Consider the following 72,089-nt stretch of genomic DNA (forward strand, 5'->3'; position numbering starts at 1 on the left):
AAAATTTGAATCAAAGCAATATAGATCAGGGTAAAACTCTCCGATATAGAAAACCCGAAAACAAGACCAAATCAATATTGGATGCAAGTTATTTGTTATACGCTAAATTTTGTTAATTTTGCATCAAACAACACACATATTCCAACACTGGAGTCTCATTTCATCGGATTAGCTCAATCCAATTGCAGACCATTGGTCTGCAGCAGACTTTCTGTCAGTTTCAATCGTCAACGATATCCCCCCCCCCCAAAAAAAAAATTGGAAAGAAATCTGCTTTGAACATGTTTTAGTTTCCTGATTGTTTACTTGCAGCTGAACTCAAAATTTGACCGATATGTATTGTTTGCACCAAAAATATTTTGAAAAATGCCACAAATTGCACCGTTTGAGACCGTTTCCATTCTCGAAGAAAATTAAGGCAAAACTTTTATATATTTTTACTTTTCTTCATATAATCATGAAACCAAAAAAAAAACGCTTGGTGTTTAAACATTATGGAATCAAAATTACAACTATCAAAAATGTCCGTCAAAAAATTGGAATAAAAACCAATGAAAAAATTTTTCACTTACGGAATGAAACAACTTACAACAGCAGCAAAATTATATGTTTACGCCAAAAACTAAACGTTCACAATAAAAAATAGATAAATTTTTTGTTCTCCTTTCTTGTCAGCAGCAGTTATATGGTTTCGAATTGAAAAGTGTCATGAAATGTGTTTTCTCGAAATTTTGGAAGCCTTTCTCGAAGAAAACTCAACAGTTGAAAACCCAATTATTATAACCAGTGACATGAATATTGATACCCAAAATGACCCTCAGTTAGTGATGTATCATAAAAAAGCAATTCTGTCAAACAACTTCATCAATTAACGATCAATAAGAACTATACGAAAAGGCTAAACTACATGTACTGATCTTTCTTTATACCGAAAATTCACGCCCCAAAATGACGTGCTTTAGCGTCAAAATTTTGCCTATCAGTATTCTGTTCTTCTGAAATGGCCATTGAAAATGACAACAAATGTAAACCTCAATATGGGGCATATCATTTTCAAAAAATCACTTGCCAGTTTTAAATTATAAACTTTTACTCCAGGAGCGTCTGCAAAAAACAAAGACGACCCAAAAAACAAAAAAAAAATGTGCGAGTTACCTTTGAAAAGTTCACCAAAATGAGAACACTGACTTGCTTGCTGATGAAACTAATTAAAAATTACGTAAAAATCACCGATGGTGGTTCACACATAACCTAAAAAATGAACAACAAAAGAAATAAGATCCACGAAATAAAAGAAAAAAATGAAATTTAGACAAAAAACACCTTAGTGCCTTGAAAATTTCGAAGCTTGCCAATGGCAATTGGAAGCAAAAACTCTAAGAACACAAAAACAATAAAAATCAGTTTTACCTGGAAAAGTTTAAATCTTGCATTGGTAAATCCAGACAAACCTATTTCTCAATAAAATAAGAACGAGAAAAATACGAAAGTGTTGTTTATAGCATGTTAAAAAAAATTAATACAACAATTGAAACAAACACTAAAGTTTTTAACGTATTTTTTTAACAATGGAAATAAAATCGGCTCGAATGTACATATTTATATAAAAAGCAGTTAACTGCCTGTCCCCAGAGGAACAGACGCTAAGACAATCAAAGAGAAATTGTCAGCTAACCAAAAAGTGGGAGCCAGGAAGACAATGTCAGCAAAATCTAGTCAAAGTAACAGCACAGGTAACAATGGCTTTCCCTGTTAATCTGAAAAAATTTTATATACCAAAGGATTCTTTATATAGAGCTTAAAGACAGCCCAAGTTGAGCCATTACACAAAGAAGCATGTAAATTAGAACAAAAAAATCAGCCCATCTTGTTTATTATACGGAGCCAAATTTTTGAAAGGATCATTTACAACCAAAAATCTACAATCTTTGAATAAATATGATTGTTTTAAGGCAAACAATTTGGAATCAGAGCAAAACACAATAATATTGATGAATTATTAGAACTAACGGAATAAATCAGATTGAATTGTAAAGTAAAAAAGGTACTTAATTCCTTCATGGATTTCAAAAAAAATGTTTTGATAACACCAATCTCAATATTCATCTACATAAACTAGAACGGTACGGAATTACAGGCTTATGCCTGAAATGGACCTTATCATATCTAACAAATCTCTCTCAATGTATTCTGGTAAATGGATTTGTGTCTGAGTGGAATAAAGTAATAATCTTTTTAATATACATTATTGACTTGCCCCCCGTGTGCAAAAAGATTATCACTATTCTTGTAGCCGATGATGCAAACATAGAAGCCCTAGGTTGTTCACAGAAAGACCTTCAAAAAGACCTAAAAGGAAATAAAAAAGAAAATTAAAACGATTAAAAAGAAAATTAAATTAGCGTATTGCTGCTGAACTTTGTCTTCGCTTGAAGCTATTTATATAATGAATGTTTTTATTGAATGTTTTTCCTTAAGTAATGACCCCATTACTTAAGGAAAATAAGTCGGTAGAATAATTTCAATAATATTTTTACTAGGTATATATATGTATATATATATATATATATATATATATATATATATATATATATATATATATATATATATATATATATATATATATATATATATATATATATATATATATATATGATACACTCAGTTTCAAAAAAAAATTGTTTCATATTGATGCTAACTGTATGTTATTTTCCCTCTTGGGCAGCCTGAAACAGAAGCTTTGTGAACATCGTAATCTGTCCGTGTTGATTTAATATTCAATGATTCAACTGAAAAAATTCTTTATTTCATTCTTTTGCATATTTTAAATTATCAAACTGTTAAAAAGGATTAAGGAAGCTTTAAGATTATAAATTATTGGTCGATAAAAAAGAATTCTGATTTTTAAAAACGCTTCGGATTAGAATTCAGGACTATACAGTTTCTGCTATACAGTTTTTTTAATTAAAAAAAAAATATTTTAAAGAGTACATTAGATGATTTAATAGTGTTAACCTTATTGACAAGATTGTTCGTAGATCAATATCAATCAATAATATACTTATTTAATTTACAGCTGTAATGTTTTTGATTTATTAATGGTTGACTTATTATGTAAACACTTACAATGCCGAGTTGTGTATTATAGTACTTTATTATCTAATTCTGACCTCAAAAATCCACAAACTTCAAAAATGCACATCCCTTACCATCAAATACTGATGTCCTGATATATCGTCGTGATGAACAGTATGCAAAACAGCCCAGGGGTAATTCTGCAAACCCTCCGACTCGCTCAGACTGTCATCAAACAACACACTTTCATTCTTCATAAACTGGTCAATGGTTATAAAACCCAAATGATCACTGTCAGGATCAAAAACATATTTCGGATGAGCAGTCAATTTGGAATGCAGTCCTAGCTTCTCCGTTGAGCATTTTGTCTCGATTCGGAAGGTGAACTGTTCCTGAACAATTTGGGAAAAGGTGCAGTTTGTAGTATTGCAATTTGATTGGCAAGAGAGAAAATTCAAATCTGGGGTTTCATGAACTTCTGCTGGTGCGTCTGAGAAGAGGCAGTACCTTCCTGCAACATAAAACGGCATTTGTTTCACATTCAGCAATAAGAGTTGTGAAATCTGCAAAAAAATGAGAAGACCAATAATCTGCTAACAAAGCTCACAACAGTATCTTACACCAGCGAATGCAAAGTAAGCCGATAGGCAAGCAAGCCGACAGAAAAGCAAGCCGAAAGTTATGTAATCTATCAGAAATAATACATTGTTAGCCGCTACAATCAACACTGCGCGTAGTATTATAGTGCATAATGCATTCCAATGTACCAAAAAAAAGGTCAATTTTTAGATATCTAGTGGGTACGGGCAAGCAGACCGCTGTCCATGGCCATGCCTCTCATCCGCTGTGGGATGTAATCCGGAAATCGCGGGCCGGTTATCGCGGCAAAGACGCGACGCGCGCCCACCGGCCCACCAGGGGCAACTTAAAATACCGGTATCCCAAAATTTTTCGGCTTACTTGACCTCATTTTCAAAATTCGGCTTGCTTGCCTATCGGCTTGCTTGACCGCCACCATCTTACACCACCCCCGCTTTTGAACGTCGAATAATTATTTATAACCTCAAAGTTCTACTTTTAAAATATTTCCCTCTGGTTTCAGGAAAAACCTTGGTTTTCATATCTCAGACAAGGTCGGTATTAAAATGCCATTTGACTGCCACGCGGTCCTACCTTAAAGCGCTTCAAACACGGAATTAACAAAAAAAATGCTAAAACGTGGCAAGTTTTCACTTTCCCAATTAGTGCTAAATACAGTTGCTAAAAATTTTAGATACGTAAAACGCAAAACAGTGCAGCGCAGAGTTCAAAATGAATTCCCATAAAACTGATGTACAGATGTTGGGCGCTCTTTGAAATACGAATTCGTCTTCTAACGTGCGAAAAGCGGAACCTCGTCAACAAAACGTCAATTCTCTGGTCTCGCAGCCGAAAGAAGTAGTGATTACGCCACAAAACATACTTTCGTCTATTAAATAACTCTAAACTGTGAGCATTTTTGTGATCCATGTTAAGAAATTAGAATTTCAGGCTTGTGTGGACAAATGAGAGTTACGAAACCTGAATGAAATTTGCTCAAAATCGGGAATGCTTGTCACTATTATTCAAAGCCTGTCTTAGCGTGAACATGATTTTGTCATTTTTGCAGGATGACAATCACTGTTGACCACATGAGTTTATTGTTTATCAATACAGTATTTAATTTCAACAAAACAGAAAACATAACCGACTAACGTCGGGCGAATTGCTCTCAAACGACCGGCGAGCGATTGGCTTCGTGAACAGCTAGCCACGGTTTAGTGACCTCAGGGCGCTACCTGTTTATCCCGTTTCGCAATACGAAAGTCAAATGAGTCAGACAAAAAATCGGCCAAGCGAAAAATTGCATAAGACAAACAAGACTAATATATTTGCTACAAATTGCTTTTGAGAGAAATTAACAATAGTTTCCTAAAAAGTGCTCGTTAGATCATTTATGACGAAAAACATTTCAACTATAACTCATTCATAATGAGGATCAGAGATGGTAACATTACGCCACATAACAGCAAAACGTGAACGAGAAAGAGAAGGAAAGGAACCCCAACTGAAAGAGAGAGAGAGAGAGAGAAGGCGACAGGAATATCTTCCATGATTGCATTCGACACTGCAACTTCTAGTTTTCTAAACTTGTTGATAAATAAATCATATAGAAAAAAACTAACAAAGGCAAAAATAAAAAGTTTTCAACTTCGCAATAAAGAAAAACAAAAACCATTTTTTGTCTCAAAAGTTCTGTCAAGTAACCCATCTCCGAGACTTGGAAAGTTTCGTTGGCCAGTAATGGTCTTTAAACTCAGAAAAAGACAAATATTGAAAAAAAAATGGGAAATTGCAAATTTTAACAAAATGCTGTTAAAATTTAAGACATTAATATCTTAAGAACCAATTCCTTGACTCAAGAGACTATCCAGTATCCCTGTTTCAAGCCTGAAATAGTTTCACTGGCTCATAAAGATCCATACGCTCGGAACAAAAATTTTTCAAAAATTTGAAAAGTTCAAATCTTATTCAAATATAACTAAAACTGGAGTCATAAAAAATGTTGATCACAATCCCATTAACTCTAAAAACTATGCAGCAGCTTTTTATCAAACCTTGGAGGAGGCCCCAGGGCCTCTGTTGCCGGAAAAATTTCAAAAAATTGCAAATAATTAAAAATTGCTTAAATTTGTGATATTAAAATCTTGAAGAACATTCCATTACATCTAAAAACTATGCAGTAACGTAATATCAAAGCCTAGAGGAAATTCCGTGGTTCTTGAGGCTAGAGAAACCTAAAGAAATGACAAAAAATTTCAAAAAACTTGCAAGTTTTATAAAAAAAAACAGCTGAAACTTGTGATATTAAAAAGTTGAAAATTAAATCATGACCAACAAAAATGTTCAATTAACTTATTATCAAACCCTAATGGAGGATTTTTAACCCTTGAGGCTCAAAAAATCTGAATAACGACTATTAATGTTAAAAAATTGGAAAAAATATCAAAAAATTTGCTAGAATTCGTGATGTTAAAATCTTGCAAGACATTCCATTTAATATAGAAACTATTCAGTAACCTATTTTCAAACCCTAGAGGAGGTTCCTTAACACTTAGGGCTGATAAAAAACAAAAATGTCAAAAAGCTTGAAAGAAATTGCAAAATAGTATAAATTAGCGTTTTGAGCAAGCGGTTGTTCGCCAGTAGCTAGCCATGGGAGGGGGAGCACCGGGGGCTGATTGGGGGGGGGCAACACTGGGGTGGGGGCAACAGCGCGGTGGGGGGGGGCAACAGGGGGGGGGGGGGGTCAACAGTGAAGGTGTCTTTAACCTCTAAGAACCGCCCTTCTCACCATAACTATAAGTATGTCTCCAAAACAGTTTGAGCTGAAACAGCTGAAAGGCTCTAAGAGCACTTAATGCCCACTAGGCGTTACCTGTTTATCCCGTTTTTGAGGACGAAAAGTAAAAAAAAAAGCGTCAGACGAAAAATCGGTCAAGCGAAAAATCGCATAAAAAAAGACCGACAGGACTAATATAATTGCTACAAACTTCGTTTGAGAGCAATTAATCAGATTAAAATCAGATTATCACTTTGATAATCTCCCTCTGCATTATTTATTGAGGACAAAGATAGGAGCAGATTGTGGACAATAGCAGACTTGCACTCTCCTATATGATGTCTCCTAGGAAAAACTAGTTTCTCAAATGGCTCGGTAAGTAATGTGCGTTCGCAGATAATGTTCCGACCCAGCTCATCCACTCATCCGCAGACAATCATCCACTCAATTGTCCACCAAATGAGGAAGCGCTATTAAACATTCCAAAATTCCAATATTGTAAAAATAATTGGTGTATGCAAAAAATGGATTCCAACTCAAATCACTTAGTAAAGTTAAAAATGCCACATTACAGCCGATGACACCTAGCATTAATAACACTACGAGACAAGACAAACAACAAAATCAAACAAAAAAAATTATTTACATCCAAAACTCAGTGTCTATTTTTTTAGAAAAAAATACTTATTGTGTCAAATAAAATCTAAACTAAACAAATTGATTTGTACTTCATTAGAAAAAAACCTTGGAGCAGTACTTAATGAGACTCGGCATCAAGTAGCCAAAAAACAACAAAAACGGCTAAGTTAAAAATACGTTACTTTTTTTTGAAAGCAAATGATTTCAAATAACGAAAACCATTAGATATCGACAGAAACCTTATAAGCAGTAGGAATGTCGGACATTGAGACCTTTCGTAACCCAGCATGTCGTGCGTCTATAACACAAATACAGACGAAAAACAAAAATACCATTAAATTTTGCGAGAAAACGGCGTCGAAGCTTTTAAAAACCATAAACTATTCTGTAAAAAGCAAAATATGTTCGATTGCGCTTCCATTGAACACCAATTATATAATATGAGAGCACTGACTAACGAGACTTAAAAAAGTAGACTAAAAATAAGTAGAAAAAAGAAGAACAAAAATGGGGCAAAGTTAATAAAATACATTTGTAATTTTTGAAAATGATTTTGAAAGTCATAAAAGAATTGGTATCAATCAAAATCATTTAATAATTTCATTTATTTATCAAAAAATCAATTGAGATAAGTCACTATTCAGAATATGTCATCCGTCTACAAGATCAAATAAAGAAATTTTTACTAAAAACCGGTGTCGAAGCCGTTAAAGCAATAAGCAATGCACTAAAAACATAAGATATGTTTAATTGTGTTTTTCGTCAACACCAATAAAGTGATATGGGACTTTTAAGTAACGATAATAGAGAACAAAGGAAAAAAGAAGAGCAAAGTGTGAAAGTGTCTATTTTTAAACATTTGATTCCAAAGTCAAGAAAAGATTTAGATATCAACAGAAATCAGTAAATAGGTTTCTTTGTTGATCCATAGGAAACTACTAGACCAGCAATTATCCAGAATTTTTCATAAGGAATAAAAAAACGAAAAACAAAGACAAAAAAATTCCATTAAACTCAGCCAGAAGACATTAAAATCATAATCTATTCACTAAAAAAATGTTCGACCGTTACTTCTTTTTAAAAGACAATGTTGCAATTTTTGACCTCCCAAAAAGTCTCAAAAGACAAGAGGAAGAACCTCAAAGATGAGAAAATGTCAAAAATCGAAAATTAGTGAAAACTCATAGTATCAAAGCTGAAAAACCTTTACTAAAAACGTAAAAAAAGAAAAATATTCAAATTTATTGCACTATAAAAACAATGCTACCTATCTTTAATGACCTTAAGCAACAAATTGACAAAAAAAGAACTCCCTAGGAGGCCAATTGGGCCCCGTCATTAGTAAGTCGGGATTTGAATTATTGTTCTGTAGCTAATACAAAAAGCAAAAATTACGATTTTTTTTAAAAGAATACAGTCAATGATCCCAAAATTCTGAACATAATTTAACAAAAAAGTCAACATATCAAAAGTAAATGATGCAATTTGCATAATGATCGGGTTCCATCAGAAAAAAGCAAAATTATAATTCAAAAACATTTTCAAAGGAAACGCCGAGTAAAACTAATCCTACGTGGAGTTAACGAACATTGCATCACTAGTTTTAGGTGTGTTAACACGACAAATTTCAAAATGTATTAAATATGTATTTCGCGCGAGTTTTGATGAAAAAAGGCTGAATCCTAAAAAATTGAAAAAATTTAGCCAAAAAATTGGTTCAAACTGTTCAATAACACTTATATTTTAAGAGGTAAACCCAACAACACTGTCGTTAACCATTTTAATATTTTTAACGAAATTGGCAGGAAATAGCGTAAAAATACTGAAAATGTGAACAAAAACAACGAAAATCAGCCTAATGTTCACAAAACTTTAAACTTCGATAACTCCGTGGAAGACATTCAAAATCTTTTTACTTATATATTCTACGCTGGACAGGCTTTCTAATGATACCACTCACAACTCTCTACGGTGAATATATTGATCTGCCAAAACTAACTGAACAAAAAACACCATTTCAGTATGTTCCTCCCCCATTCAATTGGGTGGGATCAAATATTAGATACGAATCGGTGACCCTCTAACGTTTCCGTGCGAACATCTGATAATAAGTACAGGTATATGGTGCTCGAGAAACTATGATAATAATACTGGCTGCTAAAAAAGTTCTCATGTGTGATTGTTAACTGCTACGAAAACAAGAATATGGATAAATCTGTTTTCGCAAAATATGATAAATTCATTTTGGCAGCGTCACACTGACTGTTGCACTATCTTATCTTCATGCATTATCGCTTAAGCATCATTTTACAACTTTATCTGTCGTAAAATAAGTCAAAATTTAGAAGTACTACAAGCTGCCAGTCCGGATACTCCAAAATTGAGAAGATAATAAAATAAACAATTAACACTGCGAAGAAATGCCTTCTAGAAACTTTTGCTAATGCGGTTGGATGTATCGAGTTATCAATTTATTGAAACGAGCTCCGTAGGTCACAGAGCAGAACCATTGATAACTGCCGTCAAAGACAGTAGTCTTAAACGTGCTTAATTGTCATGCTTATTGGACTTCCGTGTCCAATTTTTATTTTAATTCACTACCTGATAGAATTATTCGACACCTGGACAATAAAATTTTCCTAATAATATATTTACGGATAGAGCAATCACGTAGTCTGTAAATTAGAATTAATTTACAGACATTAAATCCAATATAGTAGATAAAGGCGGATAATTTGCAACTTGCTGGCAACAATTATTTGCTCTTTACAATCTTTTGTATTTTTTTAAGATAAAGAGTATGCTGTCCACTGAGGTCTAAATTAAATCTGTACGTTTCATCTCCCCTTAACTAAAAACATTTTCAAAATTCCTGGTAATCTACGCGAAACGCGCACTTGAAAAAATGAAACCACCCAACGATTGAATTTTGCCATTAGTTACACGTCTTAAAAATCATAGCTCGTAGACAAATTCTTTTCACTTTTTTCATGTTCGGTCTTACCGGTTCTTCAAAGGTTCCTTACCTTGATTAGGGTTAACATCATCAACCGCATCCACGCCATACTCCTCAACCAACAGAATAAATGTAAGTAGAAAGAGGCAAAAAGAATTCGTAAAGCTATTAGCTATCATTGTTCAAATCTAAAATTAAAATATTCGCTTGTTTTTAAAGTCTACATTTAATAACAAACTCTGTAGTAGTTTACACTGGTTTACTGTCTGGTATTTTCTGAAACTTGAAGCAATTTAAATGATTTGTGAATTGGGAGTTCTTTCTAACGACTACAAGCTTAATCAATTGTTCTTACGTGGTCAGCCAACGTCTCAAAAGAAGTGACGCAAGACTATTATTATTACATACCACTTGGTCACTTTATTACAGTGACTGAATTCATTTTCGGATCTGGCTGAATTCTTAAGTGTATGCACTGCCGGTGGTTAATTAATAATGCAACAGAACCAACATCAACAACACAGATTTTATTTAACCTGTATGTTACCATGTCTGTGCTTGCACTGAAGCGGCAGTACCACCTTAACATGGTTTTAGCATATACTGTATGAATTTTATTCTCTATTAAACACTCAACACCTTCACCACCCCCCCCCCCCTCCCGCTCCACCTCCCACCTGCTGTCAAGTTCAACCAGGAGTACTTACATCTCTCAAGGTTGAGAGATACAGCTCCATATAGATATTTCCGCGCTAACCCAGTATTTTTTTTACCCAGACTTTCTCTCTCAGTGGCATCTTAGTTTTGCATTTTTTGTTCCAAAAATAATGGGCAGAGCTCAACGTTCTTTACAGGAAGCTTCTGCCGCTCAAGCTATGCAACCGGTTGGTATAATTCGCCGTTAAACTTTTGAGCGTTATCAATACGCTAGAGAGGGTTGCACATAATGTGCCACCCCTTTCATAACAAACTTCAAAACCAAAAAAAAATTTTATCCAATATTTCAACATTAAAATTGATTGGCTCCTCAAACTAACAAATTTCAGTATAAATTAAAGAACAACTACACTGAGTCGTCTTGAACAAATTTCAATCCCAATGGCCAGAAGCAATTTCAAGATTTATCAGAATACTAGTAACGCAGAAAACGCGTCTACCAGATTATTGAAAATTTCAATAGGAACAAATCCTTCTCATTTTGTACAGCAACAATGTAAAAGGATTATCAGAAAAAGAATGTAGAACACGCTTTAACCTAATGTTCGAAAATTTCTATCAATTTTTTCTTGGATTTATTTAAGACTTAATAAATCGACAAAACAGAATTTTGTTAGGACTATATCAAAAAGCTTGTCCCTCTCTATAACTGCATCATCTTCCAATAATTGTCGAGCAAACAGCTGATTTTATATTTAAAAAACTATTGGTCTAAACAAAGAACACGACATAGGAGAAAGTGAACGAGAACAGATATGTTCAGCCTACTTTTCTACTCAACCATACAATATTTTTCGCAGCTCTAAAATTTGAGCATTCTACAATTTTAATTTGAAAAAAATAACAGCTGAGCAAATATAAGATGGCCAGAAAAAATTCAGAAAGATCTGCTTTAAGCTACTGCATTTCTGCAGCCCCCACTTATACGTATTTGAGCATACTGATAAATAAAGTTTTATTTTGCATGAAAATCAACGATGAATTAGCATTACCCATATATTAACGAAATGAACGTTATACATGAACGTTATACGTGAAATACATATATCCAAATGTTTGTTTCCGTTTCACATAATGTTTGCTCAAAAGAATTGACTGATCAAGTCAGTTTTCTGAGAATCTATTGTTAAGGTGCTTTCATTTCAGTCAGTCAGTCACTCGGGAAATGATAAGTAAACAGGGCCTTAGTATTGATGAAAACTAAAATTTTAGGGTTGCAAAAATATCAACTAAATCGGGTTGAGGTGCGGCAACAGAAAACATCCAAAAGAAATTCAAAAATAAATAACCGACCAAAGACGGAAGAATTGCTCTCGTATGGCAGAAGGGGACAGTCGGGGACAGTCAATTAAACCAACTCTTTTGATTAAATTTTTATAAGCAAACTCCAGAGAATTAGGTTTGGATTGAGTCACTCACGCGTGTGTGAGTGACTGGGAAAAATATATCTTTAAAGGTAGAGAAAAAAATTCAAGAAAAGTTACCGCAAAAATTTTTCAACTGTTTTGAACTTCGATTGCGAGGAAACATTTTTTAGAACAATTTGTTGCTATATTGAACACTATTGAATTGATTATAGCCAGTTTTCAAGCGTCATTGTCACTACAAACACCTGAAATATGTCATATAAACAAGAAGTCCAGCAAACAGAAATTTGAATTAAGTGAAAATCGTTTTCAGATGGCGCTAAATCCGGCAGAACTATCGGTCTGCTAAAAAGTGACAAATTCAATCACACTAGTGTTACTTTCAGAAGATTTTAAAAGTATTCAGCCAAAAAATAAGACTCAAATTGACAATTTTAGCTTAAACAAAGCTAATGTTGTGCCAGAACGAAACTATCTTTAAAACCTGCAATTTTAACAGCAGATTGTGTAAGCAGTTTTTAAGGCGCCGCACTTTATAATAAGGGACAAAATCAGCCAAAAAAATTCGGAGTTTGATGTGGCGCTGGGTCTGATGTGGAGCCGGTAAACAGTTTATTATCCAAAACGAGCAAAAGAATATTGACAGGATCGGCCAAGATTACCTCGGAAACTGCATCTTCTTACAAAAACTGTATTCGATTAAACACCGACAAAAACTTCAGAAATGTCAACATATCGATAAAACAACCACGAGTGCAATTACTGATCTTATCGCTGTCAAGCCGCGGCCTCATGCAATTTTAAGCAAATTTTTTTCAGGGTTACCGTTCTAACATTAGTAACATAACCCACCAACGTCGGGCAATTGCTCTCGAACAACCAGCGAGCCCTTGGCTTCGGTAGTAGGGGGTTTAGAGATGGTAGCATTGGGGTAGGAGGGTGACGACGAGGGAGGAGGGTCAAGCGATGGAGGGGGGGGGGGAGGTAACGGAGGGCCAAAGCGGGGGGACGAAGAATGAATCCAACGCTTTTGATTAAGTTTTTATAAGCAAACTCCAGCGAATCAAATTTGCATCGAGTCACTCACGCATGTGTGAGTGACTCGAAAAAATATATCTCTAAGGCTAGTGAAAAAAAATCAAGAAAAATTACCGCACAAATTTTTCAACTGTTTCAAACTCCAATTGATAGGAAATATTTTTTGGAACAATTTGTTGCTATATTGAACACTATTGTATTGATTATAGCCAGTTTTCAAGCGTCATTGTCACTACAAACACCTGAAATATGTCATATCAACAAGAAGTACAGCAAAAAAAATTGAATTGAGTGAAAATTGTTTTCAGATGGCGCAAAAACGGCAGAAATATCGGTCTGATAAAAAGTAACAAAATCAATCACACTAGTGTTACATTGAGAAGAATTTAAAAGTATTCAGCCAAAAAAAAGACTCAAATTGACAATGTTAGCTGAAACTAAGCTAATGTTGTGTCAGAACAAAACCATCTGAAAAACCTGCACTTTTACCAGCAGATTGTATAAGCAGTTTTTAAGGCGGCGCACTTTATAATTATGGATAAAATCAGCCAAAAATATTCGGAGTTTGATGTGGCGCTGGGTCTGATGTGGAGCCGGTAATCAGTTTATAACCGAAAACGAGCAAAAGAAAATTGACAGGATCTGCCAAGATTACCTCGTAAACTGCACTTCTTACAAAAACTGTATTCGACTAAACACCGACAAAAAATGCAGAAATGTCAACATATCGATGAAAACAACCACGAGTACAATTACTGATCCTATCACTGTCAAGCGGTGACCTCATGCGATTTTGAGCCAATTTTTTAGGGTTACCGTTCTAACATTAGTAGCATAACCCACTAACGTCGGGCAATTGCTCTCAAACAACCAGCAAGCGCTTGGCTTCGGTAGTAGCGGGTTTAGGGATGCTAGCATTGGGGTACTAGGGTGACGATTGGGATGGATTTCACGCGATGGAGGCGGGGGAAGGTAATGGAGGGCCCAATGAGGGGGGGGGGGGGGGTTCAAATCGCCAACAGAAGGAGGATGGACCGGAGGAGTGTTGGGAAGGGGTAGGGTGGTCATTTTTTTTATTAAGAACCGCTCTTCAAACCATGGAGTTGTCTTTAAAAAACAGTTTTGGTCAATCGCATACTCAGAGACTAGCGAGGCTTAAGGCTCTAAGACAGCTGCTCGGCCACTCAATGCCCTCCGAGCGCTACCTGTTTTTGAGGACGAAAATTCGAATGGCTTAGATCAAAAATCGGTCAGGTAAATATCGCAGAGAAAAGACCACATGACTAAGATAATATCTACAAACTTCGTTTAAGAGCAATTAAAAGTACATCCTCGTGATACTTTTCTATTTGGTTGATTTTAATCCATCGTGATGGACGCAGAATTCTATGAAAAGAACTAGTGGAAAGTCTGTCAAGCCTCGGCTCTTAAATATCAGATTCAAAAAAAATTGTAAAATTTTGAGTCAAGCCCTCCAATTTTGAACCACGCCCTTCACATTCGTTATAAAGTCTGACATATGGACATTAAAATTTTATTTGCGATTTACAAAAAGTTGGAAGCTTATGCAAAGAAAACTGGAGGCCCTTTTTATCAAGACTTTACCTTCAATTTTATTACTGGATGCATCGATAATCTAATCTGATGACTTTTCAGAGTTTTATTCAGAGCATTGCTCTGTATGTTGCCATCAATCGTGAATTTTAGTTTAAACTTTTTTCCGTTTGAAATTGTCTTTCACGAAGGAATCAATTACTAATTGTTAGTTGCAGAACAAGATTAAAGTCGAATCCGTTTAAAGGAAGTCATCTATCGATCCACCAGTTTAAAAATCAAAAAACCTTTTGAAGCAATTTGTTTAGTGCTTGTTGGCAAGTCTTTGAGGTTGAATTTTAAGTCAAAATACGAGGACTAGCAAATATAACTGCGATATTCTAGCGTACACAGAATTAGAATAGAGAAATTGGTTGATGATCTTATCGATGCCGCTTATAAAACTAAGCACACAAATATATAACGAATTTGTTATGTTGCAAGTTGCAACTCATCCGCATAATCCTTATCAATAGCGGCCTTCATTACACGAATTAGTTTCTTTTTAATTTGAATTGAATTTAAATTTTCAAGTCCGAAGTCAATTTGTCGAGTTAGTAATTCATGTGTTATCAAAATCTTTCAGTCATGAAAAGTCCTTCAGTAAATTCGTCATTTTCAGCTGTAATGAGAACAAATAAGCTGAAAAAGAGGCACACAAAAGCGTACCAAACTTACAGTTTTGCAGCAGAAATAATATTGCTCAACTTTTGATCTAAACATTTTTTTGTGAAAAGTTTTATCATTTCCTTTCTTTTTTGGATCAGATCATATTTCAAACACTGTAATCGGCTCATTGCATATGATTGCTTTTGGCTTCAGACTAGGGACGTCCGAATGTAACGTTTCTGAGCAAGTATGCTGGATTTTTACCACAATTATTACAGCATTGTGACTTTGGTCGAGAACTTCAGTTCTGACAGCTTTCCATTGTATAACTAGAGTTTTTCATCAATTGGTCAGTTCGCATTTTCGCTTTGGTTGCTTCCCAAAGTTAAATTATAGGTTAGATAGATCTCTCTAAAGAAGTTACTGAGAAAATCTGGCATTAACCGAGAACCGAGCAACGGATTCAGATGTAAGCCAGAATTTCCAAGTGACTTGAGCAGGGGTCACGTAACAAATCTGGCACTCTAGAATCTGGTGTTTCAAAATTTCCACATTAATGTTTCATATTTTTAATTTCATATTGTTCTATTGCAATTTTACCATAAAGAAATTCAATGTAATAGTGCCATGATAGAGTAATCATTGTGTTAAGATAGCGCGTTCGCTTAGGAAAACATGCACTCGCTAAGCTTGGGACGGGGATACAACTCCGGAAAATCTCCAAAGCCTAACTTTCTATTGCGAAAAATGCAATTTTCAATGTATTAATATTAAGTAATATGTTCTGTATTTTTTTAAACTCAGTTAGGAGAAAGAAGTCGCTAGTTCTCAAAGATTGAATTTCAAATGAGCAAAAGATAGGAGTATGTTCAACATCAATATTATAACACAAAACGAGACTAAAACATTGCTGACTTCAATAAGTCTATATCACTATAACAATAGGAGAAACAAATCAGAACTGCCCCCCCCCCCCACACCCAACCCCACCCCAGCAAAAAATATGACAATCCAAAATTGCCGCTTTTATACCTTCAAATGTAATATAACGAATGTAACAGCTATTCCCACCTCTTAATTGGCTAATGCAATTCATTATCACTGCAAAAAAAAAACGATTAGTTTGTTAACACACACTATTTAGATCAAAAATTAGTGGGCGGGGGGGGGGGGGTCAGTTCCAACACATCATTTGAAATAAGAAGCATCAAAGATACGCTGCAAAAATATTGCTCTGTAAAAAACAATAAGATTTGTAAATCAGCGGAAATTAACATTAGAAAACATAAGAATGAACATTTAGTGAACAGTTGATCTGAATTTAAAACCTGCATTAATGATGTAAGCCTGACATTGTCCAAACTGATATGATTCGACAGTTGTGAACATACTATAACTAACAAATATTTTTTTGTTTTAGGCTGCACCTCAATATAAGAAAATTCATTCCGAGAATTCAAAAGCAAACAATTACCATCCTATACTCTTGTTTCAGCATTGAATTGCAATATCTAAGAGCTTCGAAATTTAGCTTTTATTCTCGATTTTTACCGGGTTAGCCTGATCAATTGAAACCAGCGCAAAAAAAATTGATACAGGCAGATCTACTAAAATTCAAATGAACTTTCATTTCCTCAGCAGCTTCGGTGATCCGTAGAATAAGAGCCTACAAATGGTCAGAAAGAACTACGCAACAATTTATTGCCATCAGGAGTAACAAGTTAATACCCGTTTCTCAGAACGAAAAGTCAAATCGCATATTCAATAACAACTAATCCAGACACGACTACTATAAATGCTTCAAATTTTGTTCGAGAGCAGTTAATTAAAGAATTTGAACAGGTTGAGAGTTAACACGTTGAAAATCTCTACTGAAAAGACTCCAATATTAACCTCAATATGACACTCATATAAACCGAGACTGTAATTTACACATCGTGCACTCTAAACCTACGCAAAAATTTCAATCTACCAACATCTAAATTTAATCTTAAATATCTAAAAAAAAAATCAAATTATAAAAAAATCTCAAACTTCACGAACTTAGTTCGGGTGCCCCTACATCTAAATTTGATCTGCATTATAGCTCAGGTAGATATTTTTACAGAAACAGATCATTACCATTTAATATTTAAGCTAGATTTGAGCTATGTCATAGTCGCTCAAGGAGACTTCCGGGCTCGACACTCAAGAAGTCATATCTATCATTCAACGATAAAGCTCAGCACCAAAACCAATTGAAGTTAGCCAGAGTTCCACAACAGTTGGAAGATTACATAAACAAAAAATAATAGTCAGATCCTAATTATAATTAAATAATGAAGCAAAAAAAACTCAAGTTCAATCGCGATTGGTCATTTGTCAGCCAAATTCGTAAGTAGCCAATAGCGTCTCTTTAAACGTTTTTAGTCAAACGGCTTCCTAAAAATCTATTTGACGACAAAACTGCCCTTGATCAAGCCCAGTTCGAATAAGTAGGGAGAAAGATTTGAGATATACACAGGTTAGAAGTTGATTCAACAGTTTCGTTCGATGTGCACAATGATGTACGTAATGCATTTCACCTTATAAAGCTTGTAGGTTCAGTCATGATAGCATAACTGCCCTTCCGTTTTTCTGAATAGTATCTGAAGCTTTGCAATTCTCATCAATAACTGGTTTAAGAGATGTCTATTTCTCATTTGAGGACAGCTGGATTAAATCTACGGATAACTTTGATAGAGATGAAAAGAACAAAAAGATATTTCTGATGAAATCAATTTCTGTAAGAGACAAATATAGCTTCAAAAGGACACAGACATTCATTGAAATCAGACACAGGGTAGGTTTCAACAATTTTATGTCAGTTGTGATAGCTCATGCAAAGTGAACTGAATCGTCACTTGTCTTCGATTTTAATTTCTGTATCAGCTCCTCTACTACTTTTTCAGACGCTTCAGTACAGCTGCTCATTAAGACTCAAAGTATGCATCTGGTCAGCTTGAAGAACTTCACTCATAACATGCTCTAGACATTCCGGTAACTTGACATCAATATTTTCAAATGCAAATCGATCGCGACTGTCTAGATCGAATATCATCAAATTTTCACCAAGAACGACTTGATAGTTGCAAACAATTTTAATGAATCATTTGTTACATCCTAGATTATTTCGACTTACAGAGTCAAGACTACTTTCACATTTCATAAGCATCGGTAACTACAAGCAGAAACCTAAATTGGCAACATTAGCTTGAATTGGAAGAACATAACCCGAAGACTGAGGCAAAATAGCCGCGATAGACGCTTGTGACCTTTCATGGAATTGAAACAACTAAAAATAAGATAGACAGGTTGAACACTACTCCTTCAAAAGACCAGTAGATTTTTTAGGTTAGATTCGGACTGTCATTTTTATGAGACACATACAATGATTAAGGAAAAAGCCCTGATAGTACTTTTTAAAAATTTATAATCGAAATCAAAACTTCGAAACTATAATACTCAAGAATTAGGGCATATACGTTTGGCACAACTGCACACTATGGATCTTTAATTAGAAAAACTTTATAAAATTTAAAGTTCATTAAATGAGTTCAGAAGTCATTTTTCGAGTGAGGTAAGTCACCCAATTGAAACTAAAAGCAGAATTAATGACGTCACGCTCATAAATTTTTATCTGAAAAGCAGTAAAGTCACTGAAATAGAGAAATTCAATGGTCGCAAGAATCATCGATGGAGACGACGAATTAAAAAACATAGCAGGAGAAGTCCTGACGTACAATTCCAAGAATTTTCATTGACTAAACAAAAAACTAGACCTAAAACGGACTATGAATGAATTGGGAAAACCATTTAGAAAAATCAGATAAAAAATCGAAAATACATAGAAAATCTATGTCAAAATGCCGCATATTAACAAAAACTCATTAACGAGAAAGCGAATTTTGTTCAAACAGCCTTCTATCACTACTTTAAAATTCGAGTAAAAAATTTCACACCGCACGCCAAACCTCTTGATTTTTTGCTCCACTTCCTGTTTCGACGTGACCACAATCACTACTGCAATTTGACTTCAAAAATTATGAAAATGTGTGAACAGACAGCGCCCCAAAACAATTCAAATTCTTTGAATTGTAAAAAAAAACCACGATGTACCCAATAATAGTCGCTATCGTTTCGCTGCTATTAATAAAAAACTTTCCTATTGCAAGTCTAAGCTGCTTTTAGGGTCGAAAAAAATGTGCCTGGTACATAGAAGAACTGCTTAACGTGAACCTAGCGGAATGGTAAGAGTCTTCCATCCAAAGTCACGACATCGCTTTAAGTTTTGCGTCACAGTATGATCATAAATCTTCTGAAGGTAATGCTTATAATCCTGGAGTTTAATTGCAGGGTAGATTGTACGAGAGAATAACCTTTAGAGGAACAAACATATGTGATGAACGTGACCACCAAAATTACTACGAACTTCTTTTAAAAGCAATTAAAGATCTCCTCAGAAAAAGATGTTAAGAGGTTGATTTCACCAACCTTCGATGTTTTCCAAAACGTCTGCTAAGTTACAGAAGTTATTGTTCATTTTAGTTAAAATAAAAATTGTGGTAATCTATTATGCAAAGCCAATCTAAAAACTATAGGGCAATCTATTTAAGGTGTTAAGAGTGCCACAAGAGGGCTTGGGTTACATATTGAGATCGCAGCAAATCTGATTTGAGTATTCCATTTTAGTGATTAGAAAATTAATGGTTGATTGAAAAGATTCTGACCTCCTCTTATTAGTCGGTTTTCATTAAATATCGAAAGAATCAATCATAATAGTTTTCATGAACTTCTAGGTTGTTTCCTTAAATGTATCATATTTCCGTTTTCTGCCTCTCTAAAATGAACTGCACATTATAGAGCGCAAAAATTGTGGAACAAATAAGAATATCCCTCGCGAACAAATAAAATTAGTTTCATAAATGTGTCAGTCAAAGATAACAGATAGAATGGCAGCAATCAATTCAGCCAAATTAGTCCAAAAACAGCCATAACAAAGACAAGTCGTTTCACAACTGGTCCAAAAATCTTTCAATTTTTTTTGATTTTCAAGAAACTGCGATTTAGATATAATTGCATTTCGACTGCAGAGGTCATTTTATATCATTATTGACTTTTCTTGACACTAAATGACAATTTTTGAGATAATCGATTTCAATTGTTGACGGGCGCTGTACGATTGGAGCTACACAGGAAGTGACGTCACGCTACTTGAGCTGCTTCTTTCGCGACGTCGCTTTTTAGGAGTTACTTCAGGAGTTGCAAGGGTAACCTTCTTCTTAGGGCTCTTGTGTACTTTTGCACCCTCTTGTGGACTCTTCAGAACAGTGGAGTGATGGACATTGTTGAAGAGGGAGTGATTGGATAAGGCACTACTGGCACTTTCAAAGTCTTCACTTTCCTCCATGCTTTCAAACTCTATCCTTGTTGAGGAATGTTTCGACTCCTTAGCCTCTGTTTCTTTGGTTGCTCTTTTTCCAACATTTGTCTTCGACGAACTAACATTGTTAGGCCCTTTATTGCTGGGAGCATTGTTCGCTGAGTTTTTGGCGACGTTTGTGTTCTTCCTCAGAAAGTTCTCAACGGCGATTACTTGGTCCGACGCAGAAGAAATGGTTTCTCTGTAATCGGCAAGAAGTCTCTTGGATTCCTGGACGTACCAGAGTTTCTCACTGTCGTTCAGACCTTTCCATTTCTCCCCCAGGAACTTCATTCTATCAGACATACTGAGCGACTTGCAGTCAACACTCTGCATTCCTGTTGTCACGAACAAATTGTACCCGCTCGCTGGCGGCTTCTCGACTCCACTACCTTGAAACATCAATGATACATCACACATCATAATGATACCTCACCATTCCATTAATAAAAGATACATTGCGCCCAAGTTAAAAAATGGAATTCGTTTTAATGAGATAAACCACAAAATTAAGATATTTTTGGTGTCCACTCTCCATTGCGTAGGTGCGATATTCAAAAACATGTTTTTATCAAATGTCACATTCTCAGTAACCGAGGGAACATACGTTTGCAACAAACAGGAAAGGTTAAAGATACGATGCCGCGTACCGACAAAAAACTGTTTTTAAGTAGGTTATGAGCATTACTGTAATTAACCAAGTTACAGCAAACAACCCACTTCGTAAGTTACCAAAGATCCTTACGGTCCTAGTCGAATGATTGCAAGTAGCAGCACTGTTTATGGGAGAATTAGAGCGCCAGAAGAGGGGACCAAAATCAAGGTACATTAGTAAAATAAAGTCGAGATATCTTTGTTATTGACAAATAGTTATGTCTAAAATTACTACCACGTTTTGATTAAGTTTTTGCACTATTTGAATAAAACCAAGTTCCAAATTTAATATACAGTTTAGTAGTTTTCCAACGCTAACACCTATTGTTTCAGGGCTTAGACCACTCGCCGTGCTAGTTACTACGCGCTTTTCTTTTTGTCCCAATAGTTCCAATTTCCTTTTTCGGTAAAAGGCCACCAAAAAAAACTGACCACATTTTTCTTAAAATTTCTTAGTTTTCTTAAATAGCTTAGAAATATGTATTTTTTCCAGAGTAGATTACTTGTTCATCCTTTAGTACTGAGGAACACTGATTTCTTTTTTTCTGTAGATTATCCTGTTTATTTGCTTCATTTCTGATTCCCGAGGTTTTATTGTATTTTTTCTACGTGTACCATATACTAAGACGCCGTAGTTTATAATTGGCTGCACATAAAGTTTATGTCGTGAAAATTTGCGCAGTTGTTAGTATGGACTTGAGTCTATAAAACAGTCCACAAAACAACTTTGAGAGTTTCTCGCATCGGACTTTCACACGATTACTGTTTCTCATCTATTTGACAAAGATAGTTCACATTTACATTTCATTCATATTGCGCTTAAATGCTAAATTACGCATAGATATTTGTCCACTTGCCTTGAGGTACTTGAGGTATAGAAAATAATTTTTCGCAGATGAGTGTCAGTTTATTGTCAACGAAGTATTTTTTGATTAAATCAAGGCTAATATTCAAGCCGTTGATATTTTTACATGCGTTTTGCTTAAGAACGATGTCATCGACCTACAATGTCACAGTGATGTGAACACAAAAATCCGTAACATCGTTTATGTAAAACAGAAAAAAGAAAAGGTATCCGCAGCGTAGATCGCTAACTTTACGCTTTGCGGCCTTTCAGTCGAATATAATTTGCATGTGAGACCTCATTCCTACAAATTTCAGTTCTTCTAGTAAAATGCTGTTTGACAGTGTCAAACGTTTTTCTTAGATCTATGAACACTGGCGTTTTCTCCTTGGTATTGCTTTCCCTATCATCCCCGAAACTTTCCAAAAAAGTAACCAGCGCAACACGAGTTCCCTTTGAAGTTTTTTAGTTGCATTTTTTTGCATTTCATCTCAGTACAGAACTCATATCTTTGTCTGCAAAAATCCTTGATTTATACATTTTTTGTTCCAGCTTCTGGAATGCTGTATAGTTTAGGTACAACCACTATTCTTATTGCTTAAGATTTTTACTTTTGTCTATCTGACTTTTTTGGTGTAAACTGTGCTGAATCTCATTCAGCGGTACATAATTTTGTATTTCTACAGTCACACTTTCACGAAACGTTTCGAAGGCCAAACCACAATCCATAAAATATACTTGTGAACTACAAGATTCCAGTTTAATTTGCAATTTAAAAATTGATTTTCCCAACAGTAGATTGGTTTTCAGTGCCAACCAATTTCTAAAAATGTTCAGGTAAGTTCTCTGATTTTAAAGAAACATGTCTCAGATCGATTTTAACAGTAGTGGTCAGAGATGGAAGTTTCCATTATTTGGAGTCCTATTCTTGAGTAACTGCATAGAACATCCATCCTGGTTTTGGATGACTGCCTCCATCACATGACGTATTTGATAAACTAAGTGTAATAAAAATGTCTTTTTAAACCTGCATTTTTTGTTGTTTCTGCTGTGGTCAATATTTAAGTCTTCGCAAACAATATGACTGAGATTGGATCCAAAATTAAAATTTTACAGAGAGCTCTGGGTAGTTGCAGAAAATTCGACTATTTGAGTTTGGTTTTAGGTAGACAACCGTTAGAAAACATTTTAATTTTTCTGTCAATTGTAATTGTTAACAATTGAGTTTTGCTGCTTAGTTTTTGCATTAATTTTGCCTAATCTCCCTTACAGCAATAATAACACCTCTTTTGATTCTTCCCTATTGCAGGATATCTTCTGGCATTCAAAATTATGGAGAAAAAAAGAATTTTCAATATTAGGATCTGGATGTTCCTGGACAGTTTTACCCTATTTATCGTCTTACGCGAAGTTTTATGCATCACAAATTTGAAGTCAAAAGGCATATAAAAACGTTTGTTTTCTAGAAAATCATTGATGGCATCAACTCAAGCAAACATCTAATTTTTGCGTATATCGCAAAAAATGGATGTATGCCAAGACGAAAAAATGCTAGGAGCTGGAAGACACTATTGACAGCGGATACGGCAAGACGTTGAGTTTCCTGCGCAAAGCAGAAAATTACCAAACCAAGAACAAGTTTTTGGAGTTACCTTAGGAGCCTTTTTGAGGTTTGAACTTTTTGAGGTTTGCAGCGTGAAAAACGAGAGCTCAAAACCGCAAAAATTGAAAACACTCAGGAAAAAATCCACAAACTAAGAGCCTAAGCAACTAACAGTCCGACTAATGGGCCCAGTACTGCTGGAAGTTAAAAGCAACCAGAGGGATTGGCAATGAACGTTCGCACATAAAATTCCAACGTTTCCAACAAAAACTAAAATATCGAAGAAAACCTCTGTATCAATGAGTATGAAATAAAAAAAAATTGTTACAGACAGACTAATTTGGCATTTCGTTTGGCGTCTTTCAATCATCCAATATCTAACTGAAGACTTGAAAAAAGTTCGATAAAGAGTTGATTGTATTTTGACTAGCTGAAAATTTTTTGAAAAATGACCCAGTGACAATTGCACAAATTGTCATCAGACCTATAGACATAAATATGAGTTATGAGAGCAAAAAATAGTGACGTGGAGTCATGACGGCAAATTAAAAAAAAAATCCAAAAAAACATTTTATAAGTTGTCAGAGTCCATTAAAAGTAAAAACATTCAACGAAGAAGAAATAAGATGAAATTTTTTGTAAAAATCATCAAAAAAATTAAGTTCTTTGCTTTTTTGGTGTGAATTGTGCTGAATCTTACTCAGCGGCACATAGTTTTGTATTTCTGAAAGAGCAATTTCACGAAATCTTTCAAACGCCCAGCCACAACCCATAAAAAATCTCAGTTTATGAAAATTCAGTTTATTTTGCGCATTTAAAACTAATTTTTCTTACAGAAGATTATTTTTCAGTGCCGAGCAATTTCTATAAATGTTCAGCTGAGTGCTCTGATTTTAAAAATATGTCTCAGATCAATTTGAACAGCATAGAGGTCAGTGGTTGACGTTTCTATTATTTGCAGTCCTACTCTTGAGTAACTGCATACAGCATCTATCTTGGTATCCACAAAAAACGCAAAAATAAGCCCGAAAATCAGAAAATACATGAAAAACCTCCGAATTAGCATAAAATTCATATGCATTTCCAGAACCTTCAAACCACTACCAAAACCAGCCTAAATTAAACCAAAATAAAAACCTAACCCCTTAAAAAATGAAAAAAAGCTGCTTTAAAATATCGCACGTGAACAAAAAAATTTCGCTCGCTCAAGGAATTTTATTTCACACCTCAATTTCTCGCTCTCTAGAAAACAGCCATATGAACAAAAAAACACTCTCTTTTTGCTCCACTCTTCATTTTGTTCAGCACCCAAACCACTCTAAAATTTTCCACGCGTTTCATTTCCTGCTTCAAAATTCACTCCAATAAAATTGATTAAAAAAGGACTTCTCCAATACTCCTCTTCAAGTCGTAAAATTTAAAAAAAGACAGCGCCCCAATACAATTCAAATTCTTTGAAATGTAAAAAAATCAAGAGAAGGCCAATAATAGCCTCAGCTATCGCTTCGCGGCTACTAAAAATTTGGCCAGGTGACAATTTCAAAAAAAGTGACCCACTGACAGTTGCACAACTGTCATCAGACATATAGAACAGGCGATGAGAGTTATGAGAGCATAACAGAGCGATGTGTAATCATGGCTGCAAATTATAAACATAGCTGGCATATTGCCAGAAAATAGCCGCAATAGATTCGTAGATCGGCAGTCTAAAAAAAACCGTAAAAAAGACAGACAAAAAAAATCGTCTCTTCATTGAAGGCTGATTTGTTATATTTTGATCAAAAATCTGTATGAGTTATTGCTGCCTCCATTAGCTGATCTCAAATAACCTTCATTTAGATTGACACACACCCATTTGACCTTATCTCTTTGAATTAAAGTAAATAAAGGTCAATTTCAAATTGAGGAAGTCATTTTTGAGAGTGAGGTAAGTCAAGTGTGACGAAAAATTTATTCAAGCGCATGAACAAAAAAACTCGCTCCACTAAGAGCGAAAAAGGACGTCACACATGCAATTCAGTTGAAATTGCATGAACGAATGAACAAAAAGTGGCTGTGACAACATATGGTCGTAACAAAAATCATGACGACGAAATAAAAAAAAAACATAGCAGGACAAGTCCTGACGTACAATTCAAAGAATTTTCATTGATTAAACAGAAAACTAGACCTAGAACGGACTATGAATGGATTGGAAAAACCATTTAGAAAAAAAACTGATCCAAAAAATCGAAAAAACAGTAAAAATCAAAGTGAAATTGCCGCATGTGAACAAAAAACCACTACCGATAAAGCGAATTTTTGTTCAAACACCGTATTCTCACTCTAATTTAAAATTAGAGCGAAAAAATTTCACGCCACAAAACCACTCGCTTTTTCGCTCCATTTCCTGTTTCGGCGTGACCAAAATCACTACTCCAATTTGACTTCAAAAATCATAAAAATGTGTGAACAGATCTTAAAAAAAAGACAGCGCCCCAATACTATTCAAATTCTTTGAATTGTAAAAAACCAAGAGAAGGCCAATAATAGCCCCAGCTATCGCTGTGCGGCTATTAAACCGAAGAACAAGAATTACTTTATACTTTATAGAGTCCTTTAATAAATTCCTTAAGTGAAGTCTTTCATAGAAAAAGGAATAAGATGAAAATTTGTCAAAATTATCAAAACGTTTATTTTGATTGCTTTTTGTTAAGATCAAAAATCTTCCAACATCTAGAGGGATATTGGCATACTAAAAACCATGTTGAAAATCCATTGCTAACCTTTTTTGTTTACTTGCAAGAGGAATTAAACGTCAGTTTTTGCATGCAGTTGAGATGAAGAAGTTCCAACAGATAACTGGTTAAACTGTGGGATAGTGCACGCAACGAAGACTAATCAATAAAACTTTGAAAATAACTTTTTCTTAGTTGATGCCAGTAAAGTTTTCTCATAGATGCCTGTCAAGGTCATTGGTGACAAAATGAATCGTGCTCAACAATTCATTATAATTTGTAGTTTCCCAAAAGAGTCAATCGGAATGTCATACTAGATTTAAGTAATCAACTCGCGATAAAACTGAACAACAAGATAACGAGTAATAAATAGAAGGCACCAAAAAAATCAGACCAAATAAAAACTATTATCTCTCCTGAAGATGATCCTTAGGGATTCACAAGGAATAAAGTATCGGAAAACTTACAAATACCTTGAAAAACAATCTGCAAGATGAACAGACAAAAAGACATAGCCGGCAGATTGCCAGAAAATATTCGTGATAGACGCTCGTGGCCTTCTATGAAATGAAATAAATAAACAAATAAGATCGATCACCATTCCTTTAATAGATCACAAGACTTTTTGGGTTAGATTCAGACTATCAATGTTATGACATACGGTCTATAAGGAAAAAAGCCCTAAAAGCGTTTTCAAAATTGATATTCGAAATCAAAAACTCAAGATTAATACTCAAGTTTGGCACTACTTAGATGCACACTATTGATCATTAACCCGTAAATGTTCATAAAAGTTCCATAAGTGAGTTCAGAAGTCATTTTTAGAGTGAGATAAGTCCAATTGCCCTAAAAGCAGAATAAATGACGTAACGCACACAAATTTTTACTGCAAAGCAGTAGAAGTCCCCGAAATAGAAAAATTCAATGGTCGCAAGAATAATCAATGGAGACGACGATTTAAAAAACATAGCAGGAGAAGTCCTGACGTACAATTCCAAGAATTTCAATTCACTAAACAAAAAACTATACCAAGAAGGGACTAAAAATGATTTGCAAAAACCATTTAGAAAAATCATATAAAAATCGAAAATACAGTAAAAATCTATGTCAAAATGCCGCATATTAACAAAAACCCACTACCGAGAAAGCGAATTTTTGTTCAAACAGCATTTTCTCACTACATTAAAATTCGAGTAAAAAATTTTACGCCGCAAAACTACTTGATTTTCTGCCCAACTTCCTGTTTCGGCGTGACCAAAACCCCTGCTCCAATTTGACATCAAAAATGAAAAAGTGATGTCCCCAATAATAGCCGCTAACGCTTCGCGGCTATTAAGAAGACAAACAAACAAACAAATACTAAAAACAGAAAATCAAAGCCTACATCACAGAGCTGATCAACGTTTTGAAAAACACTAAGCATCCGGCTCTCAAAACATATTATCAAGTGGATGAATCAAAAGCAACACTAAACGCTAAGCAATCATGGAAAGCTCGACGTTTGATACAGTCCTGGAAAAATAAACTCGATTTTTACACAATCAACTCCCGAATTCGTCTCAGTTATCCTTTATTTGGGCAAAAGTAACGTTTAAAGCGCACAAATTGTGCTGTACGTAGCTTTTTGGTACCATAGTGCATAAGCTACCAAAAATTAAGTACAAAAACGGTAAGCTTTGAAAGAATTCAAAAGAAACTAATGCCAATCAAAACAGAAAACGCGTAAAACTTTCAATTAAAAAAGTCCCACAAAAAGACCTAGCAAACAACTCGCAGTATGCTGCAATTAAAATCTTTCATTTGTTTGAAAACTTGTATCATTACAGTCAAATTCTTCGTTGCGAGCTTTATTCGGTCAAGCGAAAAATCGCATTAAAAAGACCACAGGAGCAATATTAATGCTACAAACTTCGTTTGAGAGCAATTACTTAGACAAAAGCTACTAACCACATCTCCAATTAGAATTCTTCTGAAAGAAAAGAAGCATAACTGATTAATTTCGGACGAACTGCTCCAAAATGACAGCCGAGGGGATCAATAGTATAACGTAGCTATTTCATTGAGGGGCTTCACCTTATTGGCATTATAGATCACTATTAAAATTTAAAGTGGAAAAAGATTTCGACGCACTTTTTATCTGACATGTCACAGATTGAGTTCAGCTGCCTTAAACTGCACTGCGAATGAGAGAACAATTTTGATCCCGCAAAACCAAAAGTTAAGGGCGTTAAAATTGGTGAAGCAACGAAATTACATAGAAAGACAGGACTAAAACAATAGTTAAGAGGAGTTTGTTTGAGAGCAATTAATCGCGAAATCAAGTCGAGGGAGAGATTTTGGCAAAAAAACAATAAGATTAAGGGGTCCACATGATTGCTAATATTTCGTTTGTGAGCACTTAACAATGAGTTGATGGAAACCACTCACTTTGTACGAAGTATTCGAGATCTTTTTTGGAGACTTGCGTGAAGGGAGGAAGCTTCTCGAATCCTGGATCCTCACATACTTCTGCTTCCTTCTGGTAGCGGAGTTCGTCCTGTAACACATTCAATTTTTGAGAGCATGCTGTCAACAGTTATTCCATATCCATTCTGTGAAACGGAATATTGAGAGAGTTCCTACGGAGAGTCCATAACCATGCTAAAATCGCCTGATGCCACGAACACCAACCTAATGACGGAGATTTTCCTTGCTAATAACTTGTTTAAACATAAACCGACTACGTTGTTCGGTCTGTCAAATTGCCCGAACAACGGGCGGGGTAATTTAATTAGAGGGGGCGTTGACCTAGATTTCTTAAAATAAAAATTCCATCCAAGAAGGTGTTCAAACCCCCCAAATTATCTCTGACAAAGAACAATTTAGGTCACGCAAAAACCAAGTCAAGCGTGAAAAAAGCCACCCGAGAAGTGAAATTGAAAGAATGTTTCAGAACAAAGCGGTCAAGCAGAAATTTAGCATAAAAAAGATAAGTTCACACATATTGCTCCAAACTTCGTTCGAGAGCAATTTAAAAAAATAACCGACTAACGTCGGACGGCGAGCGGTTGGCGTCGTCAGTATCCAGCCACGGTTTAGTGAGGCTAGCTTTAGATTAATTGAAGGGGCGTAATGTGAGGGCAGCGGGGTGGAAAAGTGGAGTGGGGGGACTGATGTGGGGGCGGTGGGGGTGTGAGATCAATTTCTAAGAACCGCCCTTCACACCATAAGTCTCAAAACAGTTTCAGTTAATCGCATACTTGAAGACTATTGGGCTGAACGGCTCTAAGAGAACTTAATGCAAACTGGCCGCTATCTCTTTATTCCGTTTCTGAAGACGAAAGTCAAATGAGTGAGAGGAAAACTTGGCAAAGCGAAAATTGCATGAAGAGACAAACAGGATTAAAATATTAGCTACAAATTGCTTTTGAGAGCAATTAACAATGATTTCCTAAAAATTGCCTGTTAAGGCACTGATGATTTTAAAAAATTTCTACTACAACTCATTGTTAATGAGGATCAGAGATGATAACATTACGCCACATAACAGCAGTTGAGGTGCGGCATCAACAAAGAGAAAGAGAGAGAGAGAGATAAAACGTGAACGAGAAAGAGAAGGAAAGAAATCTTAACGGAGAGAGAACGAAAAAGAGATAGGAATATTTTCAATGATGGGATTTGACTCTGCAACTTCTAGTTGTCTAGCCTTGTTAGTAAATAAATCAAAAAGAAAAAAACTGAAGGCAAAATTGAAGAAAGTTTGCACCTTTGCAGTAAAAAATGTTCAAAAATCTTCTTTTGTCTCAAAATTTCTGTCAAATAAACCCATCTCCGAGACTTTAAATGTAGGCCAGTAATGGTCGTCGTGTCAGAATGTCAGTAATGTCAGAAATGACTAAAATTTGGAAAAACTTGAAAAAGAAAATTTTCAAAAAAAAATTAAAAATTCAAATTTTATCCAAAAATTACTATAACTGGCGTCATAAAAATATTGATCACCATCCCATTAACTCTAGAAACTATGCAGCGGCTGGTGAGGTCCCAGTGCCCCTGGTGCCGGCAGAAATTCAAAAAAAAATTAAAATATTTTAAAAAATTGCTTAGATTCGTGGTATTAAAGTCTTGAAAAATAATTCCATTACATCCAAGAACTACGCAGTATCATATTATCAAACCCTAGAGGATATTCCGTGGCTCTTGAGGCTAGAGAAAACTAAAAACTGACAAAACATTTCAAAAAACAAAAATTGCAATTTATATAAAAAATATTGCTAAAACTTGTGATATTAAAAAGTTGAAAATTAATCCATCACCAAAAAAAGTTTTCCACTAAATGATTATCAAACCTTGAGGCTAAAAAAATTTGAAATGCCAACAAGAGTCAAAATTTAAAAAAAATGGCGAAAACCATCAAAAAACAAAGCTAAATTTCGTGATGTTAAAATCTTGCAAGTCATTCCAATACATCTAGAAATTTTACAGTAGCCTATTTTCAAACACTAGAGGAGGTTCTTTGGCTCTTGAGGCTGAAAAAATCTAAAAAACGAAAAATTTTCAAAAACTTGATAAAATTAAGTTTTTATCAAAAAAATGAGAGAATTTGTTACATTAAAAAGTTGAAAAACTATTCCATGGTCAAGTCAGTAACTTATTAACAAACCCCTTAGGAGGTTTTCTGGCCCCTGAGTCTTGAAAGACCTGAATAATGAAAAAAAGTTAAAAAAAAATTGCACGTTTTGTCCAAAAAAATGCTAAAATTCATTATGTTAAAACGTTGAAACCATTCCATTACCACTAGAAACTATGCAGTAACCAATTATTAAAACGTAGAGGAGGTTCCTTGACACCTAGGGCTAATAAAAACAAATAAAATGTCAGACATTTTGAAAAAATTGCAAAATAGTATAAATTTGCGTGTTTTTAGCGAGCGGTTGTTCGTCAGTAGCTAGAAAGGGGTGGGGTTGCATTGAGGGCTGATGGCTGGGGCAACAGTGAGGTGAGGGTAACAGCGCGCATGGGGGGTGGGGGCAATAATGGGGGGCTCAACAGTGGAGGGGTCTTCAACCTCTAGGAACCGCACTTCACACTGAAAGTATAAGTCTCCAAAACAGTTTGAGGTGAAACAGAGCTGAAAGGCTCTAAGAGCACTTAATGCCCACTGGTCGCTACCTGTTTATCCCGTTTTTGAGGACAAAAGGTCAAATGGGTCAGACGAAAAATCGGTCAAGCGAAAAATCGCATTAAAAAAGACCGACAGGACTAATATAATTGCTACAAACTCCGTTTGAACGGTAGCATTAGAGCTACATATTTTTAACTTAAGTGACATAATTTGTGTATTGAAACTACATTCGCTTCAATTCCACTTCCAACTTTTTGCAGTAGCATTTAGCGCCAGTTAGCTCGAGCAGCTCTTGCACAACGAGCAAAAAAACAGGACAGACCAACAGGACAGACATTTCGGAAGATGCATAATTCGATCATTCATTTTTTCCCCAAAATTTACAAATAAAAACATTTCAAACAATTTTTATCCAAAACCGGATTGGCCATTTTATTAAAAAAATTTGGGACAATCGCTGCGTTGCTCAAAAAACAAGGGCAGAATATCAAATCCGATTTCAAAATTTTGAATAGCACACTTTCTTGTCTCTTTGATTTATGGTCTTTTATAGTAAAAGTTTTTGAAAGTTAAAGGGGTGGAGGGGGGTGACTTTGAAATTTTTGGAATTTGCATTGAATGTTCGAGGCAATCTCTCAATCTGTAGTAATTACCCCCCCCCCCGTTGAGTTTATAGTCAGCTTTCATTACTACCCCCGTCCCTCAGCTTGATTTGATTTCCAAATCTAACCAAACCATTTTTGTCATTAAATGTCTCAATCTAGTAACTCTTGATATCTACAAGTCATGTTAGAAGACAGGATTAACCTTGATTGCAACGTCGATAAACTTGAATCTTTTTTCAGGTTTCAACTGATTGAAGATCTCTCTCCACTGATTTTTACTCCGTGTGTTCTGCTCAATGTTCTTCCGTTTACAAATCCTAGAAATGTAAGCATCTACTGCAGTCTTCGGAGGTTCGGGCCCCACGCCTGGCAGTGGCTTTCCCTTCTTTTTCTGGGCTTTAGCGACGGGTGTTTTCGGGACGTTGTCCGAGCCTGTGTCCTGGCTGGGGTCTCCTTCGGAGGCGCTCATCACCCGTTTGCGATTAGTGGTTTGTTCATTTTCCGAATTCTTTTCCGCTGCTGTAGTTGTCTCTTGTCTGAAATACAATAAATGGTAAATATACTACAATGAAACAACTGGTTTCAGTATCACCACAATATATTTCATCATCATAATAAACCATCTGTAAATAACTGATAGTCTAACATTTGAGAGAATGTTGGGTAGAATGATAAAAGATCACAGCTAGTTGACACCTTATCGTTATAATCCTTATTTTTGAGAAAAAAATCAGATTTTGAATATTTCGAAAAATTTTATTATAGAAGGAAGCGATATCAGTGATTGCACATTGCGGAAAGCAGTTGGTTGTAACAAAAAATTTAAATAACATCGTTAGTCGATTGCCAGAAAAAGCAAGGATAGCTTTGTAGATCTACAGTCTCAAAAAAATAAACCGAAAAAAAGAGAAGTTCACTTTTTTATCAATTGCTGAGCTTGCTTTTTTTAATTAAAACTCTGGATAACTAAATACTGCTTCCATTATCTGCTCTAGAACCTGCAATTAGAGTAACACACACTCAGTTGACCTTGTCCATTTGAAATATACGGAACGGCAAAAGTAAGCTACCACCCCCAATTTTCACGAAAAAAAATATGATTTTTGAGTCAATATTACTTCAACCTCCAATCAAATTTTGAATATAATTTCTACATCATTGATCCCCAAATTTCCGCATATGAAAAGTAACACTGGCGAGAGGAAAATTATGTCAAAACAGCGTTTTTTCACTTTTTTGAAGTAAAGTAGACAAAATTTCCAGCCACAAAAACTCTCGTGTTTATGCTCCTCTGTATCCGGGTGAGGAAAATCAGTACTCCAAATTGACTTCAAAAATCACGAAAATCTGCGATCAGATCTTTAAGACAGCGCCCCAATACAACCCGAATTCCTTGAACTGAAAAAATAACCAACGGAAGCCAAATAATAACCCGTCATCGATTTGCGGCTATTAATAACCGGAAGAACTATTGCCGGAAGAGCTGCTCTGTTGTATAGCGGTTGGCTCTCGTTGTAACTTAGTCACAGGGCGGCTAGACTCCATGAATCGGCTTTACACCATTAATATCCGCATTCTTGAGCTGCTCCGGTGGACCCGCACACTAATAAAACTTTAAAAGAGCTACTCAAACTCTTAATGTCCTGTGGGGATTAGAAGTTTATCCCATTTTTGAAGACGCAAAGTCAACTTAAATTGCTCAAGCGAAGAATGTCCTAGCTAAAAAAAAGAGATAAAGTAATAAAGGTTTTTCGGGTTTTTTCCGTTTGCGCCCACCAGCACGTTATGCATCCCTCAGTTACAGAGCACAAGCCGATGCAAATTAAATCGGATATTTCCCATTATAGCAACTCCCCCAGCTTAGTGATGATATTACGTATAGTCCAATCATGGTAAACATACCAAAATGAGTGGGCTATAACCAGAAAGACCCATTAAATCATTATATAAAAATACGGCACGTGCTACTGGTTATTCAGCCACGCTTTTTCAGCTGATTATTCAACTTCGCTGTTGCTTATTCAGCTTTGCTGCTGGTTATTCAGCTTCGCGAAGCTGAATAACAGTCCAGATTATTACCATTTGTATCACAAGAAATCAATGTCATAAAGCCCGGGAAATCTACCTGAATGAAAATGGGCAGAAGTGGAAAAATTTAACAATTTCGCAGATCTCAGGAAGGCACATGACCTCATCAAAGTTCACCGGCATCAAGGAAAGGGAGAGTAACCTTTTAATAGAGGAAGATGGTGTCTGCCGGAGACGGAAAGAATATATAGAGGCTCTGTATGACGATCCCAACATGCAACAACCGCCACTGTGTTTTGGAGTACCCCTCTCAGGACCCGACATTTTGAAGTCGGAAATAGTCCCGCTATAAAAAAAACTCAAAAAGCAGAAAAAGTGTGTTATCTTCACGAGCTGATGAATACCACATATTCACGGGGCGGGCTCACAAAGGAAATATGCCAATCAATCTTCATTCCGCTCAACAAAAAAGCTGGAACTGTGCTAGGTGAAGAGTTCAGAACAATTGATGATTACCAAGAGTTCAGAAAAATGGTTCGATCTGAACCATTTTCCTGACTTTGTCTCCTACCCTGATGCCTGCTTCTTGCTGATAGTGTACACTCTGGATTATTCTCAAGTCTTTATCATCAAGATCCAAGTAGTCCAATAAATGATTCAGTTCGATATTTACAACCCTAGTATTTGATTTACAACAGCGAGTATTTGATTAGAACGATGAAGTACCTCCTTGGCCTGATCGATGGGGGTGTCAGCATCAACAACTTCAGATACGAAGATGACAGGGTGTTATTAGCCACATGCTCAGATAACTCCCTTATGTAGCAAAAACTTTGGAATGGAAATCAAAAAACTTAATTGATGGTCAACGAGAGCACCGTCTTGTGAAATAAGAGTGGACGACCAAACCTCGACAATTGATTATTTCAAAAACCTAGGCTGCACGATTTCCTGGGACTGTAGAGACGACAAGGAAGTACCCATCAGAAGCGCGCAAGCCAAGGCAGCATTCCATCAGCTAAGAGGTATTCTGTGTAATAAAAAACTATCTTTCGAATGTAGGTATCCTGTACTGAAGTGTTTTATGTGTACGCGATTTATATATATTGCTCCGAGACTTGGACCATATCGAAGCGTCTCCAGGATAAGATCTCTGGCTTTGAAATGTGCATGCGCAAAATGCAAAGACTGTCAGGGACGGCCCCGGAGGAGCAATGTGGATGTGCGAAAATTAACATGTGGACAAGCGAGCCTCCTTAAAAACATCAAAGAAAGGCAACTTCGTTTCCGGGGGCGTCCTCAGGAAACAGCAATTGGAAGATCTGGCACTCACAGGGAAAATAGGGGAAAAGGCAAGAGGAAAGCAGAGGACTCTCTTCCTACAACAGTAACAGTTTCTGGGAAGTCCCAGCTCCATAATCCATGCTGCCAGAAGTCGAGAATCGTGGCAACTTTTTACAAATGAGACAATCAGCGTCTGTCAACAGATATGATGATGAAAGAAGAAGACGTGCTGCTGGGAGTGCAAATAATATGCCACCACTAAGCGGAGGGGGGCACAAACGGAAAAGATGTACGTTCAGTTTCGATGGTGGTGTCAGAGTATAGCTTCTATTATTTTACGGCCTAGATTACACATTTTGATATCAAAGATGGTTTTGCCAAAATCGGATTCCCGTAAATTATCCGTTTTTTGTCGAGTTAAAACTCATCTGAGAATTTAGAAGTACCCGCAAAAATCTTCATCCTGAAGTGGACGAAACATCGATTTCAATATCACAGAACACCAGGAAAACAATTGAATATTTAAATGAAATTCACATAAGTATATCCTTAATGGGAATGTGCAATAGTGATGCTGCGGTTGCGCAGCCGATTTTTTCACTTTTTAGTTTTTTATTTTAAAAAACTTTCCAAAAAAAGAATTGCCAGGAAAATAAATCAAGTAAATCTTCATTTGTTCTTACCCCCTCCCCCCTTGTTGTTCGAAGCTCGGTCTTGTCGCTCAAATCGTCAGTACGGTCTTAGGCAACTATGTAGACATGAAAGCACGTTTGAACAAACGAAAAAAATCTGTACCTGAATTCAAGCCTACGCCGAGCTTTTGCAATGACCTCATGTGCGTTTCTGAGTGGATTGATTTCCCATAGAAGAGCAATTACGGATTCTTTACACTTCGCTACCGACTGATTTGAAACAGCTACCTCGCTCCACTGGAAGTCTTTCAATTCTTCATAAACTGATTTATCCGATCCCGGATTAAATGATCTCATTAATTGTTCTAACACAACAGCTATCTCGTCGTTAGTCATGTCAACTCTGAAACAAAAAGCTTCTACAAAGATATCGCTTCAAGAGTGTGTATTTGTAGTACGTTCTGAACCCCAAGTTACCGAGCACGTGTCATTACATAGTGAATCATTATATAAAAAAATGGCACGTGCGTCCGGGGGTGGAAATAATTTGCACCCAAGGTGGGGCTGAGCACAAACGAAAAGATCCGACCAATTAAAAGAGTCCCTTTCCCATAAGGGTAGCCGGTCAACTCCGTGGCCCCAATTCAACTCATCTTATCAATTTCAGTGGTCCACATCAAAACATGAAAACTAGACAGCTGAACAAAATTAGGATTGAATGATTAAAACTTTAGATAGAAATTTAAGCACCATAAAGAGTCTCTTCCTCAAACTCAGGCCCGACGGATGAATCGATAGGGAGAAAAACACTTATTGTTTAGGATAGCTGGCGCTAAACATAAAGTGAAAATGATTTACAAAGCCACCTTTACCAAATTGGAAATCCCCGACGGTTTGTAGTCCGTATTTTCTCTATTTTAATGACAAATACAAAAAAGGGGAAGGATCCACCATATGGACAGCAAAGTGAGCCCCTACTCGAAATGACAGCATCCTATGATTTATAGCGAAAGCCTTGTATATTAAAGTTACAGCAACATTCTGGGCTCTAAAAAAGCGCGTCAAGGCTTTGATAAAGTAGTACGTACATTCATTAGCTTTCAAGTCTTCCCTACTGCACAACAACAAAAAAGGTCAATTAAGGGAAAGCCCTCCCCTAAATGGGTAGTCGGTCAACTCGCAGGCAGCAAGTCATCAACCATGTGTATCTATAAATCCTGACATTAATCAAAAATTAAAGCATCAGTTGCAAAAGATAGAGAAATTAAAGCATCAGAATTATAATCAAAATGGATATGGTAAATAGCAATAAAAATATGGTGTGTAGTGTTTTGAATTAAAATTTAAAAATTTAAAATTAAATTATATTTTTTCAAATTCAAGATTAGAAAACAATATAAATACAAATTGTGAAGCAATATTAAACATAAATGCTGCTGGTTACGGGTACAAACATCAAGCTGGGTATGGGTACAAACGAAAGAGATTCGACCATTTTAAAGAGGCCTTTTCTTATAAGGGTAGCCGGTCAACGTGGCCCCAAGTGAACTCATCTTATGAAAATTTAGTGGTCACTATCAAAACATGAAAATATTAGACAGCTGAACAAAACTAAGATCAAAATTTAGACAGTAATTTAAGCACCATAAAGAGTCTCTTACTCAAACTCTGGCCCGACGGATGAATCGATGAGGGAGAAAAATACTATAAATGTGTAGGATAGTTGGCGCTATATATACAAAAGTGAAAATGATTTATGAAGGCGCCTTTACCAAATTGGAATTCCCAGGTTGTTTGTAGTCCTTATTTGCTCTATTTTAATGAAAAAGAAAAGAAGTGAAGAGTCCATTCTCTGGAAAGTGGGCCCCTACTCTGAAATGACAGCATCCTACAGCAAAAACATTGTTTTCTGAACTTATATTAACGTTCTGGGCTTTAAAAAGCGCGTCAAGACTTTGAAAAAGTAGTAAATTTACAAACCGTCAAGTTTTACCTTCTGCACAACAACTAAACTTCAATTAAGAGGGAACCCATCCCCTAAAATGCTAATAGGTCACCTCGGGGGCAGCAAGTTATCTCCTATGTGTATCTATAATTGCTGACAATAATCAGAAATTGAAGCATCAGTTGCAAAAAAATAGAGAAATAGAAGCTTCAGAATTGTAACCAAAATAGATAAGGTAAATAGCAATAAAAATATGGTGTGTAGTGATTTTGAAATAAGGTTTAAAAAATTTAAAATTAAACTTCTTTTTTTTCCAGTTCAAGCTTTAAAAAATATACACAAATTTTGAAGCAAGATTAAAAATAAATAGATTAGGACCAAGATTAGAAAAAAATGAATCAAAATTAGAAAGAAAAAATTTTCAATATTATAAAAAATACAATATGCAATCAAAATGGGGATGGGTTCAAACGGAAGAGATTTGATCATTTGAAAGAAACTTTTTCCCATAAGGGTAGCTGGTCAACTTCGTGGCCCCAAGTGAACTCATCGTAAGAAAATTTAGTGGTCAGTATCAAAACATGAAAATATTAGTCAGCTGAACAAAATTAGTATCAAACTTTAGACAGTGATTTAAGCATCATAAAGAGTCTCTTACTCAAACTTTGGCCCGATGGATGAGTCGATGAGGGAGAAAAATACTATATAAACGTGTAGGATAGTTGGCACTATATATACAAATGTGAAAATGATTTATGAAGGCGCCTTTCCCAAATTGGAAATCCCTGACGGTTTAAAGTCGGTATTTGCTCTATTTTAATGACATATGCAAAAAAGGGGGAAAGATCTAGCCTATGGACAGCAAAGTGAGCCCATACTCTGAATTGACAGCATCCTAAGTTTAGAGCAAAAACATTGTTTTCTGAATATATATTCACATTTTGGGCTCTAAAAAAGCGCGTCAAGACTTTGAAAAAGTAGTAAATCTAAAAATTTTCAAGTTTTCTCTACTGCACAATAACTTAAAGGTCAAATAAGAGAAAACCGCTCCCCTAAAATGCTAGAAGGTCAACTCGGGGGCAGAAAGTCATCTCCTATGTGTATTTATAATTCCTGAAAATAATCAAAAGTTGAAGCATTGGTTGCAAAAAACAGAGAAATCGAAGCATCAGAATTATAATCAAAACGATCAATTAGGTGAAAGCCGCTCAACTAAAATTGTAGTAGGTCAACTCGGGGGCACCATTTCATCTCCTATGTGTATTTATAATTCCTGAAAATAATCAAAAGTTGAAGCATTGGTTGCAAAAAAAAGAGAAATTGAAGCTTCAGAATTATAACCAAAATAGATTTGGTTAATAGCAATCAAAATATAATGTGTAGTGATTTTGAGTCAAGATCAGAAAAAAACATTATAATAAAATTTTTATATTTTTTCATATCAAAATATGAAAAAATAAAAAAATATATACTTTGAAGCAAGAATAGAAAAAATAAATATGTTAGGGCAAAGATTAAAAACAAAATGCCAGTTTTGAAGCAAGGTTAGAAATATATAGATTACGACCAAGATAAAAAAAATATGAAATTATATAAAAAAATAGTAAAATACCAATATTATAAAAAATATAAAATGCAACCAAGCTGCGGGATGGGTACAAACGGAATAGACCCGACCTAATAAAAAAAATTCCTTCCAATAAGGGTACCCGGTTAACTTCATGGCCCCATTTGAACTCATCTTATGAAAATTTAGTGGTCCGTATCAAAACATGAAACAATTAGAGAGATGAAAAAATGGATTAAAGGATTAAAATTTAGATAGATATTCAAGCACCATAATGAGTCTCTTGCTCAAACACTGGCCCGACAGATGAATCAATAGGGAGAAAAACACTTATTGTTTAGGACAGCCGGCGCTAAATATAAAAAAAATGAAAATGATTTCTGAGCCACCTTTACTAAATTGGAATTCCCCGACGGTTTGTAGTCCGTATTTGATCTATTTTAATGACAAATACAAAAAGAGAGGGATCTATCCTATGGACAGCAAAGTGAGCCTCCACTCGGAACTGTCAGCATCTTATGATTAATAGCGAAAGCCTTGTATTTTAAACTTACAGCAACAATCCGGGCTCTAAAAAAGCAGGTCAAGGCTTTGATAGAGTAGTACATACATTAGCCTTCAACTCTTCCCTACTGCATAACAACAAAAGGGTCAATCAAGAGAAAGGCCCTCCCCTAAAAGGATATTCTGTAAACTCTTGTGCAGCAAGTCATCTCTCATGTGTATTTATAAATCCTGACATTATTCAAAAATTAAAGCATCAGTTGCAAAAAAAGGAGAAATTAAAACATCAGAATTATAATCAAAATAGAAATGGTAAATAGCAATAAAAATATGGTGTGTAGTGATTTTGGATTAAGATTTAACAAATTTAAAATTAAACTTTTATTTTTTTTCCAGTTCAAGCTATAAAAAAATATGTACAAATTTTGAAGCAAGATTAAAAATAAATAGATTAGGACCAAGATGAGAAAAATATGAATCTAAATTAGAAAAAATAGAAAAATTATCAATGTTATAAAAAATATAATAAGCAATCAAGCGGGTATATAATATGGGGATGGGTACAAGCGGAAAATTCGACCATTTAAAAGAGGCTCTTTCCCATAAGGGTAGCCGGTCAACTTCGTGGCCGCAAGTGAACTCATCTTATGAAAACTTAGTAGTCAGTATCAAAACATGAAAAAATTAGGCAGCTGAACAAAATTAGGATCAAATGACTAAAACTTTAGACGGTAATTTAAGCACCATAAAGAGTCTTTTTCTCAAACTCTGGCCCAACGGATGAATCGATGAGGTCAAAAAATACCATAAATGTGTAGGATAAATGGGCTATATTTACAAAAGTGAGAATGATTTATGAAGCCACCTTTACCAACTTTGAATTCCCCGACCGCTTAGTCGGTATTTGCCTATTTTAATGACAAACACAAAAAAGGGGGAAGGAACCACCCTATGGACAGCAAAGTGAGCCCCTTCTCTGAAAAGACAGCATCCTAAGTTTTTGAGCAGAAGCTTTGTATCTTACACTTACATTAACATTCCGGGCTTTAAAAAACCGTGTTAAGACTTTGACAAATACAAAAAGGGGAAAGATCCACCCTAGGGACAGTAAAGTGAGCCCATACTCTGAAATGACAGCATCCTACGTTTAGAGCGAAAACATTGTTTTCTGAACTTATATTAACATTCTGAGCTCTAAAAAAGCGCGTCAAGACTTTGATATAGTAGTAAATATATTAGCTTTCAAGTCTTCCCTACTGCACAAAAACTATAAAGGTCAATTAAAAGAAGTCCACTCCCCTGAAATGCTAGTAGGTCAACTCAGGGGCAGCAAGTCATCTCCTATGTGTGTTCATAATTCCTGACAATAATCAAAAATATAAGCATCAGTTGCAAAAAACAGAGAAATCGAAGCATCAGAATTATAATCAAAACGATCAATTAGGTGAAAGCCGCTCAACTAAAATTGTAGTAGGTCAACTCGGGGGCACCATTTCATCTCCTTTGTGTATTTATAATTCTTGACAGTAAAAAAAATTCGAGAATCAATTGCAAAAAAAAACATAAATTGAAGCATCAGATCTATAATCAAAGTATATATATGGTAAATAGCAATCAAAATATAATGTGTAGTGATTTTGAATCAATTTAGAAAAAAATATAATAATAAATTTTTTACAATTCAAAATTTGAAAATATAAAAAATAAAAACTCTGTAGCCAGACTAGACAAAAATGCAAATTTTGAAGCCAGTTTAGAAAGATATAGATTAGGACCAAGATATGAAAAATATGAAATTAGAAAAAATAGAAGAAATACCAATTTTATAAAAAAATATATTATGCAACCATGCAGAGAGATGGGTACAAACGGAAAAAAAACAACCTATTAAAAGAAAGCTCTTTCCCATGAGGGTAGCCAGTCAACTTCATGGCCGCATTTGAAATCAGCTGATGAAAATTCAGTGGTCCGTTTCAAAACATGAAATAACTAGCCAGATGAACAAAACTAGGCTCAAATGATTAAAACTTAAGTTAGAAATTTAAGCACCATAAAGAGTCTCTTTCTGAAAGTCTGGCCCGGCAGAAGATTCAATTAGGGAGAAAAATACTATTTTTGTTTAGGAACGTCGGCGCCATATACAAAAAGAAATTTATACAAATGAGAAAAAAATTTAAGAAGGCGCCTTTACCAAATTAGGATTCCCCGACGGTTTGTAGTCGGTATTTGCTCTATTTTAATGACAAATACAAAATGGGGAAGGATCCACCCTAGAGACAGCAAAGTGAACCCCTACTCTGGATTGACAGCATCCTAAATTTTAGAGCAAAAGCCTTGTATTTTAAATTTACATTAACTTTCTTCGCTCTAAAAAAACGCGTCAATAATTTGACAAATTAGTAAATTCATTAGCTTTCAATTCTGCCCTACTGCACAATAACCAAAAAGACCAATTGGGAGAAAACCCCTCCCTTAATGTGGTAGTAGGTCAGCTCTGTGGCAGCAAGTCATCTCCTCTGGGTATTTATAAATCGTGACAGTAATCAAAAGCTAAAACATAAGTTGCAAAAAATGGAGAAATTAAAGCATCAGAAATATAATAAAAAAATGGATAGGGTAAATAGCGATCAAAATATGATGTGCAGTGATTTTCAATCAAGATTAGAATTAAATATAATAATAACTTTTTTAAATTTTTTCCAAATCAAGATTGGAAAAAACACAAATTTTGAAGCAAGACTAGAAAAAATACATAGATCAGCACAAAGATTAGAAAAAAATTAATCCAGATTAGAAAAAATATCAAAGTTATAAAAAATATATTATGCAACCGAACTGAGGGGTGGGTACAAAAGGAAAAGATCCGACCAATTAAAATAAACCCCTCCCATTAGGGTAGCCAGTCAACTCCAGGGTCCCAATTGAAGTCATCTCATTCAATATTCAGTGGTCCACATCAAAACATGAAAAAATAAGACAGATGAACAAAATTAAGCTCAAATATTTAAAGTTTTAGACAGAAATTTAAACACCATAATGAGTCTTTTGCTCAAACTCTGGCCCGAGGGACGAATCGATGAGGGAAAATTACTATTAAATAGTAGGATATTTGGCGCAATATATACAAAAATGAAAATGATTTAGGAAGGCACCTGTACTAAATTGGAATTCCCAGATTGTTTGTAGTCCGTATTGGCTCTATTTTAACGAAAAAGAAGGGAAGAGTCCACCCTCTGAACAGCAAAGTGGGCCCCTACTCTGAAATGACACCATCCTAAGATTTAGAGCAAACGCCATGTATTGTAAACTTATATCAATATTCTGGGATTTAAAAAACTGCGTCAAATTTTAATTAAAGTTGTAAATTCATTAGCTTTCCAGTCATCCCTACTGCATAAAAACTAAAAAGATCAATTAGGAGAAAGCCATTCCCCTAAAATTGTATAGGTCTACTCGGGGGCAGCAGGTCATCTCCTATGTGTATTAATAAATCCTGACAGTAATAAAAAAATTAGAGGATCAGTTCCAAAAAAATAGAAAAATTGAAGCATCAGATTTATAATCAAGATATATATGGGAAATAGCAATCATAATATGATTTGTAGTGATTTTGAATCAAAATTAGAAAAAATTATAATAATAAATTTTTTATAATTTTTCCATATCAAAATTGAAAAAAATAAAAAAAATACAAATTTTGCCGCAAGATTAGGAGAAACTTATAAATTAGACAAAGATTACACAAACATGAATCCAGATTAGAGAAAATAATTGTGTAATGATTTTGACTCAAGAACAGAAACAAATTTAAAATTGAATTTTTTTTCAAATGAAGATTAGAAATTATATAAATACAAATTTTGAAGCAAGATTAGAAATATATAGATCAGGAACAAGACTAGGAAAATATAAATCAAGATCAGAAAAAATAGAAAAAAAATCAAATTTTTATAAAAATATATATTATGCAACCAAGCTGAGGGTGGGTACAAACGGAAAAGATCTGACCAATTAGAAAAAGCACTTTCCCATAAGTGAAGCCAGTCAACTCCATGGCCCCGATTGAACACATCTTATGAGTATTCAGTGGTCCACACCAAAACATCAAAAAAACTAGACACTTGGAAGAAAAAGATTAGGTGATTAAAAATTAGATAGAAATTTAAACAACATAATGAGTCTCTTCCTCAAACTCTGGCCCGACGAATGAATCGATGAGGGAGAAAAAAACTATCAATGTGCAGGTTAGATGGCGCTATATATACAAAAATTAAAATGATTTACGCAGACACCTTTACCGAATTGGATTTCCCAGACTATTAGTAATCTTATTTGCTCTATTTTAACGAAAAATACAAAAAGGGGAAGAATCCACCCTATGGTAAGCAAACTGAGTCCCTAATCTGAAGTGACAGCATCCTATGATTTATAGCAAAAGCCTTGTATTTAAAACTTACCCCAACATTTTGGGCTCTAAAGAAGCGCGTCAAGACTTTGATAAATAAATACTTTCATTAGCTTTCAAGTCTTCCCTACAGCACAATAACTAAAAAGGCCAATTAAGAAAAAACCATCCCCGAAAAGAGTAGTCGGTCAACTCGGGGGCAGCAAGTCATCTCCCATGTGTATTTATAAAACCTGGCATTAATAAAAAAATAAAGCATCAGTTGCAAAAGATAGAGAAATTAAAGCAAAAAAATAAATACAAATTTTGAAGTAAGATTAAAAGTAAATAGATTAGGACAAAGATTAAAAAAACTTGAATTACAATTTGAAAAAATAGAAAAAGTATCAATATTAAAAAATATATATTAAGCAACCAAGCTGGGGGGTGGGGGATGGGTACCAACGGAAAAGATCGGACCAATTGAAAGAGGCTCTCTCCCATAAGGATAGCCCTTCAACTCCGTGGGCCCCAATTGAACTCATCTTATGAAAATTTTTTAGTCCACATCAAATTATGAAAATTATGATTAAAATTATTTTAATCACAAATACAAAAAATGAAGGATCCACCCTATGGACAGCAAAGTGAATCCCTACTCTGAAATGACATCATCCTATGATTTATAGCTAAAGCCTTGTATTTAAAACTTACCCCAACATTTTGGGCTCTGAAAAAGCGTGTCAAGACTTTGAAAAACTAGTGCATTCATTAGCCTTCAGGTCTTCCCTACTGCACAAAAAAAAATTATTTAGGAGGAGGCCCCTCCCCTAAAATTGTAGTAGGTCAACTTGGGGCAGCAGGTCGTCTCCTATGTGTAATTATAAATCCTGACAGTAATCGAAAATTAAAGCATCAGTTGCAAAAAACAGAGAAATTGATGCATCAGAATTATCATCAATATGGATATGGTAAATAGCAATAAAAAAAAATGCGTAGTGATTTTGAATCAAAATTAGGGAAAAACGTAATAATGAATTTTTAATATTTTTTTCGAAATCAAAATTTGAAAAAAAAATACAAATTTTTAAGCAAGATTATTAATAATATATGTATTTGGACCAAGATTAGAAAAAAATACAAATTTTGAAGCTAGAATAGAAATATATAGATTAGGACCAAGATTAGGAAAACATGAATCAAGATTAGAAAAAAAAAGAAAAAAATATCAATTTTATTAAAAATAAAATATGCAACCAAGCTAGGGGGTGGGTACAAACCGAAAGGATCTGACCAATTAAAAAAAAGCCTTCCTCATAACGGTAGCCTGTCAACTCCGTGGCCCAATTGACCTCATCTTTTGAAAATTCAGTGGTCCAGATGAAAACATAATAAAAACTAGACAGCTGATCAAACTCAGGCCCGACGGATGAATCAATAAGGGAGAAAAATACTATTATTGTTTAGGATAGTTGGCGCCATATATGCAAAAGTGAAAATGGTTTATGAAGGCGCCTTTACCAAAGTGGAATTCCCCAACAGTTTGTAGTTGGTATTTGCTATATTTTAATGACAAACACAAAACGGGGAAGGATCCACCCTAGAGACAGCAAAGTGAACCCCTACTCTGAAATGACAGCATCCTAAGTTTTAGAGCAAAAGCCATGTCTTTTAAACTTATATTAACATTCGGCGCTCTAAAAAAACGCGTCAAGACTTTGATAAATTAGTACTTTCATTAGTTTTCAAGTCTTCCCAACGGCACAATAATTGAAAAGGTCAATTAAGAGAAAAACCCTCCCTTAAAGGGGTAGTCGGTCAACTCGGGGCATCAAGTCATCTCACATGTACATTTAAAAATCCTGGCGGTTATAAAAAAATTAAATCATCAGTTGCAATTTGAAGAGAAATTAAAGCATCAGAACTATAATCAAAATAGATATGGTAAATAGCAATAAAAATATGATGTGTAGTGATTTTGAATTAAGATTTTTAGAAAAATCAAATTAAATTTTGATATTTTTTCCAAATCAAGATTTGAAAAATTATAAATACACATTTTAAAGCAAGAACAAAAAATATATAGATCAGGACAAACATTAGAAAAAAGTGAATCCAGATTAAAAAAAATAGAAAAAATATCAAAATTATGAAAAATTTATTATGCAACCAAGCTGAGGGGTGGGTACAAACGGAAAGGATCTGGCCAATTGAAAGATGCACTTTCCCATAAGTGCAGCCGGTCAACTTTGTGGCCTTAATTGAACTCATCTCATGAAAATTTAGTGGTCTTTATCAAAACATGAAAAAACTAGACAGCTGAACAAAATTAGGATCAAATGCTTACAAGTTTAGATAGAATTTTAAGCACCATAAAGAGTCTCAATTCTAGGGGAGAAAACCCCTCCCCTAAAATTATAGTAGGTCAATTCGGGACAGCAAGTTGTCTCCTATGTGTGATTATAAATCCTGAAAGTAATCAAAAATTAAAGCATCAGTTGCGAAAGATTGATAAATTGAATCATGAGAATTATCAGCAAAATGTATACGGTAAAAAGCAATCAAAAGATAATGGTTAGTGATTTTGAATCAAGATTAGGGAAAACGTAATAGTAATTTTTTAATATTTTTTTCAAATGAAAATTGGAAAAAATAAAAACAATACAAACTTTGAAGCGAGAATAGAAATAATATATATATATATATATATTTGGACAAAGATTAGAAAAAAATACAAGTTCTTGAGCTATAATAGAAATATATAGATTATGACAAAAATTAGGAAAATATTAATCAAGATTAGAAAAAAGAAAAAATATCAAAATTATAAAAAATCTAATATGCAACCACAGCGGGGGTGGGTACAAACGGAAAGGATCTGACCAATTAAAAAAACTTTTCCCCATAAGGGCAGCCGGTCAACTCCGTGGCCCCAATTGACCTCATCTTATGAAAATTCAATGGTCCACATGAAAACATAAAAAAAAACTAGACAGCTGAACAAAGTTAGGATTAATTGATTAAATCTTTAAATAGAAATTTAAGCACCATAATGAGTCTTTCCCTCAAAATCTCGCCCGAAATATGAATTGCTGAGGGAGAAAACTACTCTTAATGTGTAGGATAGTTGGCGCTATATATAAAAATATGAAAATGATTTACGAACTCACTTTTTCCAAATTGGAGTTTCAAGACTGTTTATCTGCACTATTTTAATCACAAATACAAAAAAATGAAGGATCCACCCTATGGACAGCAAAGTGAATCCCTACTCTGAAATGACATCATCCTATGATTTATAGCAAAAGCATTTTATATTAAACTTACAGCAACATTCTGGGCTCTAAAGAAGCGCGTCAAGACTTTGATAAATAAGTACTTTCATTAGCTTTCAAGTCTTCCCTACAGCACAATAACTAAAAAGGCCAATTAAGAAAAAACCATCCCCAAAAAGAGTAGTCGGTCAACTCGGGGGCAGCAACTCATCTCCCATGTGTATTTATAAAACCTGGCAGTAATAAAAAAAAAGCATCAGTTGCAAAAGATAGAGAAATTAAAGCATCAGATTTATAATCAAAATAGATATGGTAAATAGCAATAAAAATAGGATGTGTAGTGATTTTGAATTAAGATTTAAAAAATTAAAATTAAATTTTATAGTTTTCCGAATCAAGATTGAAAAAATATAAAAACAAATTTTGAAACAAGACTAGAAAAAATATATAGATCAGGACAAACATTAGAAAAAAATAAATCCAGATTAGAAGAAATAGAAAAAATATAAAAATTATAAAAAATATATTATGCAACCAAGCTGAGGGACGGGAACAATCGGAAAGGATCTGGCCTATTGAAAAAAACCTTTTCCCATAATTGTAGCCGGTCAATTTCGAGGCCCGAATTGAACTCATCTTAAGAGAATTTACTGGTCCGTATCAAAACATTAATAAAGTAGACAGCTGAACAAAAGTTTAAAACTTCAGATAGAAATTTAAGCACCATAAAAAGTCTCTTCTTCAAACTCTGGCCCGAGAGATGAATCGATGATGGAGAAAAATACTTTTATTGTTTAGGATAGTTGGCGCCATATAAACAAAAAGAAAATAATTTATGAAGGCGCCTTTATCAAATTGGAAGTCCCAGATTGTTTGTAGTCCTTATTTGCTCTATTTTCATGAAAAATACAAAAAAGGAAGGATCCACCCTATAGACAGCAAGTTGAGTCCCTACTCTGAAATGGCAGCATCGTTAGAATTAGAGCAAAAAACCTTGTATTTTAAACTAACATCAACATTCTGGGCTCTAAAAAAGCGCGTCAAGACTTTGATAAAGTAGTAGGTTTATTAGCTTTCAAGGATTCCCTACTGCACAGTAACTAAAAAGATCAATTAGGTGGAAGCCGTTCACCTAAAATTGTAGTAAGTCAACTCGGGGGCACCAGTTCATCTGCTTTGTTTATTTATAAATCCTGAAAGTAAAAAAAATTAGAACATCAGTTGCAAAAAAACAGATAAATTGAAACATCAGATCTATAATCAAAGTATATATGGTAAATAGCAATAAAAAATGATAGGTAGTGATTTTGAATCAAGATTAGAAAAAAATATAATAATAAATTTTTTATATTTTTTCCATATCAAAATCGGAAAAGATAATAAAAAATACAAATTTTGAAGGAAGATTAGGAGAAAATTTTAAATTAGACAAAGACAAGACAAACATGAATCCATATTAGAAAAAAATATATGTTTAGTGATTTTGAATCAAGATTAGAAAAAAATTTAAAATTGATTTTTTTTCCAAATGAAGATTAGAAAAAATATAAAAACAAATTTTGAAGCAAGATTAGAAACATCCAGATTAGGACCAAGACTAGAAATATATGAATTAAATTTAGAAAAATAGAAAAAAAAATTCAATTTTATAAAAAATATAGTATGCAAGCAAACTGGGGGTGGGTACAAACGGAAAAAATCCGACCAGTTAAAAGAAGCCCCTTCCCATTAGGGTAGCCAGTCAACTCCGTGGCCCCAATTGAACTCATCTCATGAATATTCAGTGGTCCACATCGAAACATGAAAAAGTAGACAGATGAACAAAATTAGGATCTAATGTTTAAAACTGTAGATAGAAATTTAAGCACCATATTGAGTCTCTTCCTCACACTCTGCCCCAACGAATAAATTGATGACGGAGAAAAATGCTATTATTGTTTAGGATAGTTGTCGCCTTATATACAAAAGAGAAAATAATTTATGAGGACGCCTTTACCAAATTGGAATTCCCAGATTGTTTGTAGTCCTTATTTGCTCTATTTTAATGAAAAATAAAAAAAAGGGACGGATCCTTCTTATAGACAGCAAATTGAGGCCCTACTCTGAAGTGGCAGCATCGTTAGAATTAGAACAAAAAACCTTGTATTTTAAAGTAACATCAACATTCTGGGCTCTAAAAAAGCGCGTCAAGACTTTGATAAAGTAGTACGTTTATTAGCTTTCAAGTCTTCCCTACTGCACAGTAACTAAAACGATCAATTAGGTGAAAGCCGCTCAACTAAAATTGTAGTAGGTCAACTCGGGGGCACCAGTTCATCTCCTTTGTGTATTTATAATTCTTGACAGTAAAAAAATTCGAGAATCAGTTGCAAAAAAAACATAAATTGAAGCATCAGATCTATAATCAAAGTATATATATGGTAAATAGCAATCAAAAAATGATAGGTAGTGATTTCGAATCAAGATTAGAAAAAAATATAATAATAAATTTTATATATTTTTTCCATATCACGATTGGAAAAGATAATAAAAAAAACAAATTTTGAAGGAAGATTAGGAGAAAACTATAAATTAGACAAAGATAAGACAAACATGAATCCATATTAGAAAAAAATATATGTTTAGTGATTTTGAATCAAGATTAGAAAAAATTTAAAATTGATTTTTTTTCCAAATGAAGATTAGAAAAAATATAAAAACAAATTTTGAAGCAAGATTAGAAACATCCAGATTAGGACCAAGACTAGAAATATATGAATTAAATTTAGAAAAATAGAAAAAAAAATTCAATTTTATAAAAAATATAGTATGCAAGCAAACTGGGGGTGGGTACAAACGGAAAAAATCCGACCAGTTAAAAGAAGCCCCTTCCCATTAGGGTAGCCAGTCAACTCCGTGGCCCCAATTGAACTCATCTCATGAATATTCAGTGGTCCACATCGAAACATGAAAAAGTAGACAGATGAACAAAATTAGGATCTAATGTTTAAAACTGTAGATAGAAATTTAAGCACCATATTGAGTCTCTTCCTCACACTCTGCCCCAACGAATAAATTGATGATGGAGAAAAATGCTATTATTGTTTAGGATAGTTGTCGCCTTATATACAAAAGAGAAAATAATTTATGAGGACGCCTTTACCAAATTGGAATTCCCAGATTGTTTGTAGTCCTTATTTGCTCTATTTTAATGAAAAATAAAAAAAAGGGACGGATCCTTCTTATAGACAGCAAATTGAGGCCCTACTCTGAAGTGGCAGCATCGTTAGAATTAGAACAAAAAACCTTGTACTTTAAAGTAACATCAACATTCTGGGCTCTAAAAAAGCGCGTCAAGACTTTGATAAAGTAGTACGTTTATTAGCTTTCAAGTCTTCCCTACTGCACAGTAACTAAAACGATCAATTAGGTGAAAGCCGCTCAACTAAAATTGTAGTAGGTCAACTCGGGGGCACCAGTTCATCTCCTTTGTGTATTTATAATTCTTGACAGTAAAAAAATTCGAGAATCAGTTGCAAAAAAAACATAAATTGAAGCATCAGATCTATAATCAAAGTATATATATGGTAAATAGCAATCAAAAAATGATAGGTAGTGATTTCGAATCAAGATTAGAAAAAAATATAATAATAAATTTTATATATTTTTTCCATATCACGATTGGAAAAGATAATAAAAAAAACAAATTTTGAAGGAAGATTAGGAGAAAACTATAAATTAGACAAAGATAAGACAAACATGAATCCATATTAGAAAAAAATACATGCGTAGTGATTTTGAATCAAGATTAGAAAAAAATTTAAAAATGATTTTTTTTCCAAATGAAGATTAGAAAAAATATAAAAACAAATTTTGAAGAAAGATTAGAAACATCCAGATTAGGACCAAGACTAGAAATATATGAATTAAATTTAGAAAAATAGAAAAAAAAATTCAATTTTATAAAAAAAAATAGTATGCAAGCAAACTGGGGGTGGGTACAAACGGAAAAAATCCGACCAGTTAAAAGAAGCCCCTTCCCATTAGGGTAGCCAGTCAACTCCGTGGCCCCAATTGAACTCATCTCATGGATATTCAGTGGTCCACATCGAAACATGAAAAAAGTAGACAGATGAACAGAATTAGGATCTAATGTTTAAAACTGTAGATAGAAATTTAAGCACCATATTGAGTCTCCTCCTCAAACTCTGCCCCAACGAATAAATTGATGACGGAGAAAAATGCTATTATTGTTTAGGATAGTTGTCGCCATATATACAAAAGAGAAAATAATTTATGAGGACGCCTTTACCAAATTGGAATTCCCAGATTGTTTGTAGTCCTTATTTGCGCTATTTTAATGAAAAACACAAAAAAAGGGACGGATCCTTCCTATAGACAGCAAATTGAGTCCCTACTCTGAAATGGCAGCATCGTTAGAATTAGAACAAAAATCCTTGTATTTTAAAGTAACATCAACATTCTGGGCTCTAAAAAGGCGCGTCAAGATTTTGATAAAGTAGTACGTTTATTAGCTTTCAAGTCTTCCCTACTGCACAGTAACTAAAAAGATCAATTAGGTGAAAGCCGCTCAACTAAAATTTTAGTAGGTCAACTCGGGGGCACCAGTTCATCTCCTTTGTGTATCTATAATTCTTGACAGTAAAAAAAATTCGAGAATCAGTTGCAAAAAAAAACATAAATTGAAGCATCAGATCTACAATCAAAGTATATATATGGTAAATAGCAATCAAAAAATGATAGGTAGTGATTTTGAATCAAGATTTGAAAAAAATATAATAATACATTTTTTACATTTTTTCCATATCACGATTGGAAAAGATAAGAAAAAATACAAATTTTGAAGGAAGATTAGGAGAAAATTATAAATTAGGCAAAGATAAGACAAACAGGAATCCATATTAGAAAAAAATATATGTTTAGTGATTTTGAATCAAGATTAGAAAAAAATTTAAAATTGATTTTTTTTTCCAAATGAAGATTAGAAAAAATATAAAAACAAAATTTGAAGCAAGATTAGAAACATCCAGATTAGGACCAAGACTAGAAATATATGAATTAAATTTAGAAAAATAGAAAAAAAAATTCAATTTTATAAAAAATATAGTATGCAAGCAAACTGGGGGTGGGTACAAACGGAAAAAATCCGACCAGTTAAAAGAAGCCCCTTCCCATTAGGGTAGCCAGTCAACTCCGTGGCCCCAATTGAACTCATCTCATGGATATTCAGTGGTCCACATCGAAACATGAAAAAAGTAGACAGATGAACAGAATTAGGATCTAATGTTTAAAACTGTAGATAGAAAGTTAAGCACCATATTGAGTCTCTTCCTCAAACTCTGCCCCGACAGATAAATTGATGACGGAAAAAAATGCGATTATTGTTTAGGATAGTTGTCTCCAAAGATACAAAAGTGAAAATGATTTAGGAAGGCGCCTTTACCAAAGTGGAATTCCCTAACGGTTTGTAGTTGGTATTTGCTCTATTTTAATGACACATACAACAAGTGGAAGGATCCAACCTATGAACAGCAGAGTGAATCCCTACTCTGAAGTGACAGCATCCTGAGTTTTAGAGCAAAAACATTTTTTGATAAAATTTGAATTTATTAGATTTTAAGTCTTCTTTTTCTGCACAAGAACTAAAAAGGTCAATTAAGAGAAAGCCCCTCCCCTAGAATGTTATTAGGTCAAATCGGGGGCAGCAAGTCATCCCCTATGTGTAATGTAAGTCCTGGCAATAATCAAAAATTAGAGCATCAGTAGCAAAGATAGAGAAATTAAAGCATCAGAATTATAATCAAAATAGATAGGGTAAATAGCAATAAAAATTTGGTGTGTAGTAATTTTAAATTAAGATTAAAAAAAATTCAAATGAAAATTTTATATTTTTTCCAGATCAACACTAGAAAAAAAATAAATACAAAATTTGAAGTAAGATTAAAAGTAAATAGATTAGGACAAAGATTAAAAAAACATGAATTACAATTTGAAAAAATAGAAAAAGTATCAATATTAAAAAATATATATTAAGCAACCAAGCTGGGGGGTGGGGGATGAGTACCAACGGAAAAGATCGGACCAATTGAAAGAGGCTCTTTCCCATAAGGATAACCCTTCAACTCCGTGGGCCCCAATTGAACTCATCTTATGAAAATTTTTTAGTCCACATCAAATTATGAAAATAATGATCAAAACTATTTTAATCACAAATACAAAAAAAATGAAGGATCCACCCTATGGACAGCAAAAAGAATCCCTACTCTGAAATAATATCATCCTATGATTTATAGCAAAAGCCTTGAATATTAAACTTACACCAACATTCTGGGCTCTAAAGAAGCGCGTCAAGACTTTGATAAATAAATACTTTCATTAGCTTTCAAGTCTTCCCTACAGCACAATAACTAAAAAGGCCAATTAAGAAAAAACCATCCCCGAAAAGAGTAGTCGGTCAACTCGGGGGCAGCAAGTCATCTCCCATGTGTATTTATAAAACCTGTAAGTAATAAAAAAATAAAGCATCAGTTGCAAAAGATAGAGAAATTAAAGCATCAGATTTATAATCAAAATAGATATGGTAAATAGCAATAAAAATAAGATGTGTAGTAATTTTGAATTAAGATTAAAAAATTTAAAATTAAATTTTATAGTTTTCCGAATCAAGATTTGAAAAAATATAAAAACAAATTCTGAAACAAGACTAGAAAAAATATATAGATCAGGACAAACATTAGAAAAAAACATATCCAGATTAGAAAAAATAGAAAAAAAATCAAAAATATAAAAAATATATTATGCAACCAAGCTGAGGGATGGGTACAATCGGAAAGGATCTGGCCTATTGAAAAAAATCCTTTCCCATAATTGTAGCCGGTCAACTTCGATGCCCGAATTGAACTCATCTTAAGAGAATTTACTGGTCCGTATCAAAACATGAAAAAACTAGACAGCTGAACAAAAATTTAAAACTTCAGATAGAAATTTAAGCACCATAAAAAGTCTCTTCTTCAAACTCTGGCCCGAGAGATGAATCGATGATGGAGAAAAATACTATTATTGTTTAGGAGAGTTGGCGCCATATATACAAAAAGAAAATAATTTATGAAGGCGCCTTTACCAAATTGGAATTCCCAGATTGTGTGTAGTCCCTATTTGCTCTTTTTTAATGAAAAATACAAAAAAGGGAAGGGTCCACCCTATAGACAGCAAATTGAATCCTTACTCTGAAATGGCAGCATCGTTAGAATTAGAGCAAAAAACTTGTATTTTAAACTAACTTCAACATTCTGGGCTCTAAAAAGGCGCGTCAAGACTTTGATAAAGTAGTGCGTTTATTAGCTTTCAAGTCTTCCCTACTGCACAGTAACTAAAACGATCAATAAGGTGAAAGCCGCTCAACTAAAATTGTAGTAGGTCAACTCGGAGGCACCAGTTCATCTCCTTTGTGTATATATACCTGACAGTAAAAAATAAATTAGAGCATCAGTTGCGAAAAAAAAACAGATAAATTGAAGCATCAGATCTATAATCAAAGTATATGTGGTAAATAAAAATCAAAAAATGATAGGTAGTGATTTTGAATAAAGATTAGAAAAAAATTTAATAATAATTTTTTTATATTTTTTCCATATCAAAATTGGAAAAGATAATAAAAAATACAAATCTTGAAGGAAGATTAGGAGAAAATTATAAATTAGACAAAGATAAGACAAACATGAATCCATATAAGAAGAAAAATATATGTGTAGTGATTTTGAATCAAGATTAGAAAAAAATTTAAAATTGAATTTTTTTTCCAAATGAGGATTAGAAAAAATATAAATACAAATTTTGAAGCAAGATTAGAAACATCCAGATTAGGACCAAGACTAGAAATATATGAATTAAATTTAGAAAAATAGAAAAAAAAATTCAATTTTATAAAAAAAATAGTATGCAAGCAAACTGGGGGTGGGTACAAACAGAAAAAATCCGACCAGTTAAAAGAAGCCCCTTCCCAAAAGGGTAGCCAGTCAACTCCGTGGCCCCAATTGAACTCAGTTCATGAATATTCAGTGGTCCACATCGAAACATGAAAAAAGTAGACAGATGAACAAAATTAGGATCTAATGTTTAAAACTGTAGATAGAAATTTAAGCACTATATTGAGTCTCTTCCTCAAACTCTGCCCCAACGAATAAATTGATGATGGAGAAAAATGCTATTATTGTTTAGGATAGTTGTCGCTATATATACAAAAGAGAAAATAATTTATGAGGACGCCTTCACCAAATTGGATTTCCCAGATTGTTTGTAGTCCTTATTTGCTCTATTTTAATGAAAAATACAAAAAAAGGGACGGATCCTTCCTATAGACAGCAAATTGAGTGCCTACTCTGAAATGGCAGCATCGTTAGAATTAAAGCAAAAAACCTTGTATTTTAAAGTAACATCAACATTCTGGGCTCTAAAAAAGCGCGTCAAGACTTTGATAAAGTAGTACGTTTATTAGCTTTCAAGTCTTCCCTACTGCACAGTAACTAAAAAGATCAATTAGGTGAAAACCGCTCACCTAAAATTGTAGTAGGTCAACTCGGGGGCACCAGTTCATCTCCTTTGTGTGTTTTTAATTCTTGACAGTAAAAAAATTCGAGAATCAGTTGCAAAAAAACAGATAAATTGAAGCATCAGATCTATAATCAAAGTATATATGGTAAATAGCAATAAAAAATGATAGGTAGTGATTTTGAATCAAGATTAGAAAAAAATATAATAATAAATTTTTTATATTTTTTCCATATCAAAATCGGAAAAGAAAATAAAAAATACAAATTTTGAAGGAAGATTAGGAGAAAATTTTAAATTAGACAAAGATAAGACAAACATGAATCCATATTAGAAAAAAATATATGTTTAGTGATTTTGAATCAAGATTAGAAAAAAATTTAAAATTGATTTTTTTCCAAATGAAGATTAGAAAAAATATAAAAACAAATTTTGAAGGGTAGCCAGTCAACTCCGTGGCCCCAATTGAACTCATCTCATGGATATTCAGTGGTCCACATCGAAACATGAAAAAAGTAGACAGATGAACAGAATTAGGATCTAATGTTTAAAACTGTAGATAGAAAGTTAAGCACCATATTGAGTCTCTTCCTCAAACTCTGCCCCGACAGATAAATTGATGACGGAAAAAAATGCGATTATTGTTTAGGATAGTTGTCTCCAAAGATACAAAAGTGAAAATGATTTAGGAAGGCGCCTTTACCAAAGTGGAATTCCCTAACGGTTTGTAGTTGGTATTTGCTCTATTTTAATGACACATACAACAAGTGGAAGGATCCACCCTATGAACAGCAGAGTGAATCCCTACTCTGAAGTGACAGCATCCTGAGTTTTGGAGCAAAAACATTTTTTGATAAAGTTTTGAATTTATTAGATTTTAAGTCTTTTTTTCTGCACAAGAACTAAAAAGGTCAATTAAGAGAAAGCCCCTCCCCTAGAATGGTATTAATTCAAATCGGGGGCAACAAGTCATCCCCTATGTGTAATGTAAATCCTGACAATAATCAAAAATTAAAGCATCAGTAGCAAAGATAGAGAAATTAAAGCATCAGAATTATAATCAAAATAGATATTGTAAATAGCAATAAAAAATTGTTGTGTGGTAATTTTAATTTAAGGTTTAAAAAAATTCAAACCAAATTTTTATATTTTTTCCAGATCAACACTAGAAAAAACATAAATACAAATTTTGAAGTAAGATTAAAAGTAAAAAGATTAGGACCAAGATTAAATAAACATGAATTACAGTTTGAAAAAATAGAAAAAGTATCAAAATTATAAAAAAATATATTATGCAACCAAGCTGGGGGGTTGGGGCTGGGTACAAACGGAAAAAATTGGACCAATTGAAAGAAGCTCTTTCCCATAGGGATAGCCCTTCAACTCCGTGGGCCACAATTGAACTCATCTTATGAAAATTTATTAGTCCACATCAAATTATGAAAAAACTAGGCAGCTGAACAAAATTATGATTATAGGATTAAAACGTTAGATAGAAATTGAAGCACCATAAAGAGTCTCTTGCTCAAACTCTCGCCCGACGAATAAGTTGATGAGTATGAAAACTACTTTTAATGTGTAGTATAGTTGGCGCTATATATACAAATATGAAAATGATTTACAAACGCACTTTTTCCAAATTGGAGTTTCCAGACTGTTTGTAGTCCGTATCTGCTCTTTAATGAGAAATACAAAAAATGGAAGGATCCACCCTATGGACAGCACAGTGAACCCCTACTCTAAAATGACAGCATCCTAAGTTTTAGAGCAAAAGCCATATATTTTAAACTCATATTACCATTCGGCGCTCTAAAAAAACGCGTCAAGACTTTGATAAATCAGTACTTTCATTAGTTTTCAAGTCTTCCCAACAGCACAATAATTAAAAGGCCAATTAAGAGAAAAAGCCTCCCCTAAAGGGGTAGTCGGTCAACTCGGGGGCAGCAAGTCATCTCCCATGTGTATTTATAAATCTTCGCAGTAATAAAAAAAAGCATCAGTTGCAAAGGATAGAAAATTAAAGCGTCAGAATTATAATCAAAATAGATATGGTATATAGCAATAAAAATATGATGTGTACTGATTTTGAATTAGGATTCAAAAAAACAAAATTAAAGTTCTATAATTTTTCCAAATCAAGGTTTGAAAAAGTATAAATACAAATTTTGAAGCAAGAATAGAAAAAATATATAGATCAGGACAAACATTAGAAAAAAATAAGTCCAGATTAGAAAAAATGGAAAAAATATCAAAATTATAAAATATATATTATTAAACCAAGCTGATGGGCCGGTACAAACTGAAAGAATCTGGCCAATTGAAAAAAGATTTTTCCCATAAGTGTAGCGGGTCAATTTCGTGGCCCCAATTGAACTCATCATAGGAAAATTTAGTGGTTCGTATCAAAACATGAAAAAAGTAGACAACTGAACAAAACTAGGATCAAATGATTAAAAATTCAGAGAGAAATTTATGCACCATAATGAGTCTCAATTCTAGGGGAGAAAACCCCCCTAAAATTGTAGTAGGTCAACTCGGAGCAGCAAGTCGTCTCGTATGTGTAATTATAAATCCTGACAGTAATCAAAATTTGGAACATCAGTTGCAAAAAATTGAGAAATTGAAGCATCAGAAATATCATCAAAATGGATAAGGTAAATAGCAATCAAAAAATAATATGTAGTGATTTTGAATCAAGATTAGGGATAAACGTAATAATAATTTTTTTGTATTTTTTCCAAATGAAAATTGCAAAAAATAGAAACAATACAAACTTTGAAGCAAGAATGGAAATAAAATATATTTGGACAAATATTACAAAAAAAAACGGCAAATTTGATGATATAATAGAAATATATAGATTGGGACCAAGATTAGGAAAATATGAATCAAGATTAGAAAAAAAGAAAATATCAAAATTATAAAAAATTTAATATGCAACCAAGCTTGGGGGTGGGCACAAACGGAAACGATCTGACCAATTAAAACAAACTCTTCCCCATAAGAGCAACCGGTCATGTCCGTGGCCCCAATTGAACTCATCTCATGAAAATTGAGTAGTCCACATCAAAACATGAAAAAAACTAGACAAATGAACAAAATTAGGATCAAAAGTTTAATTTTTAGATAGAAATTTAAGCACCATATTGAGTTTCTTCCTCAAACTGTCGCCCGACTTATGAATCAATGAGGGAGAAAGCTACTTTCAATGTGTAGGTTAGTTAGCGCTATATATACAAAAGTGAAAATGATTTATGAAGGCGCCTTTACAAAATTGGAATTCCCAGATTGTTTGTAGTCCTTATTTGCTCTATTTTAATGAAAAAGACAAGAAGGGAAGAGTCCACCCTATTGACAGCAAAGTGAACCCCTACTCTGAAATGACAGCATCCTAAGTTTTAGAGCAAAAGCCATGTATTTTAAACTTATATTAATATTCGGCGCTCTAAAAAAAACGCATCAAGACTTTGATAAATCAGTACTTTCATTAGTTTTCAAGTCTTCCCAACAGCACAATAATTAAAAAGCCAATTAAGAGAAAAAGCCTCGCCTAAAAGGGTAGTCGGTCAACTTGGGGGCAGCAAGTAATCTCCCATGTGTATTTATAAATCCTGACATTAATCAAAAATTAAAGCATCTGTTGCAAAAGATAGAGAAATTAAAGCATCAGAATTATAATCAAAATAGATATGGTATATAGCAATAAAAATATGATGTGTAGTGATTTTGAATTAGGATTCAAAAAACATAAAATTAAAGTTTTATATTTTTTCCAAATCAAGGTTTGAAAAAATATAAATACAAATTTTGAAGCAAGAATAGAAAAAATATATAGATCAGGACAAACATTAGAAAAAAATAAATTCAGATTAGAAAAAATGAAAAAAATATCAAAATTATAAAATATATATTACTAAACCAAGCTGATGGGCCGGTACAAACCAAAAAGATCTGGCCAATTGAAAAAATCCCTTTCCCATAAGTGTAGCCGGTCAATTTCGTGGTCCCAGTTAAACTCATCATAGGAAAATTTAGTGGTTAGTATCAAAACATGAAAAAAGTAGACAGCTGAACCAAACTAGGATCAAATGATTAAAACTTCAGGTAGAAATTTAGGCACCATAATGAGTCTCAATTCTAGGGGAGAAAACCCCCCTAAAATTGTAGTAATTCAACTCGGGGCAGCAAGTCGTCTCGTATGTGTAATAATAAATCCTGAAAGTAATCAAAAATTAAAACATCAGTTGCAAAAAATTGAGATATTGAAGCAACAGAATTATCATCAAAATGGATAAGGTAAGTAGCAATCAAAAAATATTATGTAGTGATTTTGAATTAAGATTAGGGAAAAACGTAATAAAAAATTTTTTTATTTTTTTTGAGATAAAAATTGAAAATGAAAATTGCAAAAAATATAAACAATACAAACTTTGAAGCAAGAATAGAAATAATATATATTTGGACAAATATTAGAAAAAAACAAAAATATTGATGGTATAATAGAAAAATATAGATTGGGACCAAGATTAGGAAAATATGAATCAAGATTAGAAAAAAAGAAAAAAATTTCAAAATTATAAAAAATATAATATGCAAGCTTGGGGGTGGGTACAAACGGAAAAGATCCGACCAATTAAAACAAACCCTTCCCATAAGGGTAGCCAGTCAACTCCGTGGCGCCAATCGAACTCATCTCATGAAAATTGATTAGTCCTCAACAAAACATGAAAAAAACTAGACAGATGAACAAAATTAGGATCAAATTTTAATTTTTAGATAGAAATTTAAGCACCATATTGAGTTTCTTCCTCAAACTGTCGCCCGACTTATGAATCGATGAGGGAGAAAGCGACTTTTAATGTGTAGGATAGTTGGCGCTATATATACAACTATGAAAACCATTTGCGGATGCATTTTTTCCAAATTGGAGGTTCCAGACTGGTTGTAGCCCGTATCTGCTCTATTTTAATGACAGGTATAAAAAAGGGGAAGAATCCAAACTACAGACAGCAAAGTGAGTCCCTAATCGGAAATGAGAGCATACTATGATTTATAGCGAAAGCCTTGTATATTAAACTTACATTAACATTCTGCGCTCTAAAAAAACGCGCCAAGACTTTGATAAAAATATTACATTCATTAGCTTTCAAGTTTTCCCTATTGCACAATAAATAAAAGGCCAATTAAGAAAAAAACCATCCGTTAAAAGGGTAGTAGGTAAAATTGGGGGCAATCAGCTGCAAAAAAAATAGAAATTAAAGCATCAGAGGCATAATCATAAAAGATATGGTAAATAGCAATAAAAATTTAATGTAAAGTGATTTTGAATTAATATTTTAAAAACTTAAAATTAAATTTTTATATTTCTTCCAAATCAAGATTTGAAAAAATATAAATACAATTTTTGAAGCAAGAGCAGAAAAAATATATAGATCAGGACAAGCATTAGAAAAAAATAAATCCAGATTAGAAAAAATGGAGAAAAGATCAAATTTATTAAAAAAGATATTATGCAACCAAGCTGAGGGGTGGGTACAATCGGAAAGGTCTGGCAAATTGAAAAAAGCACTTTCCCATAAATGTAGCCGGTCAACTTTGTGGCCCAATTGAACTCGTCTTATGAAAATTTAGTGGTCCGTATCAAAACAAGGAAAACCTAGACAGCTGAACAAAACTAGGATCAAATGATGAAAACTTCTTATAGAAATTTAAGCACACTAAAGAATCTCTTCTTCAAACTCTGGCCCGAGAGATGAATCGATGATGGAGAAAAATACTATTATTGTTTAGGATAGTTGGCGCCATATATACAAAAAGAAAATAATTTATGAAGGCGCCTTTACCAAATTGGAATTCCCAGGTTGTTTGTAGTCCCTATTTGCTCTTTTTTAATGAAAAATACAAAAAAGTAAAGGATCCATCCTATAGACAGCAAATTGAGTCTCTACTCTGAAATGGCAGCATCCTAAGACTTAGAGCAAAAGCCTTGTATTTTAAGATAGCATCAACATTCTGGAATCTAAAAAGCGAGTCAAGACTTTGATAATTTAGTAAATTTTTCAGCTTTCAAGTCATTCCTGCTGCACAATAACTAGAAAGGTCACTTCGGAGAAAGCCACTCCCCTAAAATTGTGGTAGGTCAAATCGGGGGCAGCAGTTCATCTCCTTTGTGTATTTATAAATCCTGACAGTAATAAAAAATAAGAGCATCAGTTGCAAAAAAAAATAGGGAAATTGAAGCATCAGAATTATAATTAAAATATATATTGTAAATAGCAATCAAAATATGTTGTGCAGTGATTTTGAATCAAGACAAAAAATATAATAATAAATTTTTATATTTTTTTCCATGTCAAAACTGGAAAAAATAACAGAAAAAATTTGAAGCAAGATTAGGAGAAAATTTCAAATTAGACGAACATGAAACCATATGAGAAAAAATTTATGTGTAGTGATTTTTAATCAAGATTAGAAAAAAGTTTAAAATTGATTTTTTTCCAAATGAAGAGTAGAAAAATATAAAAACGAATTTTGAAGCAAGATTAGAAATATATGGAATAGGACCAAGATTAGAAATATATGAATCACGTTTAGAACAATAGAAAAAATATCAATTTTGTAAAAAAAAAATATAGTATGCAACCAAACGGGGGGTAGGTACAAACGGAAAAGATCCGACCAATTAAAAGAAACCCTTCCCATAAGGGTAGCCAGTCAACTCCGTGGCCCCAATTGAACTCATCTCATGCATATTAGGTAGTCCACATCAAAACATGACAAAAAATAGACAGATGAACAAAATTGGGATCAAATGTTTAAAACTTTAGATAGACTTTTAAGCAACATATTGAGTCTCTTCCTCAAACTCTGGCCTGACAGATAAATTGCTTAGGGAGAAAAATACTAATATTGTTTGAGATAATTGGCGCCATGTATACAAAATTGAAAATAATTTATGAAGGCGCCTTCGCCAAATTGGAGTTCCTCAACGGTTTGTAGTTGATATTTGCTCTATTTTTTTGACAAATACAATAAGTGGAAGGATCCACACTATGGACAGCAAAGTGAATACCTACTCTGAAATGACAGCATCCTCTCAAAAGCCTTGTATTCTAAACTTACATTAACATTCTGAGCTCCAAAAAAACGCGTCAAGACTTTGATAAAGTAGAAATTTTATTATTTTTTAAGTCTTCTTTACTGCACAAGAACTAAAAAGTCAATCAAGAAAAGTTCTATTTCTCCTCTAAAACACTAATAGGTCAACTCGAGGGCGGCAAGTCATCCCCTATGTGTAAAATAAATCCAGACAATAATCAAAAAATAAAGCATGAGTAGCAAAATATAGAGAAATTAAAACATCAGAATTATAATCAAAGTAGATATGGTAAATAGCAAAAAAATAATGGTGTGTAGTGATTTTAAATTAAGATTTGAAAAAATTTAAAGTTAGATTTTTAGAATTTTTCCAAATCAAGAATAGAATAAAAATAAATAAAAATTTTGAAGTAAGATTAAAAATAAATAGATTAGGACCAAGATTAAAAAAACATGAATCACAATTAGAAAATAGAAAAAATACAAACATTATAAAAAAATATTTTATGGAACCAAGCTGGGGGAGGGTTGGTTGTGTACAAAAGAAAGATCGGGCCAATTAAAAGAGGCTCTTTCCCATAAGGATAACCGGTCAAATCCGTGGGCCCCAATTGAACTCATTTTATGAAAATTTATTAGTCCACACCAAATTATGAAAAAACTAGACAGCTGAACAAAACTATGATTATAGGATTAAAACATTGGATAGAAATTTAAGTGCCATTAAAGAGTCTCTTCATCAAACTCGGGCCCGACAGCTGAATTGATGGGGGAGAAAAACACTATTATTGTTTATAATATTTTGCGCTGTATATACAAATGTGAAATTGATTTACGATTGTTTTTTTACCAAATTTGAATTCCCAGACGGTTTGTAGTCGTTATTTGCTCTATTTCAATGACGAAAACAAAAAAAGGAAGGATACACCCTCCGGACAGCAGAGTGAGCCCCCACTCTGAAAAGACAGCAGCCTATGAATTAGAGCGAAATTCTTGTTTTTGAAACTAACATTAGCAATCTCAGCTCTGAAAAAGCGCGCCAAGACTTTGATAAAGTAGTACATTCATTGGTTTTCAAATAAAATCGAATAAAAGAAAACTTCTCCACTAAAATGGTATAAGGTCAACCGGGGGCACCATGTCATCTCCTATGAGTATTTTTTAATCCTGAGAGTAGTCAAAAAATGAAGCCTCAGTTGCAAAAGATAGAGAAATTATAGCATCAGAGTTTCAACCAAAATAGATATTGTAAATAGCAATCAAACTATGATAAGTAGTGATTTTGAATCAAGATTAGAAGAAATAAAAAACACAACCGACTATTTGTCGGAAAAAATGCACTCGAACGGCTAGTGGGAGCTCTAGTCAATTGCAACCTCCTTCAGTCGGGAGGGAGGAGGAGCCTAAATGGGCCCAAAAAGTTCAATATCGGTCTGCAAATAAGCACATCATAGGTTAACATATAACACTATTGAGATTTGAAGTGAAATAATGGCACCACTTTTGGGGCACTTTTTAGTTGACTTTTTTTGTATTGAATTGACTCCAGTTGAATTCAGCTGCTTGAAATTGTAATTGCGAGTGAATTTTGGATCACGCGAAGCGCAAAAAAAATCAAGGGCGTAAAAGTCACTCGAAAGTCAAATCCTTCCAGCGAAAATTTGCATTAAAAAAACACGCTCGCTAACATTAATTGCTATGGACTTCGTTCAAGAGAAATTATACAATTTAGAAAAAGTAACAAAAATCTAAAGAAAAAATTCAAATGCAGCACGTAAAAAAAACCTGGCTTAGAGAAAAGTTATTCACAGCCCGGTTTCTCGCTTTCTCTAAAATTCCCCTCTTTACACCACTCAGCTAAAATCCACTCTCTGACTTCCACTTTCCAATTTTGGTCAATACTTAAACTACTACAAATACTTAAACCACTCACACCATTTCTTTTCCTGCCGCAAAATTCACTACAAAAAATTGATTTAGCAAAGACCTTTGTCTAATACTCCTCATTGAAACTTACAAAAAAGGGCGCGTAAATCTTAGTGGTTCAGAAGCTGACGCTGGCTGTTAATCAAAAATGAAATCAAAATGTAGAAAATTCTAAAAGCAAAAATGGTTCATTATTTGAAAATAAAACTAACCACCACGTCCAGCAGGGAATTCTGGGCACATTTTTTTTCACATGATAATTGGCATTTGCTACTCTTAACAGTTTGGCACACTTCAAACAGACTCCTAAAAGAAAAAACAAAACGGTTTAGCAAAAATTTTGCATAAAAAGACACACACGTTTACAATAATTGCTTCTCTGCGAGAGCTGTTAAAAAATTAGGACCACAGCCTCCCTTCCTCTACAATAGTTACTATGGACGCCTCTACCGCAGTGCGCCTCCGCATGCAGCGTGAATCACGGAGGCAGCGTACAGAGCTGCGCCGAAGAGAGAAACTTAGTTTTGTCCTGATGTACATGATCACATCCAAATATTAATTTTCTTCATCACCGCTGATCCTAGAAGCCAATCTCTGTATTCAATTCTCAACTCCGATTATACCTCGCTCGTATTTTAGCCTGTTGATGGACTCCTTTTAGTCCTTGTAGGAATCCGGTATGCTGATTGGGCAACTCTTCGCATACAGATTAAACAATTTCACATCGAAAAACATTTTGCTGAAACATGCATCGGAGAAGCAATTAGCTTTGATGTGTAGTCGAGCGTCTAGATTGCGGTAGTTTTATTTGCAAACTTTTCCCCTGGCATAGTCTGAAGATAGGGCTATGCCTCGACATTATCAGAGACCTCATTGAGTGGGTTCGCACGGATACAATTGTGTCTTATGTGCGTATAGCCACTTTTTTTACATTGCATTAAATTTTTTTACCGATTGTGCCTGCTGACGGCAATTTTATGGAATAACATCAATATCTAAGAGCAAGACCATCACTAAACTTTCCCTTCGTTAATAGAAATGATATATTTTCAATGAAAGTGCGTTGTTCCGGACGAAACTCTGCGTCTATTGCGTTATGATTCTGTAACGGCTCACAAATCCGGATAGATTTTTCATAGTCGTTTGCCCTATCTTCAGGAAGAAGAATGCTTGAGCCACCGTTTTTAACCGGAAGAGAAAAAAATCTTCCGGTATCTGTCATTGTAAGAGGGCTGGTTCAACATTGAAACCATAAGATATTAATAAAATTTTTTTGGCTCCGCTCCGCGGACTGTCCGGGTTTGAAAGAGCCCTAGCAATAAAAGTCTATTTAAGTTGCAGCCACTTGGCAATTGCTTTTTACACATTCTGAGGGAATATTTTACTATGTTTAGCGAGCTTCTCTAGTATCTTAGAGTTGTTCAATGGTTTTCCTTCAGAAAATTATGGCAACTTTTAACAGAACAAATAATTGAACCCAGAACTCAATGATCTTCAATAACATCAACATCTAATCCCAAAAAAACTCTGTTCGCTTCTTCAACAAACTCAAGTTGTGTAATCAGACGATATTTGATCACATTGTAACCAAATGCACCGCGGTCCTCATAGAGTTTACCTTGCACGATTCTTAGTGATTCAAGGCTACCGGCCAAATTACCGTCATCTGCGTACCATTTATGAATCAAATTTGGATCGTCCGTCAAGCATGTCGATGAGAGGAAGTGTAGCCACTGTGTACATTGCCATGGCTATTGAATCACCTTGTGTTATTCCTTCTTGAGACTATACTACCCTTTTATCACCAAAAATGTATGTAAGGGGTCTTCTAAGAGTTTCGCAATGAGGGTTAAAGATTTCTGATGTTTTCTAGAGCCAGAAAAAAACGCTATTAAAAAACGCTACAAAAAGCGTTTCTGGCATCAAAAAGAGGGATATTTTAAGTACAATCTTCAAGAAGGCGTCGCCAAAGTGCATGAATAGAATGTTCGATAACACTCTTTTATCCACGAAGCATTTGTACGATTCCCCCAAAAAATAAGAGATCTCATCTAACGCATTCCACTATACTCCCACCTAAAATTCGTCTAAACCCTGCGCCAATGCCAATTGATCAAATGTCAGCGCGTTTATCTAGTGCAATCAGACGACAATTGTTAAAAAATTCAAGAATTTTAATTCTTCGGTGGGAATTCTAATAGCATATTTGGACACTCTTTTCCAAAGATCGTTAGAGGAAGATTTGCATGATGTCAAAAGGTGTTTCCACGCCTCTGCAAAGAGACTAGATAGGCCGTGACTGCCATTTGTTTTCATTGAGGCACGTTTTATTTAGGAGCCATTTTTCCAAAATTAGGAGAACGGAACGGCACATCCCAATTTTCAGATTGGTTACTACGTATTTAAGATCGGCTTTCCGACTACTTTGGTGCTTTTCTTGTAGAAGATCAATTACAGTGCAAATCTGATCTTTGATAATCACTCTATCAGATGTTGTTAGCACACCGCCCGTTGCATCGTCTGAAACGCTCTTGGAGTGCCTTGGCTTCAACGAACAGGTCAACAAACTTGAAACTGATCCACAGATTGAGCCTTATAGACCAGGTTTTTATTGATGAAGCATCGTTTTGAATTTGGATCTTGCGAGAAGTAAATGGTGCATTATAATTTCGCAAATCATAGCGCAATCAATCTGAGGCCTAATTTTAAGCGTCTCAGTGAGGCAATTTTGAAACCTACTTTATTTTTGCTTACGATAGCGAGTGTTGGTCTCCGATTAACTATTTCATTGCAAATTTTTCGTAGAATTTCTCTTTGTTCATCCTTATTTTTTTTCCAAAAGTTGCATGGTTCCGGGGATGCCTCAATTGAGGGTATAAACCTATTTTTGTGGTGGTTTTGTGCTGGTCACGTTTTGCATGTTTGATGCAGTGTGGTAAAACAAAGTTTGAATGGTGATCATTTTTAGTTGACAGGCCACTGGATTTGAAATCCCTATTTGTGCCTCATCCATAGCACAAAACTCCACTTCCTTTGAGGTGAATAAAAAATTTAGAGCATTGGGCTTGACTATATGATATGGTCAGAGGGAGGTTGTTCACCAAGTGTAAGTTATTGGTAAATATGAACAAAACTATGCGTAAAATTCATTGTGATATCTCACAATGCAGATACAAGGTAAACAAATGGTTGCCGTAGAAAGGGATTAAATGATTAAAAGAACTGTATAAAGTTCTAAAAAACGATGCGAGCCATCTTTATGTGGTATTTTTCACTGTTGACAATTTCATTTTTTGAAGTGGCAACTATTTTAAGTGAGATCACACTAAGCAAATTAAATTTTGAAGAATTTGCTTAACTCATTTCACTATGTTCCTTTCTATAACTTGCCTAAAGACCTCGCCAATGCCAATTGGTTGAATTCTAGGGCGTTTATCTAGTGCAATCAGATAAAAAGCGTCATAAAAATTCAGGAAGGTTAAGTCTGCGAATGGAATTCTGAAAGGATGTTCAGACACTGTTTTGCAGAGATCGATTGAAGAGGATGATGTGAAAAGTTGTCTCCATTTCCCTGCATCAAAACCAGATTGGCCGAGGCTGCCATTTGTTTTCCTTGAAGCGCATTTGATGTCAGAGCCTCTTTTTTAAAAGTAGAAAGATGGAACGGCACATCCCGACTTTTCAAATAAATTACTACGTATTTAAGATCGGCTTTCCAACTACAACGGTGCTTTTCTCGAAAAAGATCAATTACAGTGCAGATCTGACCTTTTGATAAATAATCACTTTATCAAATGTTGATAGCACACCGCCCTTTGCAGTGTCCGAAAGGCCTTGTAAAGCTTTTGATGTTTCACTAGGCTCCATTTTGTTTGTCAAAGGCTTTAAAATCATCCAATTCGCTTTTTCTATTTTCTTTCAAACGCACTAGGAGTGCCTTGCACTCAATGAATAGGTCGCCGAATTGTAACCTGATCCACAGTTCAATTCTTCTAGACAAGATTTTTGTTGAAGAAGCATCATTTTCGCTCTTAGATCTTGCGGGATTTAAATGATGCATTGTAATTAGAAATAACGCATTCAGTCTGAGGCCCATATTCGAGCATTTTAGCGACGATGATGTTCATAACATTGACATTTTTGATGCCTACTTTATTTTTTCTAATGGTCGAGAGGATCGGACTCCAGTGAAATATTTCGACGTAAAATTTCAGAAGAGTTTATATTTGTTTGTCTCCAATTTTTTCCCTAAGTCGCATGAATTTGGGAATGGCTCGATTAATGGGGTTGTTCTATGTATTCAGCGTTTTCTGGAGGGTCATTTTTTTGTTTGTTGGATGCAGTGCTTGCAGTTGAAATTTGGATGGTGATCATTTTTAAATGACAGGCCACTGTGTGATTTTGTGCCGCACACATAGCACAAAACATTCATTGCAAAAGGATCTCACACTATGCAGATACAATAGAGACAAAAGGTTGCCTTAGAAAGAGATTAAAAGATGAGCTAACTGTATAAATTTTTACAACGGTGCAGAGCCAAGTTCATGTAGCATATCTTCCTGCTAAGAAGTCTATTATTTGAAAGGGCAACTTCTGTAACTGAGACAACAATAGGCGAGTGGAATTTATATCATATGATATCAAAAAAATCTTGGTAGCAGTCACTGAGGAGACAGCAAGAGTAGTGGTAATAATTAAAACCTGCGACAATGCATATCAATCTAAAATTGAGGGGAAAATAATGGTTGGCTATATTAAGAAGGCCACTCATGGTTGACTACGTTGAAAATGTCATTATGATTGGATGGTTGCACCGACTGCGCTGACTCCAATATATTTTGTTCTGGATGTATCACTTACCAATTATTGTGCATTCCAGGGCAGGATCTGTGCGGCAAATTGTCTCATCACCTGCGAAAAAATGAGGCGGTATCCTCTGGTCCACGCATGTAAAATGAACTTAAAATCACAAGCAAGCACAGGAGCGCTTTCACAGACACACACCATACACAGATATATTCACATACACTATATAAAAACAAATAAAGTAAGCATTTGATGGAATAGTACAAATTGGTGGTTAGATGTCTTTTAATTCCAGTTTCACAGACCAGAGAGAGCACAAAAAACCCAGCACAGAACGAAAGACTTCAGAGAGAAGAGAAAGAGCAGGGTTTAGCGAATAACTGAGGGCAGAACTTGATGAGCATGTTTCTAGCGTATCTATGTGATAAAGTTAATACAAAGATTAGGCCGTCACAGCAACAAAGCTATTACTGCGCAACAAAACTATACGTGTTAGCAGCCTCCAGAATACAAAACTGTCCAGCGTAGCAGAGCTAAATTATCTTTGTGAGAATGAATATTATGGCTTCCTAGTAAGTGTCGTCTTTCAGTTCCACGCTCCAAATTTTTGTGGCTAATTGTCTAATAGTGCCTGTTGATGACGTCCTGCGTCTCCCATGCAAAAAAAACACGAGCACAACAAAATTTCGTAGTTCGATTTCCAAAATGCGATGTTGAGATTTCAGATCTTTAATTTATTAAAGAATTCAGGCTTGCCCTGCGGATTAAAGATCTTTACATCCAAGAAAATACTCGGTTGAAACAAGCTCCAACAAACCATTTGCTTTGATGTAAAGTCAAGCGTTTTTATCAATTCTAACAGATATTTTTAGAAATCAAGTGATGGCTCAAATTCAAAGCCAGAGCACATGTCATGGGTTGTTTTCACGAACGTGTCCCTGAATGAGTGGTGCCGTTTGTGGTTATGAATCCCCCTTCCCCATTGGACACCAAGACTTAGTGTGCTTTTTCCCCCACCATGGCAGTTGATTTGTTTCTTTTTTGGTGCTCATTGCTTTGGTCCTGCTAAACGAATTGAAGATTCGTTGCTGTTTGTGTCGTTATTGTTGTCCGCCTTGGTGGACTAAATGTTTTGGTTACTCAAAAATCTCAGCAGAATCAAAGTTTTACAGCCTGGTTCTCGGGCTTAACGCCGACCTGGTTCCTGACTCAACCCAATTTTCTAAAGATCTCGTGAACGTAAAATGGACTCTAACTCTATTTCTTCTGATTGAAATAAAAAGCATTTCTCTGTTAATATATCTCTAATTTTTGTGCTGAAGTTTGTAAGATCTTAATCAAAAAAATAGTGTTGTCGCCAAATTTTTATAGGAAGATTCAACTATTACAACCTGTAAAATTCTTCAGATCTAACAAAATTTAGAATAAACGACTGATATTGATGAAGGATCAATTTTTAGTCTTTTCTGAGAGCAAACTGTTCTTGGTAAGAGATTCTAAATTATATATAGTTTGGCTTTTCAAACAATTCCGTTAAGCTAAATATTCAGCTAAAAATAATTTATAACATAGTTAATACTCGTTTCTGATTATTTAATCAAGAAGGTGATTTTACATCAATATTTACTTAGTAAATGTCCAATTACTGACGTAAAAGGTTTTGTTCCTAACTTGCAAAATTTTTCAGTCTGACCATTTTTGAGTTTTGACAAATTTTACGTTTTTTTAGTTTCAAAGTTAATTTTCGCTGTCTGATGGCTCTTGTTAATGGTTT

The 72,089-nt window shown here is 34.3% G+C and overlaps 2 protein-coding genes across 2 annotated transcripts in view; both read right to left on the reverse strand.

Annotated features, from left to right (window-relative positions):
• The window catches only part of LOC142341456 (uncharacterized), a 107,702-nt gene extending 97,202 nt beyond the window's left edge, over positions 1-10,500 (reverse strand). The window contains exons 1-2 of the mRNA XM_075392411.1: positions 10,102-10,500; positions 3,210-3,586 (exon numbers count right to left, since the gene is read on the reverse strand). Coding sequence (XP_075248526.1) covers positions 3,210-3,586; positions 10,102-10,210 — 486 coding nt within the window. The 5' untranslated portion in view covers positions 10,211-10,500. The remainder of the gene's footprint in view (positions 1-3,209; positions 3,587-10,101) is intronic.
• Positions 10,501-19,961: 9,461 nt separating this feature from the next.
• On the reverse strand, positions 19,962-36,692 carry LOC142341458 (uncharacterized). The gene is made up of 4 exons (XM_075392413.1): positions 36,427-36,692; positions 32,522-32,855; positions 29,041-29,149; positions 19,962-21,187 (listed from the first exon to the last, which is right to left on the reverse strand). The coding sequence occupies exons 1-4, from the start codon at positions 36,657-36,659 to the stop codon at positions 20,562-20,564; spliced, it is 1,302 nt and encodes a 433-aa protein (XP_075248528.1). The 5' UTR covers positions 36,660-36,692; the 3' UTR covers positions 19,962-20,561.
• Positions 36,693-72,089: the final 35,397 nt, after the last annotated feature.

This window comes from Convolutriloba macropyga, chromosome 6 (assembly GCF_964194025.1).
Source record: "Convolutriloba macropyga chromosome 6, txConMacr16.3, whole genome shotgun sequence".
NCBI lineage: Eukaryota > Metazoa > Xenacoelomorpha > Acoela > Convolutidae > Convolutriloba > Convolutriloba macropyga.

Bases quoted from the DNA above. Each gene is read 5' to 3' on its own strand.
- LOC142341458 (XM_075392413.1), bottom strand. From the start codon at position 36,659: ATGACTAACGACGAGATAGCTGTTGTGTTAGAACAATTAATGAGATCA. The intron at 29,150-32,521 runs GTTAATCCTGTC...AATGTGTTACAG, and splicing joins TTATCGACGTTGCAATCAAG to GACGAACTCCGCTACCAGAA. The intron at 21,188-29,040 runs GTGAGTGGTTTC...TGATGTTTCAAG, and splicing joins TCTCGAATACTTCGTACAAA to GTAGTGGAGTCGAGAAGCCG.